Source organism: Schistocerca cancellata, chromosome 3 (genome assembly GCF_023864275.1).
Source record: "Schistocerca cancellata isolate TAMUIC-IGC-003103 chromosome 3, iqSchCanc2.1, whole genome shotgun sequence".
NCBI lineage: Eukaryota > Metazoa > Arthropoda > Insecta > Orthoptera > Acrididae > Schistocerca > Schistocerca cancellata.
The window spans coordinates 309,947,699-310,019,787 of record NC_064628.1 but is presented as its reverse complement, the minus strand read 5'-3'; positions in this window follow the sequence as shown (position 1 = coordinate 310,019,787).

Here is a 72,089-nt window from a genome sequence, read left to right as displayed (position 1 = left end):
CACGGCACCGTCAATAATTTTTAAATAGCTGAAAATGTCTTAAAAGGAAGGGATAAAAAACAGGCAAGCTTATTACAAATCATCAAATCATAATGCAAGTTTTCACTAAGTGACCCTATTCGAAACATTTAGACAGATTAAATTCTTACACTGAATGAGATTTTCACTCTGAAGCGGAGTGTGCGCTGATGTGAAACTTCCTGGCAGATTAAAACTGTGTGCCGGACCGAGACTCGAACTCGGGACCTTTGGCTTTCGGAGGCAAGTGCTCTACCAACTGAGCTCCCCAAGCACGACTCACGCCCCGCCTCACAGCTTTATTTCTGGCAGTACCTCGTCTCCTACTTTCCAAACTTTACAGAAGCACTCCTGCGAACCTTGCAGAACTAGCACTCCTGAAAGAAAGGATATTTCGGAGACATGGTTTAGCCACAGCCTGGGGGATGTTTCCAGAATGAGATTTTCACTCTGCAGCAGAGTGTGCGCTGATATGAAACTTCCTGGCAGATTAAAACTGTGACTGGACCGAGATTCGAACTCGGAACATTTGCTTTTTGCTGGCAAGTGCTCTACCAACTGAGCTACCCTAGCACAACTTCCGCCTCCCCTCACAGCTTTACTTCTGCCAGTGCGTCGTCTCCTACCTTCCAGGCTTTACAGAAGCTCTCCCGGTTCTCAGGTTCAGTCCGGCACACAGTTTTAATCTGCCAATAAGTTTCAGTTCTTACACACCTTTACAAATCAATGCCTAATGGCGTCCTTCTCTCAATCTTGACAAAAGAATGCTACACAAGCATACAGTATAGCGAAACAGGCTATTCCTAGTCACGTAATTCCAAAAACACTACAGAGAAATTAATGTTCGGTGACTACAATTTATACTCCGTTTAATACATTTACATCTTTGTTTGATATTTAATAAGTATCGTCTGTGGCGGTTCCAGTACTCGCCGACACAGATATTATCTTTAAAAAAATCGATACATAATTCTCTACAAGTATAAAACATGATACATATTGGCTCAGATGGCTCTGTGCACTATGTGACTTAACATCTGAAGTCATCAGTCCCCTAGAACTTAGAACAACTTAAACCTAACTAACCTAAGGACATCACACACATCCATGCCCGAGGCAGGATTCGAATCTGCGACCGTAGTGGTCGCGCGGTTCCAGACTGAAGCGCCTAGAGCCGCTCGGCCACATCGGCCGGCCATGATACATAATGGTTTCTCATTATTACACAGAGTCCAGCCAATCATTGTCCATGCAGAAATAAAATTAAAATCATTCAGTTCCATTATTTTTTTTTCTTTTTATACCACTTATAATATTTGTTTTACCAGCAGACGTTACATTCCCAATTTGTTTATCTCCGTGATATAAGCATGTGCAGAATACTTTGTTAAAAGTAGCTGTCTTGCATTTGGAATTGACACGTATTCCCTACGTTCCGGCGTAACATCAAGCGCCGGCACGTCAGCTTGGAACGTAACCGCAGAGAAGGCTGTGAGACGACGTCAGCCAATAGAACGCTGACTAGGACGACACCACGACAGGAGTGGCACCTATACAAAGAGAATGTAAGCGCTGCTCCAGCTAGCCTCGGCCGCACTAGAAGACGGACTAGAAGAGCTGCACTAGAAGACGGGCTGTCATTATGACTCTTTATCTCTGACTTGCGAGTTATATTATTGACTTCCTTGGAAATTGTATATATCGAAGGACATTGATTATTTGCATGTCGCCAATTGCTTGCGACACATCATTGTAAAAAGGCAAAGTTAAGTATTCTCAATTCAATTTACGGTAATACAATCTATTAATAAGATTCTCTTGAACATTATGTTTTTTTTGTTTTTGTTTTTGTTTTACAGTCACCCCGTTTTGTTTTGTTTTGTCTTCCATGCTGTTCCCTTTTTTTATATCTATGTTCACCTTATTCTCTCCTTTGCTGTTTTTCAATGTCTTCTATTGTTTTGTTCTGTCTTTCGGCTGAAGAGCAGTGCCTATGCTGCTGCCAGCCCGCCCCGATGGGGAATTGAAACACAATAAAGGAAAAAAAAAAAATACATTATGTACTTCTCCGGCGGTACACCGCAAGGTTACCGCCCATTGATTGTGCCATTCCAGCACTAATCGAAGTGCTAGGTGTTTCAGGTGCCAGCCAGCCCAGCAGAGCCGCAGCGGTCCAGCAGCAGCAGCAGCAGCAGTCCCGGTCCCGGTCCCGGCCTGCAGCAGCGATCCCGCCGGCAGCAGCCAGCCAGCCAGCAGCAGCAGCAGCAGCAGCAGCAGCCCCGGCCCCGTCTGCGGCAGCAGCCCCGGCCCCGTCCGCGGCAGCAGCAGCAGCGTTCCCGCCGTCGCCGTCCGACCCTGGCCTTCGTCCGTCTTCGTCTTCCTCCGTCTTCGTCTGTCCCCAGTTTGTGTCCTTTCCTTTTCGTTCTGTGCGTTATTGTTTCTCACTGTCGTCATGTCCGCCCCCACCACCACTGCCATAGTTTACACTTCCCCTTCTGCCGCCTCCACCACTATAACGTGGTGTGCCCAGACCCACCCCCCTCCTTCCATTCCACCTCTTCTCACTCTCCCTTCGCCCTCGCTCTTTGTCGCCCCCTCTCCAGCTTCTTCCTCCCGCTCCGCTCGATCTGATCCTTTCCCCCCCACTCCCCCAGCCTGTCACTGCAGCTCCGGCTAGGGTGGTGGACCGTCGGGCCACTGTCCATGCCCAGCTCTCCCCGTCGCCTTCGCCATCACCGCCGCCACCGTCATCGTCGCCGTCGCCTTCACTGTCACCATCTCTGGCGCCGACTGCTGCGTCCACGCCGGGACCTGTCCCTTCCCCCCACCTCCCTATAGCTCCCGTCCCTCATATCACCACCCGCCCTTCTGCCGCCATTAAACGCCCTAGTGGCCCCATCACCTCCTCTGCTCCCAAAAAGGTCCCGCCCCGTCCTCCTTCCCCCCCCCCCAGGGTGCCATGGATGTCTCCCCACCTGGTCCTGCTCCCTCTGCCTCTTCCTCCTCCTCCTCCTCCCCCCCCTCTTTCTACAAATACCTCCTCTCCCGTCCCGATCCCTCCCTTCTTGAGGCCCGGAATCTCTCCCTCCTCCTCCGCCAACACTTCCCTGGTGCACCCATCTCTCTCCTCACTCCCAGACAGGATTCCGTTCTCATCTCCTCCCCCAGCCCCACCCTCCATACTGACATCCTCTCCCGCCTCCCCATCACCCGTTTTGGCCCCAACGCCTCCCTCACCCCTGCTCCTTCCCCATCTCCTACCCGCCAATGCCAACCCCCACGTCGCCCACCGACGGTGCGGGCGGTCCGCCGCATTTTCAACTCGGCCGGCCCCACTCGCCTCATGTGGGTTTTCTCTGAGGACACCCCCTCCATTGACAGTCTCCTGAAGGAGGGTACCCTCCTCTTCCACCAGCGCTACAAGGTCGACCCCTCCCGTTCCCCTCCTCAATCCCTGCGCTGCCAGAGGTGTCTAAGCTATAATGCCCACCCAACAGCCGAGTGCCGCGAGGCCCCCACCTACACGCATTGTAGGCAAGCGCACTTCTTCCGGCAGTGCCCTAACCTACAATCCCCTCCCTCCTGCAATACCTGCAATCTCCCCCATCCCACCTACTCCCAAAAGTGTAAAGCCCGACCCCCTCCGACCACTCCTGAACTCACCGTCCCTGTCCGTCCCCTGGATGCCCCCACCCCTCCTGGCAATTCCCTTCGTCCCCCCCCCCCCACCGCTGAGGACATCATCCGGTTCCTCACCATCGTCCTTCAAAATGTTCATCCCTTTCAGCGCCCCCACACCCTCCAGCAGATCTCCCTCGCCGCCTGTTCCATATTCCAACTCTAGATGTACGCCACCTCCTCCAACAACCAAACCCATTTCACCTTCTCCCGTCTTGACACCCTCGTATAAATCCCTGTCATGGTGCGGCAGCAATGTATCCTTTTCAACAATATCCGCTCCCTTCCCGCCAACAAGAACCTCTTCCTGCACACCCTTGCCACCCACCGCGTGGATGCCTTCCTCCTCAAGGAAACCTTCCTCCAACCCCACCACTCCATCCACACCTCCTCCTATCTCCTCCACCGCTCTGATAATCCCCTCCCAATTGCGCGTGGCGGAGTTGCCATTGGTCACCACTGCCAGATCCCCGTTCGGCTCCAACCTCTCCTTCCCGACCCCACCAAACACCTGATCCTTAGTCTCTTCTTCCCCGGCCTTACAGTTACCTGCGCAACCATCTATGTCCGCCCTAACGCCCCTATTCCCTTCGACTTCCTCTCCCACATCGACTGTACCTTCTCCTCCTACGTGATCACCGCCGACCTCAACATCCATAGTCGTTCCGCTGCCCAGTTACGGTGGTGGCATCGGTTCCTCTCCTCCCTTCAAGGCGACCTCATACCCATCCCCCAGCACACCCGTCCTGAATCCAACTCCACTCCCGATGTTATTCTCTCCTCCCCCAACCTCCTTGGTCGCATTACGGTGGATATCCTGGAGCCTCTTGGTAGCGACCATCTCCCTGTCCTCCTCACCATTTCAGACGGTCGTCGCCCCCGCCCCAACCCTCGAAATGACCCTCCCCCTTAGTATGTCCATGATTATTCCCGTGCCAACTGGAATGCCTACCGGGATACCCTCTCCACCCGGGTCGATAGCCATCCTTTCACCCACCACCATCCCGATGATGTCACCCATGCTGCCTCCTTTCTCCAGCAGACCTTGTCTGAGGCCGTGGTGGCCCACGTCCCTACTGTCGCCATCCAACCCCACCGTCCTACCTTACCCCCACAGGCCGTCCTCCTCCTCCGTGAATCCCACCGCCTCTACCGTGCCTTCCTCCGCATGCGTTACCCGGACACCCTACGACGCCACCGGCAACTCCAGCGACACATTCGTAATTTGCTCGCGGCTAAGAAATGCCGGGACTGGCGACAGACATGCACCCGTTTAAATGCTACCCTCCCTATCAACTCGTCCAAGTTCTGGTCAGCCTTCCATCGCCTTACCGGAACTAAGCCCTCACCCTACTATCCCCTTCTCCATGATGATCACCCCTTCCCTGACGCCCTTAGTAAGGCCAATCACTTTGCCTCCTACCTGTCCGATGTGTTTTCCATCCCCGATGATCCCCAGTTTGATTACTCCCTCTTCCCGGATATCCGCAATCGAACTGTCCCTCCCCTTGCTCCTGGTTTCCAGTACTTGGACAACATTGCACACATGGATCTCAATACCCCTATCACTACACGGGATCTCCTTGCTACACTCCGCACAAAACGCACCACCGCTCCTGGTCACGATCGTGTCACCTACCGTCACCTTCGTGAAGCTCCTGTCTCTTTTCTCTCCACCCTGGCCAGGCTCTACAATGTAGTCCTGTCCACCGATTACTACCCCGACCTGTGGAAAACCTCCCGTATCCTCATGTTCCTTAAACCTGGCAAACCGCCGTCCGCTGTCTCTTCCTACCGCCCCATCAGCCTTACCTCGGTTTTCAGCAAGGTCCTGGAATCTATCCTCACCCGCCGCATCCACCAGCATCTCTGCCAGCACCATCTCCTTCCCGTTACCCAGTGTCGCTTTCGGCCGTCCTTCTCTTCCGACGATCTTCTCCTTCACCTCACTCATCTCCTTTCCGAACAGCTAAACTCCCGTCGCTCCGCAATCTTCCTCTCCCTTGACCTCGAACGCGCTTATGACCGCGTCTGGCATTCCGGTCTCCTCTTCAAGCTCCAAACCTTCGCCCTTCCCATTAACTACGTCCGTCTGATCGGTTCCTTTCTCTCCCGCCGTCCTTCCTATGTCACCATCCATAACACAGATTCCTACACCTTTTTCCCCTCCGCCGGTGTGCCCCAAGGCTCCGTCCTCTCCCCCCTTCTGTACCTTTTGTACACGGCGGACATGCCGCCGCAGTCGCCTCCCGTCCACCTTCTCCAGTTTGCCGATGACACCGCCTTCCTTGCCCTTGCCCCCACCCTGCAACGCTCCCAACACTTTCTCCAATCCCATCTTGACCGGTTCACTGCTTGGTGCAACCAGTGGTTGCTCAAGGTCAATCCCTCCAAAACCCAGGCGATCATTGTAGACAAAACCACCCCTTCCTTCCGCATCCTTGATTTCTATCTCACCGTCTATGGCCGTCCTATCGCCCTCACTCCCACCCTTAAGTACCTTGGCGTCACCCTCGATCGTCGCCTCTCCTGGACTTCCCATCTCCGGACAATCCAAGCCAAGGCACATTCCCACCTCCGTCTCCTCAAGCTCCTTTCCGGCCGTATGTGGGGTCTGGACCCCTCCACAATCCTCCACACCTATAAATCCCTCATCCGCCCTATCCTTTGTTACGCCCATCCAGCCTGGATCTCTGCCCACCTACCTTTTATAAATCCCTCCAAATCCTTGAACGCCATGCTCTCCGCCTTGCCTATCGCATCCCTCTCCCCTCCCCCACGCGGATCCTGTATGATCTCATCCCCTTCCCCCACCTCCTCCTTTTCCTTGAAAGGATACAGATCCTGTACACCTCCCGTAAACCTGATCCTCCTCACCCACTCGTCTCCCCGATCCTCTCTCAGCCCCACCCGCTGCCGCGCCTGTATTCCCATGTCCCACCCGGTCTCCATCTCTCCACCCTCCTTACCCTCTCCCAAGGTGGCTTCCGCCAGCTCCCCCTCCCTGATGATGTCCTCCTCCCCTCCATCTACCCCTCCTATCAACTTTGACCCTCCCCCCCACTTCCTGTGTCCTTTCCTCTAGGCACCCTCCCTCCCTCCCTTCCCTTCCCTTCTCTTTCCTCTCCCCCCTTCCTCCTCCCCTCTTCCCCTGGGCTTCCCCTCCCCCTTCCTCCCTCCCCCTCTCTCCTCTGCCCATGGCATCTATTCCTTCTTCTCTCCCCTCTCCCATTCCCCTCCTCCTCCTCCTCCTCCTCCTCCTCCACTCTTGGCAGGTCCCCGGACTCATACACGCTCAGTGGACTTTCGCGCGCCGGAGATCATCGCCATCTGTGTGTTGTGTGTGTGCCTCGATTTGTGTTTAGTATTTAGCATTCTGTCACCGTCACGCCTCAACTGTTCACGAGTGCCGTCGCCGTCATGCGTGTTCTGTGCGCCGTGTCCCCAAGTGTTACTGTTTTTTCGCGTCCAGCGTGAACGGCTTCTTGTTTATTGTTTTTTGTATCTCCTTTTTTTGCCCGCCGTTTTTACTGTCTTGTCTGTATCAACTATATGTCATGTTATTGTTCCACTTAAGGCTGAAGAGCAGCGTACTATTGCGCTGCCAGCCCGCCTGTATCAGGTGATTAAAATTACAATAAAGGAAAAAAAACATTATGTAGCTATCCGATAATACAGCTTCCTAGGCACCCTGTACTGAACGAGTTGGTAGGGCCTACACTGAAGGCTGACGAGAAAAACACGCCCTGTGCCACCACCCGATTTCTCATAAACTTCGCTCAGTGGAAGAAGGGTCAAAATAGGTGAACACGTGTCTCAACTTATCAGAAAATGGCTCTGAACACTATGCGACTGAACTTCTGAGATCATCAGGCGCCTAGAACTTAGAACTAATTAAACCTAACTACTCTAAGGACATCACACACACCCATGCCCCAGGCAGGATTCGAACCTGCGACCGTAGCGGTCGCTCGGTTCCAGACTGTAGCGCCGAGAACCGCACGGCCACTCCGGCCCTCGGCTTATGCGCAGATGCTCGACCGTTTCTGAGAATACGACGGTCAAAGTTTTCGAGGTATTTTCAAGTACTTTACGTGCGTTATACAGCGCGATATCCTTAAACAAAATGGTGGCACAGTGTTTATTGTCGGGGCTTTTTAACTTTAAAACCCCTATTAATACTTTTATTTCTGTTTGTCATTTATATATCCACTTCTGTGTAAGATTTCTACACTAAAATCTTTTCCCATACTTATTGATATAAAGTTGTCCTTATTCGTCTACTAATTGTATATCAGGTGAATGAATTAAAATAAAAAATGAGAAAATAATTTTAAATTGTTTTCGGTGGAGTTCGTGTAGTGTATCTTGATTCATAACCAACTGCAAGCGCCAGTTTTGGAGAAGTGATCCGTCATGCATGGTTGACGCAAAGTTATTGCTAACGCCCGAAATCTTCGCCAGTGTTAACAAAGTCTCTTCTCCTTGTGAGATTCATGCGAAAAAACCTCACTGTGGTGAATCTGCCTCTGATGGTGGTAGCGTTCGGAAAATCTGTGTTTTGAACATGTCTGCGATCGGTATCACCCAAGAGAATGCACCAAATCTTCCTGAAGAATGTACAAATGAATAAAATATAATAATTGATATGAGATAAAATATCAGTATACGAGAACTGAAAGTGATTGTAACCGCTCAACATAACATACACACATATATTATATATTAAATGTGTTATATTTATTACTAGATATAGTTGTAATTTTATAAGTAATATAAGTGGGTTTTATTCCATAATTTGATAAGAAACATTCGTGTAGTGACCCTCTACGGACATGGATGAATAAATGATAACAATGAAAATAAAATAACATAAAATAAATAAAAACAATAATCGGTTTCGAACATGGGGCGCAAAGGAAAGAAGCTGCGACGCTAGCCACTGAGCCACCAGTTTTTTTCCCCACATCAGGCTGATTCGGTAACCACATTTCCGTTTTTTGGGGGGAAGGGGGGGGGGGGTTCGTGAAGAAAAGAAGAAATTAAACGCTACCCAGGAGCAGTATCATTTGGGAGTGGGTCAGGGGCAGAGTGGGTAGGGTTCGTCTCTCGATACCTGGCCAAGGTGTTCCCATCAGACCGAAAGGAAAACGGTGAGTTTAGGAAGGAAAGAACGAACTATACGCTATCCAGTAGCAGGAATTTTAGAAATTTATTTTAATTGTTTTATTTTATTTTTTATTCATCGCTTTTATTTATTTCTCTTTAATTTTTTTTTTTAGTTTTTATGGAAACCTCAGTCTGAAAGGAAATAAACATTCACCACACAAGTAATTGCAACTAGGGTCCTCACATTGCCTCATCATCCTAGCGTGTTTTCTCGTATCTTTTGTTGGGCCACCACTGCTCGTTCTAAAGTCATGTGCATTACAACATATTCATAATCTCTCGCCGCAGATGATCCAGCTGCGTGGCGGTTTGTGTAGTGCACTCCAGAGGTAATTCGAAAAATATTGCCTGTATCTGCGGTTCCTGACTACCGTACAATGCCGTTCGTGCATATAGTTCCAGAAAACAAGTACATCCCATGGGCCGTCACTGAATAAGTGATGGACCGTACGGCCTCGGATTCACGTGCTGGTGTTGGTCCTCGTCCACGAATAGTACGTTTCGTCCGAATGAAGAACAGTTTGAGCTGTGACGTGTGTCGGTGTTAACAGCAGTAGCAAAGCCTACATTTGTTTGACGAAGTACCACACTGCCGCGGCCTCTGCGCAACTGAGGCGTACCATGGATACGGGACCCAGCCTTCGATTTATGAACAGGCAAGTTTACAGGAATTGGTACACCTTGAGACATCATTTCTTGGCATATCTCTGTCCAACATGGCACCAGTAACTGGGCCCGATAAAACTCCATAGGGAAGCCGTCTGGTCATTGGCTCTTGATGGCCGCGTCTATGTCGATGGCATCAGACGCCTCGTCTTCTGGCACGTCTCCTATCAAGTTCGCTTCCAATGCCTGAGGTATGGGAGCGTTGATCTACCCTGAGACGTCCGACTGCCACGCCGAATATAGTCGAGCTAATGGTCATAAAAAAACTTGACTATATTCCGTTATTCGTTGAGACATTTACCATCCTCTATGTCGATAACGTGGACCAGCACCCATCTCCGCCTTTTGTAATCCGTGAGTTGGTGAAACATTGAAGGTCGTTCTGTGGGCAAATGGCCTCGTGCACAAGTGCTTATTATGACTCCTTCCAAATGGAGGCGCGTGAGAGAAACGATCTTTGCTTTGCAAAGGTTGACTGATGCCTGTCTGTCCAGTGACGACGACTGTTCTTTGAGGATTTGAGAATGCTAAAGTAAAAGTCCAACACGTGTCAGCACCAAGCAGCTGCCTCTCTACTGTATGTCATGAAGATTCGCCTGAGGTCGGTTTTGCGCAGTCAATATATATGGTTACCCCATAGCCGGTGGTTCTAAAATTTTAATTTGCCAGACATGCAGCAGTAGCCTGTGCATTCATTGGATGGTTCTAATTCTGTTTAATTATGTTCTTGCGCTACCAAGTGGCTCTCGTACCATATACTGAGATGCGGGTGCAAGACAATTCATATAAGCCCAATGAATGTGATAACTTTTGAAGGTAACAATATGCGCTACGGATATCCTTGCACACTAAACCAACATGGCAACACGGAAGGGTGTGGGGGGGGGCGGTAACCGCTTGTTATAAGCATGCCTCAGCTAGGGATATAACAGTGTCTGAACCTGATAAGAATACTGCTTATGACAGATACTATCATTGAAAATGTATTATGGCAGTAACTATCTACCATTGCTTATTGTTGGTTATTGAGTGGATTTGGTTAGGAAGGGGTACCATTTTCGATTACAACTTCAAAATTTTGACTGAGATAGATTTGACATTTATTCTTTAAAGAAAACTCACGTTCTTTTGATTCTACACGTATTTGATTCTACCCACGAATCTAAATAAACTATGCAAATGGTCTCTTATTTCGTATTACTGTGGGCCACACTATGAGGAAGGTAGTGGGATAAACACTCTGCTCTTTCTCTCCAACCAACTCGATAAGTTCATTTCAAACATGCCACATCATCATCCGTTATCTGCTATATTAGCAGGTCCTTTGCCTCTCCATTTTCTGCGATCCATTGCTTCCTTCTTAAGGCTGCTGTATGTTGCACCGTCCATCATGTCATCCAGTATCTGGAATCTCTTCCTTCCTCGCTTCCTTTTCCCTTCTACATAACCTTCTAAGACTGTTTATATCAGACCGTCATTCTTTCTTAATATATGCCCAATCCAATTTCTTTTTCTTCTTTTTATTACATCTAGTAACTGTCTTTTCTCTCCCACTCTTCTCAGTACCTCTTCATTTTTTACTCTGTCAATCCAACTTATTCTTTCCATCTTCCGCCATGTCCAGATCTCAAAAGCCTCCAGCCTTTCTCTGTCTTTTTTCCTCATAGTCCATGTTTCAGCGCCATATAGAAGAACACTCCATACAAGACATTTTATGAGACTCTTTCTGAGTTCTCTGTCCAGACCGCTGCAGAAGGTTCTCCTTTTCTTATAAAACGCCTCTTTTGCCATTGTTATCCTTGTTTTAATTTCTGTGGTGCACTTCCAGTCGGTGTCTATCCTGCTTCCAAGATACTTAAAATTTTGCACCTGTTCTAGTGTTTCTCCATTCAGCACAATTTTTATTTCCTTATTTCCTCCTATTGCCAATACTTTTGTTTTATTTGTGTTAATTTTCATTCCATATTTTTTTCCGTTAGTTGCAATGGTGTCCACCAAATCCTGTAATTATTTTTCCCCTGTGGCTAGAAGGACCATGTCATCAGCAAATCTCAAGCACCCTACTCTTCTTCCTCCAATTTCTACTCCTTTGTCATCTAATGAGCATTGGTCAATCATATATTCCAAGTACAGGTTGAAAAGAGTAGGTGATAAACAGCATCCTTGTCTTACTCCTTTCCCTAGTCTGATCCAGTTTGTACTTTCTCCTCTCACTTTAACTGAAACTTTTTGATTAAGGTATAATGAGTTTATAAGTCTTCTGGTTTTCCAGTCCACTCTCTTTTCCCTCATAATAGTCGCCAGCTTGTCCCAAACCATATTGTCAAATGCCTTTTCTAAATCGATGAAGCACATACATAGGTCTCTTCCTTTTTCAATAAACCTTTCTCCCAAGATTCGTAGGAGCCCTATTGCATCTCTGGTGCCCGTATTCCGTCTAAAGCCAAACTGCTCCTCGCCGAGATTCTCCTCTATTACTTTTTCAAGTCTTTTATTAATTATTCTTAACATCACTTTGGCTGCATGTGAAATGAGGCTGATTGTCCTGTGCTCGCTGCATTTCTTGGTTCCTTGTTTTTTTGGTAATGGAATCATTACTGTTGTCAAAAAGTCCTCAGGCCATTCACCACTGTCATATATTTTATTACACAATCTCAATATTTCTCTTATTCCATTGTGGTTCAAGCATTTTAGTATTTCTCCCGGTATTGTATCTGTACCTACTGCTTTGCCATTTTTCATTGCAGCAATGGCAGTCTTTACTTCTTCCATTATGATGGTCGGTCCTTTCTCTTCCTCACTTACACTGTTGTGTGATTCAAGCTCCAGAGTTTCTGGTTTGCTATTTGTGTCATATAGCTCTTTTATATATTCCTCCCATCTCTGGAGGACATCGTCACAATCTTTGTACACTACCTCTTCGTCTTTACTCAAAATTTCCATAGTAGCACTTCCTGCTCTGTTTTATTCCCATGTCATAGTCTTTACTCTGTTGTATAGTAAGTCCTGTCTTCCCTTCCTGTCCAGTTCTTCAATTTCATCACATTTCTCTTTTAGCCATTTTTTCCTAGCCTGCTCTGTTTCTCTTCGCAGTTCGTTATTTAACCTTCGGTATATCTTTCTTGCATCTTCAGTCTTCTTGTTTTTCAATTTTCTTCTCTCCTCCATCTTGGAAATCATTTCTTGTGTGACCCATGGTTTTTTTTACCTTTTCCCTTTTACATATCCTACATTTTGCTGTCCTGCTTTAATGATTCTTTCTTTCAGTATATTCTAGTACTCGTTCGCATTGTCAGGTGCTTCTTTGTCTCGTAATGTGTTTAGAAAGTCCCGAGACAGCATTTGTGTAATTTGTTCTTTGTTGGACCTTATCTTCTCTAAATCCCACTTCTTCACCATTGTCGCCTTTTTCAGTTTTTTCATTCTTATTTCTATTTCTGCCATAAGTAAGTTGTGGTCACTGTTAATATCTGCACCTGGTAATGTGTGCACCTTCTTGATTCCATTCCTGTATCTTTCTTCTACCAGTATAAAATCGATTTGGTTTCTGTATTTATCCCCTGGTGATTTCCAAGTGTATAGCCTCCTCTTATGGTTCTTGAACCATGTGTTTGCTGCTATCAGCTGCCTTTCCCTGCAGAAGTCAATTAACCATTCACCTCTGTCATTTCTCTTTCCAAGACCATGACTGCCTACTATGTTTACCTCTTTCCCTTCTCCCACAATGGCGTTCCAGTCTCCCATTACTATTTTGCAGCATTTTTTATTTTCGTCCATTATTCTCTCTATTACATTGTACGTTTCCTCTACAATTTGGTCATCATGTTCTGAAGTTGGCATATACACCTGGACAATCAGTAAATCTTTTTGTGCTCCTTTCAGCCTTACACCAATTGCATAGTCTACATATTCCACACATTTAGCCAATTCCTTTGTCATAATCATTCCTACTCCATTAATTCCTTTTACTTCTCCTCCTGAGTAGTAGAATATATATTCATCTGACTGCAACTCTCCATGTCCATTCCATCTTACCTCAGCAACTCCTATGAGGTCCATATGATTCTTTTCCATCTCTCTTTTAAGGTTTTCTAGTTTCCCTGCTTGTAGCAGAGTTCTGACGTTCCAGGTACCAATTCTCGTTTTGATTTTTTGCCTCCTTTCAAGTTGTCCCCCCCGGAGATCCGAATGGGGGACTATTTTACCTCCGGACACTGATTTAACATGAGAGGAAGCCATTTTTTGTGCATAAAATGGAGACTGCATTATGCAGGGAAGATAATCTGCGGTGGTATTCCGTTGCCTTCCGCAGTTCTGGAGGCCGCCCCTAACATGGGATACAGACGCCTTTTGCATCCGCCCGCTCCGGGTCAGACGCTGCATGAGAAGTATAGATTGGAAAATGAAAGACCCCTAGCCCTCGGAACCTAATAGCGTCAGGGTCGGAAAAGAACAAGAGCTGGCCGAGGGTGGCCAGATAGGAAAGATAAAAGTGAGGAGCCGGGCATAAGTAAGTGGAAGCAATGCCAGGACTCAGCTCGGGGCCCCGTGGTCGCCAGCCACGTATCACTAGGTGTGACTCCCTGAGGATTCAAACATGCCACACACACTCATAAATTTACTCACAGCGCCGATATTCTATTGGCTACCCAAAGCGCAAATGCGAGGAATGAGATAGACTACGCAATGGGCTGCAAGTTGAGAGTTCCTTAAGCAAAATCAAACACCTGACCAAAAGAATTACACATTATCCAACGTATTAGTTAGTAAACGGAATTAAAGTCCGTTTTTACAGAAATTGCCATGATCTGTGCCGTCGCTGCTCAGCCGATTCCAGCGCAAGATAGCAGAAGCCAGCAAAGACGCTTCTCTCATCGGAAATATTACGGCAAAAGCTCTAGTTTTAACACGTTAGGGATAGCTGAAGGCCGTGGTCATTCGAAATACTTAAATAATGAGTATTTATCCAAACAACGGACGAACTGAATACGTGGTCAGGCGGTCCAGTATCGTAAATGTGGCGGGTTCGGACACAATCTGTCACAAGATTTCCAAAAATTACGAGAGACGATAAAATAGTTACACTAATTATTGCACTAATGAGTTCTCGGAATGCTTAAGTATAGTGTCCATGTCTCTACTAAGTCAGGAGCCACCCTCACATGCCAAGTTGTGTGAGCAAAAACCGTTAATGTTCGCATAAAGAAAAACATCTCGAAATGTACAAAACTTGCAGAAAATGCTCCCCTCTACTTTCATAAGATTTATTTTAATGTTTTAAAACGAAAGAACATTACAAAGGGAAATACTGTTACTACTGTTGCGCTAATTCCCTGTCTGAGTGACAAGTGGTGCGAACGAACACTTAAAGAAACAAATCAAAATTCACAAAAAAGTTACGCAAAAACTACGGGAACACAATTCCTATCCTTAATCTACACCATTTCCTATCCTTATTTGCTTATGGAACGCATTCCTCTGAACACTGAAGGTGCCACGCGGAAACGCTCGCCAACATTCGCCCCGATACATATCACAAAGAAAATACCATAAAATATTAATTTCTCCCCCAAAAATGTATATAACAAATTGAAATCATTTATACTAAAGAAACAATCGTACTGCTACCTGCTGTTCGTCTTAACGCCTCCCTCCTACCCCCCCTCACCAAGAGCGACTTGCTCATACTAGTACAAAGCCGTTGTCACTATGACCTAGAAAAGCACTTGGTCTGCCAAAATTAGAACAATTATTGCCTCGTTCAGTACTTGTACACCTAGACTGAAACTAACTGAAACGCCCAGAAACGTATCAAGTAGAATATCGCATATCTTCCCGTACCACAGCCGCAGCGCCTCCGCGGCTTGTCCTCTCTCCAGCGACCTCCGGCTGTCACCCCAGAGGGCTCCTAGCCGGTCCCAACGTCCCTTGTCCGAATCTATCGCTCTTATTGGCTGAGGGCCTACCGGTGCCTTCTGTATTCTAAACAAACTGATCTGTCGCAAGCATCGCTGGCCATTCCAGCTTTGAGTCTTGCTAGTCTCCGCAATGAGAACCATACTGCTCTACTACCTATCTTTGGAGCTCCATATACCCTTCTAATTCTTATTCCTTTCTCACATAGTGGGAGGGTCATGGAAAGGATCAGGAAGTGTGAATCAGCACTATGTTTACTGAAATAAAACGCTGATTTGTTGCATTCCTATCTCCAAGAGTTGAGGATATAAATAAATAAAAATAAAGACCGATGTTACGTTAATAGTAACTTGTAATTAACTAAATAAATCATTATCTATCAGCTACTGTCATTCACGTTGTCCACAAGTGAGTTTCGCCAGTGAAGCGTACTATAACTGCCGCTTTAAATAGACCTCCTAGGGCAGAGGGGTACAGACTGCATTGGCGAAGTGTATCTTCCACAGCTACTCGACTAACTGGAGAGGACAAGTGGGTGGTGTTAAACTTCCATGGGCTCCTGCTTCCCCATACCCTGACAGGATGGAGGGCTATGGCATATACGTAGGCCGAGTTATCCTAAATAACTGTTGGTCATAGTTCCGTATAAAATATCGCCGTCTGTGTTGAGCGAGTGACTAATCCGCTCCAGTCTGCTGGATGAGTAACTGGTGAAGTGAGTACAGCCGTGTCTGTCACCACGGATGTGGCGCCATGTGCCCACTAATTGATGATTGCGGATGAGTATGTCACACGGAGAATGGGACGGGGGGGGGGGGGGCACATGGCGCCACATCCGTGGTGGCAGACATGGTGGGAAGGAGGGGGGGAAGAGAGGGAAGGGAAGAGACTTAAACTAGGGTGTCAAGGCGGGTGAAGGTGAAGTGGGCTTGGTTGTGGGAGTAGGTGACAAAGGTGTTCAGGTGGAAAATGGAGTGAGCGGCAAGGGAGATTTGTTGGAAGGTGTGGGGGCGCTGAAAAGGGTGAATGTTTTGGAGTACAACGGTAAGGAACCGGATGATGTCCTCGGCCGTAGGGGGTGGACGGAGGGAATTGTTGGGATGGACATGGGGATCGACGGGACGAACTGGGACTGTAAGCTCAGGGGTGGCTGGAGGGGGTTTAGCTTTACACTTGTGGGAGTAGGTGGGATGGGGGCCATTGCAGGTATGACAGGAAGGAGGAGCAGCGAGGTTGGGGCAGTTCTTAAGAAAGTGGGAGGCCTTGCAATGGGAACAAGTGGCGGGGGGTTTTTGCAGTTTGGAGTCAGGTGGTCATTGTACATCAGGCACCGCTGGCAACGGTAGGATTGGGGAGGGGATTTGGAGGATTCGACAGGGTGGCGATGGTGGTATATCAGGGTACCCTGGGTGAGGAGATGGTCAATGGATGGGGCGGACTCAGAGAACACCCGCATGAGGTAGGTGGGACCAGAGGCATTGTGGACACGGCGGGCAGAGCGGATTTCCAAGTCCGGATGGGAGTTCAGTTCTGCCAACACTTCATCCTCTGTGATCACCGGGCTGAGCTTGGTGATCACAGCGGTTTAGGTGGGGGGGGGGGCGACGGGGAGGCTGGGGCTGACGAGGAGTGGAAGCAGAAAGGAAGGGTGTCAGAGAGGCGTGGGGCCAAATATAACTCGTGGGAGTTTTCGCGGGAAGTCTGTGTGAAAAGATGGGGACGGGGACTTGATAAGGACTGAGTCCCTGTGGGGAATGAGTTGGGAAATGGGAGCACCAGGTAAGTACTTTCGTATCTCCATGATGAGGGTACGAGCGTCGAGGAACTTAGGATCGGGAGTTGACAGGACAAAGGTGTGGAGGGTGCGGGCCGAGGTATGGGTGGCAGGAGGAGGGTGGTGTCCATGGAGACGGCAGGGGGAGGGGGAGGTGGTGTTGACTTTTTGTGGGAAGTGCCGGGAGCAGGGTCGGAAATGACGCGCTTTTGGGTTTTTTTGGAGACAGGAGGCTATGAGGATAGGAGAGGAACGGGGAGGAGAGGGAGGTGGCGGGTGGCAGATCCCTGTGGCGTAGTGGAGGCACCGGGAGAAGCAGCCAGTTCAGTGGTGGCGATGGTGGCTCGGCGCGATGTGATGCGTGCAGGAGATGCAGATGACAAAGTGACGGGGTGAGTGACAGAGGGGAAGCCGACCACCTGGGGGGGGCGGCAGCAGAGGCGGCAACAGAAGCGTACGTGAGGGCGGGGTAGTAGTGGGAGCTGTTGAGGGTGTGGAGGCTGGAGGAAGGGTGTAGAGGTGTGGGTATACAGCTGGGGATGAGATAGGGGGATCGGTAAGTGAGGGAAGGGGAGGGGAGGTGTGAAGAGGGAGGCCAGGGGCGGCACTCCAGGAAGTGACTGTGGGAGAGGGGGAGGGGGAGGTGTACATGACAGTGGAGGTGGGAGTACTCATTGCAGACGAACGGCGACTGACAGACGGACGGGCAGCAGGCGGCGTCGGCGGCGGCGGCGTCGGCGTCGGTACCGGCGGCGGCGGCGATGGTCGGCGACGAACAGACGGACGAACAGCAGACAGCAGCAGCTGCGGTGGCGGCGGCGGCGGCGGACAGCGAGCAAGCAGGCGGACGGACGGACGAACAGCTACAGCAGCAAGCGGCGGGACAGACAGACAGACAGACAGACAGACACAATCTTCGAAGACGGAGATTCCACCCTGAGAGTAGCCCAGGCTTTGCAATCTGACGCTTTCGAAGGAGGGCATCCAACCCTCTAGGTACATAATGTTCAAGAGAATCTTATTAATGGATTTTGTTACAGTAAATTGAATTGAGAATATTTAACTTTGCCTTTTTACAATGATGTGTCGCAAGCAATTAGCGACATGCAAATAATCAATGTCCTTCGATATATACAATTTCCAAGGAAGTCAAGAACATAGCTCGCAAGTCAGAGATAAAGAGTCAGGATGACAGCCCGTCTTCTAGTGCGGCCGAGGCTAGCTGGAGCAGAGCTTACATTCTCTTTGTATAGGTGCCACTCCTGTCGTGGTGTCGTCCTAGTCAGCGTTCTATTGGCTGACGTCGTCTCACAGACTTCTCTGCGGTTACGTTCCAAGCTGACGTGCCGGCGCTTGATGTTACGCCGGAACGTAGGGAATATGTGTCAATTCCAAATGCAAGACAGCTGCTTTTAACAAAGTATTCTGCACATACTTATATCACGGAGATAAACAATTTGGGACTGTAACGTCTGCTGGTAAAACAAATATTGTAAGTGGTAAAAAAAGAAAAAAAAGAAAGAAATTATACTAAAACCATCCACCCACACCGCCCCACTCTCCCTCCGCGAGCTGTCCTCCTTCTCCATGAATCCCGCCGCCTCTATCGCTCCTTCCTGCGCACTCGTGATAGGGATACACTTCAACGCCACCGGCAAGTACAGCGACACGTACGGAAACTTATTACAGCAACGAAACGCCGAGACTGGCGCCAGACCTGCACACGACTCAACACCACCCTCCCTATCAACTCCTCCAAGTACTGGTCCGCCTTCCATCGCCTTACTGGTTCCCTTTCCACTCCCCACTACCCCCTTCTCCATAACGATCGCCCCCTTCCTGACAACCTCAGTAAGGCCAACCACTTCACTTCCCACCTTTCCGAGGTCTTCTCCATCCCCAATGATCCCCACTTTGATTATTCTCTTTTCCCCACCGTCATGGAACGTGCCGATACCTTGGTCGCTCCACTTGCGCCTAGTCTCCAGTATTTGGGGCAGTTGCCCCCCTCCAACATAAACACTCCCATCACAGCACAAGACATTAAACTTATCCTCCGGTCCAAACGCAACACGGCCCCTGGTCATGACTGTGTCACCTACCGTCACTTTCGGGAAAGCCCCTATTCCTTCCTGACTGTCCTCGTCCATCTCTATAATGTCATCCTCTCTACAGGCTTCTACCCTGACCTGTGGAAGACCTCCCACATCCTCTTCTTCCTCAAACCCAACAAACCCCCTTCTGCCACCTCTTCCTATCGTCTCATCTGCCTCACCTCCATCTTCAGTAAGGTCCTTGAATCCATCCTCTTCCGCCGTATCCATCAGCACCTTGCCCAACACCACCTCCTCCCCCTTACCCAGTGTGGCTTCCGACCCTCCTTCTCTGCTGAAGACCAACTCCTCAACCTTGTTCACCTTCTGTCCCTCCAGCTCAACTCCCGTCGCTCCGCCATTTTCGTTTCCCTTGACCTCCAAAATGCCTATGACCGTGTATGGCATCCCGGTCTCCTCTTTAAACTCCAAACCTACGTCTTGCCTATCAATTTTGTCTGTCTGGTCGCTTCCTTCCTCTCGCACCGTCCTTCCTATGTCACCCTCCACAACACCAACTCCCGTATCTTTTATCCCACAGCTGGCGTCCCCCAGGGTTCTGTCCTCTCCCCTCTCCTCTATCTCTTGAACACAGCTGATATGCCCAAGCCACCCCCACCAGTCCACCTTCTCCAGTATGCTGATGACACTGCCTTCCTGGCTCTCTATCCTACCCTTCAACGGTCTCAACGTATCCTCCAAACCCACCTTAACCAGTTCACCACTTGGTGTAACCAGTGGTTCCTCCATCTCAACCCCTCCAAAACCCAGGCAATCATCATAGGCCGCACCACTCGCTCCTTTCGCCTCCATGATTTCTACCTCACCCTTTATGGTCGTCCTATCCAGCTCACCCCCACCCTCAAATACCTTGGCCTCACCCTCGACCGACACCTCACCTGGACCCCTCATCTCCAGACCACCTAGCAGAAAGCCCATTCCCGCCTCTGCCTTCTGAAACTCCTGTCTGGCCAGACATGGGGATTGCATCCTTCTATCATCCTCCACACCTACAAATCCCTCATCCATCCTATCCTCTGTTATGCCAGCATTGCCTGGATCTCTGCCCCCACCCACTTTTACAAGGCCCTCCAAATCCTTGAACGCCATGCACTCCACTTTGCCTTCCGTATCTGCCTTCCTTCCCCCACACGGCTCCTGTATGAACTGATCCCCTTCCCCCACCTCCTCCTGTTCCTCCCACATCTCCGCATCCTTTACATTGTCCGCAGGCTTGATCCCCCCCACCCTCTGGTTTCCTCCTTCCTCTCCACCCCACGCCCATTGCCACGCCTCTATCGCTGTATCCCTCCCTCTCTCCTCCTCCACACCCTCCATCTCCTTCATCAGGGCAATTTCCAACGCCTTCCCGTTTTGGTTGACGAACTTTGCCGTGACATCTACCCTTCCTTCCAACTATAACCTGGCCTTGTCCCCCCCCCCTACCCAGGGCTCCCTTTTTTCCTCTTCCCTCCTTCTCCCAAGGCGGATTTTCCTCCTTCCCCCCACCTCCCCCTGACACCCTGCACCCCATACTTGCCTCTTTCCTTCCCACGTTCCTCCCTACCTGGCCCTCTACAGCGCGCCCCCCGCTCATCTCCCCCATCTCTTCCCCTCCCTCCCTTCTACAAGTTTCCCTCAACTCCTTGCGCCTGGCAGATCCTCTGTCTTGATCATCGTCAGTGTGCCACATCAGTGTTGTGTTTAGTGCTGTTTCTCCTGTGCGTCAAGAGGTGTGATTTTAATTGTGTACTGCCTTGAGGTTCGCCATCAGTGTTTGTTATGTGCTACACCATCCGTCGATACCTTTCATGCTCCAGTCATACTGTGCCTTGTGTTCCTTTAATTGTCGCAGTGTGTGGCTTTTTGTGTGTGCTACTTTTAAACAGTTTTAACAGTTTTTTTATCTCCATTTTACGGTCACCCCGTTTTTTGTCTGTTGCCTTCCATAATGATCCCCCATTTTTATATCTATGTTCACCATATTCTCTCCTTTGTTCTTTTTAAATGTCTTCTATTGTTTGTTCTATGTCTTTCGGCTGAAGAGCAGCGCCTATGCTGCTGCCAGCCCGCCCCGATGGGGAATTGAAATACAATAAAGAAAGAAAAAAATATAATGGAACTTCATGATTGTAATTTTATTTCTGCATGGACAATGATTGGCCGAACTCTGTGTAATAAAGAGAAACCATTATGTATCATGGCCGGCCGATGTGGCCGAGCGGCTCTAGGCGCTTCAGTCTGGAACCGCGCGACCACTACGGTCGCAGATTCGAATCCTGCCTCGGGCATGGATGTGTGTGATGTCCTTAGGTTAGTTAGGTTTAAGTAGTTCTAAGATATAGGGGACTGATGACTTCAGATGTCCCATAGTGCTCAGAGCCATTTGAACCATTATGTATCATGTTTTATACTTGTATAGAATTATGTATCGATTTTTTTAAAGATAATATCTGTGTCGGCGAGTGCTGGAACCGCCACAAACGATACGTATTAAATATCAAACAAAGATGTAAATGTATTAAATGGAGTATAAATTGTAGTCACCGAACTTTAATTTCTCTGTAGTGTTTTTGGAGTTACGTGACTAGGAATAGCCTATTTCGCTATATTGTATGCTTGTGTAGCATTCTTTTGTCAAGATTGAGAGAAGGACGCCATTAGGCATTGATTTGTAAAGGTGTGTAAGAACTGAAACTTATTGGCAGATTAAAACTGTGTGCCGGACTGAACCTGAGAACCGGGAGAGCTTCTGTAAAGCCTGGAAGGTAGGAGACGACGCACTGGCAGAAGTAAAGCTGTGAGGCGGGGCGAAAGTTGTGCTAGGGTAGTGCAGTTGGTAGAGCACTTGCCTGCAAAAAGCAAAGGTCCCGCGTTCGAAACTCGGTCCAGCACACAGTTTTAATCTGCCAGGAAGTTTCATATCAGCGCACACTCCGCTTCAGAGTGAAAATCTCAGTCTGTGTAAGAATTTAATCTGTCTAAATGTTTCGAATAGGGTTACTTAGTGAAAACTTGCATTATGATTTGTAATAAGCTTGCCTGCTATTTTATCCCTTCCTTTTAAGACATTTTCAGCTATTTAAATATTATTGACGGTGCCGAGCTGCGCTACGAACGAGCGAGACGCTGCCGCGGCGCATTCAAATTCCATTAAATGAAACGAATCATACCGCAAAGAAACGTACACGTAATAGTGAACTAAAATTACTTCTTTCAGCTTTCGGGGTTGCAGGGCCGTGCAGCAGATTTTATGATGTGTTTTACAGGTGTAAGCGGGCTGCGGATGATGTTATATTATCAACAGTGCAAAAAGTTAATTTACCTCAATGTCATAAAAGTAATCTTGCTGTGAATAGTTCCGGTTTGGCAAACGTTATAGTAAAAACATTTTTTCTCTGATAACAGTCTCATGTTCTCGTGTTAGTCGTGGTTCTTATTGGTGTTTTAATGTTAACAAAAATCCACTGCAATATTTTGATGTTGAACAAACATTGCCTACTGTAAGATCAGTATCGATAACGAAATAATTTTCAGTAACCTTTTCAATAACTGTAAGGTAAGAAAGATATGTTGAACTTTATAGCGAGTTACAGTAACGAAACAATGTTCCTTTTATAGAAAGCCAGATCCAGAATAGTAAGAACATAATATATTTTGTTTTGTTGAAAATTAATGATCCAAAGAAAGTCACAGCACAGCCTCCCTGAAAAGTATTTCAGGGCTCTTTTCGTAGCAACATATTTTATCTCATCCATTTATCAAAATATTAGCTGTTACGCGAGCAATAACAAAGAGAGCGAAAGAACGAACGGTTCATAATGCTGCTCTCATTACGTTTTATTTAACAGTGATTTCCTTGCAGTGACTTCTTTATACATTAATGATTACTGTACGTGAGCTGAATAGTTCGTGACAGGTACCAGTCTGTACTGCACAGTTGATCCGTGTACCAGCGCCTCACATAATCCGATACTGTTCTTACACACCCAAACCAGTTACCAAAAATAAATAAATGAAAAAAATTGTCGTCTAGATAGTTTCTTGCTAAAACTAACGATATTGTACGGTTCCTCATAGGAATCTACCGACTGTATATCTTACATGGATTAAATTCCTTTCACTTCCTTAAACGGATCTAACATAGTTAAATAATCTTTCCTCTGTTCCTCTGCTGGGCCCATAGCTTGCATAACGTCATAATATGATATCTTCTTGATACTTTTGAGAAAATTAGTTGCAGACCCTTTATAGTTGATTATGTAAGTTGACGACATTTTTGCCATTATCAAGTGTTCCTGAAAATATTAATTTATATATCACTTTATTCTACATCTATGTAGCAGCACTACAGTTACATAATACAAACAATATTAGAAACACAATCGAAAACGCTTTGAAAATTATATATAGGAGACCAAAAGGTCAAACCATGAATAGTATGAAAAATTTAGAAATTTATGCATACACAAATAGGTCTCCGAATGGCATTCTAAGCGAACAGAAGGATAAAAACATGAAAGTTATGGTTCAAATGGCCCTGAGTACTATGGGACTTAGTAGCCATGGTCGTCAGTCCCATAGAACCTTGAACTATTTCAACCTAACTAACCTAAGGACAGCACCCAACACCCAGTCGTCACGAGGCAGAGAAAATCCCTGACCCCGCCGGGAATAGAACCCGGGAACCCGGGCGTGGGAAGCGAGAACGCTACCGCACGAGCACGAGCTGCGGACCATGAAAATCATCTAGAAACCTTTATTGACGTAATGGAAAAGGAAAAGGGATAAAAACAACACGATTAACAAAAACCAATAGACAACATTAAGATTGCTCATCTATGTAACGCACAATGTCTCTGACAACCTAGATATAAAGATATAAAGTATCATTGGGAAGACATGTCATCTTACAGTTGTCAAAATATTGCATGAAATTTCTATAGAAAATAAATACCTAACGCTTGTTAACAACATAGTACATAAAAGAACATGAGTTCTAAGATGATTTGGTTCAAATGGCTCTGAGCACTATGGGACTTAACATCTGAGGTCATCAGTCCCCTGGAACTTAGAACAACTTAAACCTAACTAACCTAAGGACATCACACACATCCGTGCCCGAGGCAGGATTCGAACCTGCGACCGTAGCTGTCGCGCAGTTCCAGACTAAAGCGCCTAGAACCGCTCGGCCACTGCGGCTGGCTCTATAAGTAATCTCATTCTGGAAGATAACAAGTGTAAATTATACGTTAGGAAAGACTCACGTAGCAAACCTTCTCTGTTTCTACAGGTTATACGTGAACCAGTATATAGGTAATATTTAGGAAACAACGAATGGAAATACACAGGAATGAGCCTACTTGGGTCGTAGGGTGGGACGACGTCAAACGAATCCCCCCTCCGTCCCAATCAAACACACACTTAAGATAAATATGCTGTGAATACCGTAACGGCAACCATCTCTCAAATACTAATGTCTTTCTAGTACAACATGACCACTCTTGTTTTAAGTGATACCACTGGAGGCGCTGCAGTGGTAGTACACTGGATTCGTATTCTAAAGGACAGAGCTTTAAATCCCGATCCGAGCATCAATATGTAGGCTCTCCACGATTTTCCTCAAAGAAAATAGTGGCACTGGCTCTTGGAAATAGCACAGTCAGTATCCTTATCCGTCCATAATATACATGTACATACATACTCGCCAGCTAGTGTACTGTGCGTGGCGGGGATTACCACGAACTACTACTTGTCATTTCCTTTCCTGTTCTACTCGCAAATATAGTGATGGAAGAACAACTGTGTATGTGCCTCCGTACGAGCTCTAATTTCTCTTATCTTATATTTGTGGTCCTTACACGATATGTATGGTGGCTGCAGTAGAATCGATCTGCAGTCAGCTTCAAATGACCTTTCTCTTTTTTCAATAGCGTTCCTGCAAAAGACCGTTATCTTCCCTGCAGTGATTACCATTTGTGTTCCCGAAGTATCTCCGTAATGACTGTGTTTTGTTGGAAATTAATGGTAACAAATCTAGCAACCCACTGCTGCAGTGTTTCGATGTCTTCGTTCAATCCGATCTGGCGGAGATCGCAAATACTCGAGTCGTACTCAACAATGGGTCACACTAGTGTCCTACATGCGGTCTCCTGTACAGATGAAACACACTTTCCTAAAATTCTGCACTAAACTGAAGTTGACAATTCGGCTTCACTGCTACAATCCATACATACTCGTTTTATTTCACATCACTTTGCAAGGTTACGCCTAGATATTTAACCGACGTGACTCCGTGAAGCAGCACGCCGCTAATGCTATATTCGAACAATACGGGTTTGCTTTTCCTACTCATCTGCATTAAATTTTTATTTCTCTACATTGAGAGATAGCTGATATTCACCACACCATCTAGAAATTTCGTCTGAGTCATCGTGTAACCTCCTGCAGTCACTCAACAACGACACCTTCCCGTAAACCAAGAAAACATCAGCAAACAACCGTAGGTTGCTACCCACTATCTCCTACACATTATTTATGTATACACAAAATAACAGATGTCCTAGCGAACCTTGGGGTATTCCTGACGACAGCCGTGTCTCTGACGAACACTCGCAGTCGAGAACAACGTGCTGGCTTTTGTTACTAAGGAAGACCAAAGACATTCACATACACTACTGGCCATTAAAATTGCTACACCAAGAAGAAATGCAGATGATAAACGTATATTCATTGGGCAAATGTATTATACTAGAACTGACATGTGATTACATTTTCACGCAATTTTGGTGCATAGATCCTGAGATGTCAGTACCCAGAACAACCACCTCTGGCCGTAATAACAGCCTTGATACGCCTGGGGAATGAGTCAAACAGAGCTTGGATGGCGCGTACAGCTACAGATGCCCATGCAGCTTCAACACGATACCACAGTTCATCAACAGTAGTGACGGGCGTATTGTGACGAGCCAGTTGCTCGGCCAGCATTGACCAGACGTTTTGAAGTGGTGAGAGATCCGGAGCATGTGCTGGCCAGGGCAGCATTCGCGCACAGGACCTTCAAATGCGGTCGTGCATTATCCTGCTGAAATGTAGGGTTTCGCAGGGATCGAATGAAGGGTAGAGTCACGGGTCTTAACACATCTGAAATATAACGTTCACTGTTCAACGTGCCGTCAATGCGAACAAGAGGTGACCGAGACGAGTAACCAATGGCACCCCATACCATCACGCCAGGTGATACGCCAGTATGGCGTTGACGAATACACGCTTCCAATGTCGCCAAACACGGATGCGACCATCATGATGCTGTGAACAGAACCTGGATTCATCCGAAAAAATGACGTTTTGCCATTCGTGCACCCAGGTTCATCGTTGAGTACACCATCGCAAGTGCTCCTGTATGTAATGCAGCGTCAAGGTTAACCGCAGCCATGGTCTCCGAGGTGATAGTCCATGCTCTTGTAAACGTCGTCGAACTGTTCGTGCCGATGGTTGTTGTCCTGCAAACGTCCCCATCTGTTGACTCAGGGATCGAGACGTGGCTGCACGATCCGTTACGGCCATGCGGATATGATGCCTGTCATCTCGACTGCTAGTGATACGAGGCCGTTGGGATCCAGCACGGCTTTACGTATTACCCTCCTGAACCCACCGATTCCATATTCTGATAACAGTCATTGGATCTCGACCAACGCGAGCAGCAATGTTGCGATACTCTAAACCGCAATCGCGATAGGCTACAATCTGACCTTTATCAAAGTCGGAAACGTGATGGTTCGCATTTCTCCTTCTTACAAGGGGCATCACAAGAACGTTTCCCCAGGCAACGCCGGTCAACTGCTGTTTGTGTATGAGAAATCGGTTGGAAACTTTCCTCATGTCAGCACGTTGTAGGTGTCGCTACCGGTGCCAACCTTGTGTGAATACTCTGAAAAGCTAAACCTTTGCATATCACAGCATATTCTTCCTGTCAGTTAAATTTCGCCTCTGTAGCACGTAATCTTCGTGGTGTAGCAATTTTAATGGCCAGTAGTGTGCCTGGGAACCTATTCCGTGTGCTCATACATTCGTTAACAGTCTGCAGTAGGGTACCGTGTCAAATGTTTTTCGGAAATATAGGAATATGGAGTCTGCCTGTTGTCATTCATCCGTAGTTTGCAGGATATCATGTGAGGAAAGGTCAATCTGAGTTTCGCACTAGCCATGATTGATGGACAGAAGCTTTTCCGTCTCAAGGAAATTTATTAAAGTCTGACTGAGAATATGTTCAAGAATTCTACAGCAAGCTGGTGTTAGGGATGTTGGTAAGTAATTTTTCGGGACCGTTCTTATGTACAGCAGTCACTTGCCATTTCTTTTCTTCCAGTCGCTTGGGATTCCATCCGGACTTGGTGATCTCTCTCCCGCTTCTGAGTCATCAGTCTTCTGACGGGTTTGATGCGGCCCGCCTCGACCCACGAATGCCTCTCGTGTGCCAATGTGCCAACCTCTTTATCTCAGAGTAACACTTGCAACCTACATCCTCAACAATTATTTGCTGCAAGTATTCAAAACTCTGCCAACCTCTACAGTTATTACACTCTACAGCTTCCTCTAACGCCATGGAAGTTATTCCCTGATGTCTTAACAGATATCCTATCATCCTGTCCATTTTTCTTCTCGGGGTTTCCCCATATTCCCGTCCTCTCCGATTCTGCTCAGAACTCCTCATCCTTACCTTAATCATTCCACCTAATTTTCAGAATCGTCTGTAGCGCCACATCTCAGATGCTTCGATTATTTTGTGTGCCAGTTTTCCCACAGTTCACGTCTCACTATCATACTATGCTATGCTCCAAACGTGCATTGTAAGAAATTTCTTCCTCACATTAAGGCCTATCCTTGATACTAGTAGATTTCTCGTGGCCAGGAATGCCCTCCTCGCCTGTGCTAGTCTGCTTTTCACGTCCTCCTCGCTCCGACCGTCATGGGTGATTTTGCTATCTAGGTAGCAGAATTCCTCAATGTCGTCTACCACGTGACCATCAATTCTGATGTTCAGTTTCTCACTGTCCTCATTTATGTCACTTCTCGTTACTTTCTTTTTTTTTAGATTTACGCTCAGTCCGTTTTCTGTACTCATTAAACAGTTCATTCCATTCAGGAGATCCTGTAATTCTTCACTTTCATTGAGTATAGCGATGTCATCAGCGAATATTATCAATGATATCCCTTTAACCTTGAAATTCAATTCGGATGGTCAATCTTTAATTTCCTTCATTGCTTCTTCGGTGTACAGAATGAACAGTAGGAGCGGAATACTACATCTCTGTATTACAAGCTTTTTAATCCGAGCACTTCATTCTTGGTCTTCTATTCTTATTACTCACTATTGGCTCTTGTACATGTTGTATATCACCCGCCATTCCCTGTAGATTATTCCTGTTTTCCTCAGAATTTCGAACATCTACATTACTTTACATTGCTGAACACTTTTCTCAGGTCGACAGATACTATGAACAAGTTTTGATTTTTCTTTTGTGTTGCCTCCATTATCAACCGCAAAGTCAGAACTAGCTCTCTTTTGCCTTTACATTTCCTAAAGTCAAACTGATCGTCATCTAACATAGGCTCAATTTTCTAATTTGTTTTCCATTCTTGTGTGTATTATTCCTGTCAGCAACTAGAGTACATGAGCTGTTAAGCTGATTGTGCGATAATTCTTGTTGTTATGTCCCCTTGCTGTTTTCGAAATTGTGTTGATAACGTTTTTCCGGTAGTCTGGTGATATATCGACAGTGCCATACCATCTACACACTAACGTGTTTAGTAACTGTATTGACAGTTTCCCCAATGATTTTAGAAGTTCTGATGGGATGTTATCTACTCCTTCTGCTTTATTTGATCTTAAGTCTTCCAGAGCTCTTTTAAATTCTGATTCTAATACTGGGTCCCATAACTCTTTTGTATTGACTCATATTTGTTGTTCTATCACAACAGACAAGTACTCCTCCATATAGAAGCCAACCGCTCTCTACTTGAAACTTATCAGTGGAATTCCCGTTGCCCTATTAATGTTACCACCACAGCTGTTAATTTCACCGAAGATTGTTTTGACTTTTCTATAAGCTGAATCAGTCCTTCCGACAGCCATTTCTTTTTCGATTTCTTCACATTTTTCATGCAGCCATTTTGCCTTCGCCTCATTCCTAAGCTATTTATATTTCTGTATTCCTGAATTTTCGTGGACATTTTTGTACTTCCTTATTTCATCGACTAACAGAAGTATTGATTCTGTTACCCAAGTCTTCTTCGCAATTACCTTCTTTCTACCTACATTTTTGTTTCCAACTTCTGCTATTGCTCTCTTTAGAGATGTCCATTCCTCTTCAACTGAACTGCCTGATGAGCTATTCATTATTGTAGTGTCTACTGTCTCATAAAATTCAAGCGTAACTCTTCATTTCTTAGTACTTCTGTACCCGACTTCTTTGCATATTGATTCTTCTGAACTAGTCTCTTAAACTTCAGCCTTCTCGTCATCACTACTGAGTTGTTATCTCAGTCTACATTTGGTCCTGCGTATGCCTTACAAACCAGTATCTGACTTCGGAATCTCTGCCTGACCATGGTTTAATCTAACTGAAATTTTTCCTAATCTACCGGCCTTTTCCAAGTATACCTCTCTCTCTTCTGATTCTTAAACAGAGTATTCGCTATTACTCTCTGAATTTATTGCATAACTCAATTAGTCTTTCTGTTCTCTCGTTCCTAGTACCGACTCCATATTCTCCCTTAACCCTTTCTTCTGCTCCTTCACCTACAACATCTACAACTGCATTTCAGGTCCCAATAACTATTAGATATTTATCTCCCTTTACTTACTGAATTACCTGTTCAATATCCTCGTATACTTTCTCTACCTTTTCATCTTCAGCTTGCGACGTTGGCATGTATACTTGAACTATAGTTGTTGGTGTTGGCTAGCTATCGATTCTGGTGAGAACAACCTTGTCACTGAACTGTCCACAGTAACTCACTCTCTGCTCTATCTTCTTATTCGTAACGAATACAACTCCCGTTATATCAGTTTCTGATAATGTTGACGTTACCCTCTACTTATCTGTCCAGAAATCTTTGTCTTCTTTCCATTTCACTTCACGACGCCTCGTGACTTATTTGTTTCCAACTCCTTCAGTTATTTCTGTACGCCAGGGGTGCTTTTCACTATGTCGTCCTTACGAGAGTGTGTGCGATTGTGAAACACGGTTGTTTGTACGATTCTCCCGCGTGAAAGATTTCTTAAGTGCGAAATTTAATACTTGGGCTTTCCTTTTGTTAAGTTCTGCGGCCACACCAGACTCGACTACGAGAGACGAGAGAGAAACCTTTGACGCGCTTAGCGATATTACATAGGTCTAGAATTTTCTCAGTTCTCGGCAAGATCTTTTTCTGAGTTGTGAGGGTCGTAGTACTTATGTGCTTCACACACCAATCTTTTTACAGCCGTACGAATTTATACTAATTTTTGTGTGTCGACATTTGCGCGATCCCTTTTCAACCGAAACTGCAACAGCCTTTCTTCTCCAGCGTTTTTCGTTTTTAGTTGTTAAGCCAAGGTGGGTCTTTTGCGTCCTTAATTCATTAACTTCGTAAATACTTCTCCAGAGCACAATTTATAATCGGTTTAAACTTTGCCCATAATTCCTCTACATCCATCATACTGGAACTAAATGATGTGATTGGTTGTTGATTGTTGTAGACACAACAAAGCTGTTATGGTAGTCTATGGAAAGCAGTTCATAGAGGTTGGCCACTGATGGGATCGTGTATACTAAGGTAGTTCACAACGTAGCGTCAGTTAAGGCATGAAGACATTGTATTGGATCACCGGTACTAGAAGCTATGTAATAAGTAACATTGAAAGGATGAGTGCAGGTGTTACATTTTATTACATAGGTCAACGGCCGAAGACCATAAACCCTTCAGTCAAAAGAGTGGACATACAAAAACAGAATTATGTGAGTTCATTGTATAAGTGTGGCTAACAACTGCTTATCTACTCCTTTTTGCAAAAATACTCTTCTAGCCTTCTTGATTGTTTTATGGAATTTAGTAGCCATCGTCGCTATGGTAACATCATGACACAAATCCCTGCCTCTATAGTGATGGCGTCGATAAGGTCAGGCATGTTTGTAGCTATAAGGACTAAAATATTTCCACTGCTTGCGGGCACTAACAGAACAAGAGAGCTTTCGGAAAACAGTTCAAAAGTACTTCGCAAGACTATCTGTCTGTACCCCCTGCAATGAATGTATAGAGGTCCCGGTCTATACTCGATAGATTTAATTAGCCTCCAACTAATATTGCATGATCTGATTATTTCCGCGCTGCTGACTGTGGAAAGTCAAAGAGTGACTCTTTGTTATACCTGACCATACAACTTCTGAGTCATATTCAAATTAGACCTCAGTAGAGACAAACACTGAACACTCCTCCTCCTGTGGCGTCTAATCTGTCGTTTCGATATACCTTGCAATAATGGCTAAATATCTGTTTTATACTTCGGATTCCAGCCAGAGAAGAGAAAAACTTAAGCACGAGAAGTTATCTGCAGGGCAGTAAATTCGAAAACTTTGTTACGAATACTTCGACAATTACTGGTAAAATTTTGAAAGTCGAAGCGCTCCGTTTAGGTCTCGTAATTGATAAAACTTAAACACCTTTTCAAGACTATGTTTACCATGTATATCGAAGGCTCAATAATGAATACAGCAGAAGTAGAGAAGGGAAGAGTAAACCTAGGGCGCCGAAAGATAACTGCATCTGATTTGCTCATGGCATCGTATTGTTTTGAGATGAAATAAAATTTCTTCAATGTACGCTATAAAGACTTGAAGAAGATTACAAGCGTATCGAACGAAAATCAACAGAAAGGTGAGTACATGAGAGTACATGAGAAAGAAGATACGAAAGTGAAAAGGACACAAGGTCAAATTAAATAGGTTACACAGGACAGGAATTTGAGGAGAATGTTAACAACTGGACGAGTGAATTATAAATAAGATCAAGAAATACAATGTAAAAGCAAGCTTCCTAGGAAATTCAACGCCTGTTATGCAAAACATGATGTTGGAGTTAAGAAAAAAATGATTGAATGCTTCGTGTGTAGTACAGTTGTTAAACATACCGGAGAAGAGAGAAAGAGGCAAAATTGAAGCATTAGCAATATGGATTTGGAAGAAAATGGAGAAAATAAAAGTTTTCCATAAATGGAAGTATGATGACTGTATGGAAAGGGTAATGTAAGAAAGAACTCTCCTAAATGTGGTTAAACAAAGGAAAGCCAACTACGTCTGGCGTATCTTGCCAGAAAAATGAATTTTAACAGTAGGTCAAGGTACAGTGGAAGAACGAAAGGAAATAGGACTTAGAAGAGCAAAAATACTGGGTAAAATGAGAAGAGGAAGATACTAAACCAAGAAGCAGTTGACCTGGAACAGGATCATATGGAGACAGGAATAATATTGTTGATGAATTACACTTTCTTAATGAATCAACAAAACGATAAACGTACCTATTTTATTATAGATGCTGTAGTACGAAGAGTAGTTCCCGTTGGGTAACTGGTTAAAGGGTCAATAGTAATTTTATAGTTGTAAAATGTAGTTTTTTCGTTTTTGGGTTTCTTTTTTTCAGCACTACATTTTTTGTAGCTTTAGTATAGTCTTTTTTTTCTTTGTAGTATTTGTATCAATTAGTAATCATTATTATATAATTTTTATTCCATAGAAAAATATGAACTGTGTGTGTTTTTGTGAAGATTAAATTTCTTTTTCTTTTTTTGTTTTAAGCGATAAATGTTCATTAATTTTGCTACTTATTAAACAAAAACAGCAAAGAAAGGAGTAAATAACAGCAACCAAATATAATGCATAGGTTGTTTTCGGTCTAGAGATGCACTACGAATTAGTCTTAGAGTTTTGGTTACTAAATGTTAAGAAATTTCTTACATTTTTTTGCACTTGTGAGCTGTAGAGAGGAAAATGAATTGTTTTGCGCGTAATCTGTGACGTGGAGCACTTCAGCGTGTTGGAAGTAATTATGTCGGGTCGCTGAGGTGGTAGCTGGATTCCACAGCGAAGAGCGTCAAGAAATTCAGCGAGCCATCCGTAAATTTCCGTGAACTGACTGCTTGATGGGGAAAAATGCGTGCTGTTCATCCACGCTCGCTGTAACACTGAGGAGTTTATTGCATGTCCTTCAGTAATCTGGAGAACGCGCGTCAGAGCTTTATTAAATTCCGTCCGTGTCGCTGCTGCGATGACAGCATCTGAATACATTGCTGAACATGAGCTCATGTGTGCAAATTTCTGAGCGAGCGGGCGAAGCGTAAACAGGAAACAGCAATGCGCTGCTGAACGTTTTGAGGTACGGAACCTGGTACCTAGAATCAGACGAGCAAGAGTCTGGAAATATTTTTGCAAAGTTACGCCAATGCGATAGCATTTCACACATCACGGAATTTTCCTAGGAAATGATCCAACAACGTTAGTTAAAATGCATTGTAGGAATTCGAGCTTCTTGTATCACAGGAAGCAGTAAAGTGATTGTGTTGCGACCAATTTGGATTTCTCCCAAGTAAACAAACTATATACCGTGTTTTCACGCTAAGATAAGTTTTAGAAAAGTCGATGGAATTCGGGATTGACACCCATCACGTCTTCACTGACTATAAAGCAGCATATGATAGCATAGATAGCGTAATTGCAACGTGCTTTGATTGAATTGATAACTCCGGGAAAGTTGTTAAGGCTTGTGAAGATGGCAGTGTGTGACGTACTTAGTATTATAAAAAGGGGGTGAATTGTGTCTGATCTACTAGATACACAAGATGGTGTAAGGAAAACAGGTGTTGACTTGTAGAGGATTTTGAGGGATGCAAATCCGCTGAGCAGAGGAACAACGTTGTATAAATTAGTACAGACGCCGATGCCATGTAATTGCAAGAACTTGGAACGCACAGGAGAAGACATTCATAGCACTTGAGCAGACCAGTGGGAATGTATGGTTGAATACCAACTGACAGATAGGTATATGGCTGCTGGGAAAGCACGTAGGGAGAACGTGCCACACTCAACAATTTTGGGCAATTATAGTCCTGAGAGGGCGGAACTGATTCAGTTTCTGGGTTCGACACTCATCCACTCTAGGAACATGGGTTGTGAAATTAGCAGGTATTATTATCAGCCAACAGAGTTTTTTTGGAATTCAAAACTATTTTCCTTAAGATTCTTAACTCTTGCAGCTAAATTAAAGATTTATTTAACCTGAATCTCGGAAAATTACTTATTAACGTAGTAATGTGTTTGAACTACAGATGTCTTTGAGAGAAAAATACTTCAGAGAATCGGCGGCCGAACCATTAAAAGAGAAAGATGCAGCAGGAGGTACAGTCATGAGCGGTACGTTGTTTATAAAGCTACAACCATCAGCCGGATTTAAATAGGCGAGTCCCGTGGCACGGATGAGTCATACGGAAGTATCTAATCTGATATTAAATTGAAATCCTGTGGGGGGGGGGGGGGTGCAGGGGAGTCAAAGAGGACGGGTTCTGACGAGAACCAGATGGGTGGAATCGTGAAGAATTTGTAGAAAATAGGCTGTAGAGGATGGATCGTGATAACTGACGGAGATTTGTTGAAGAAGCCAGGGTTCACAAGAAACCGTTCTGTGTTGTTCGCTGAAAGCTGGAGAGTAATCGCAGTTTGGAAAGTGTTTTAATTTTAACAGATCGTTTTATTGGTAGCCATGCTGCCTTCTTGTAGTGCTATCATCCTCATGTAGTGCAGACCGCCGATTCAGGCTTTGGCGTATTGTTCCATCGTTGCATTTGCTTTATCGGACGTCAGGTAGCTTCAGCTTATCATTAGTCATTCGTTAGACATCCACTACTTTGAGTTACCATCTTGTGAAGTGAATGCAGCACTTGGCTGCCTATCTCATCGCTCGAGAAGTGGAGCACCGTCTGTATCAGTTGCTTGTTTTTTTAAATTAACTGTTGCTATTGTATTTGCTGTTTTACAGCAGGTTTCAAATTTTTTATATATCATTGCCGCTCCTGGCGTGTAAGGCCTTCAGCCATGATTGTGATTGTGGTCACTTGCCTTAAAATTCTAATTTGGTACTTGTATTTACGCAGTAAGCCTTTAAAACCTTATTTACTGTCATTCCTATTGTCTGACGCCGTCTGCTGTGTTTGTGATGACTTGTCTTTAATATTTCAATACCTGTAATTTGTAAGTTGCAGCGAGTTTTAAACAAGTTTTAATTTATTGCAATTCATGGCGTGTAAGGCCTTCTGCCCAGATCACAGTGGCTTGCTTTTAAAACATTATCTGTTGTATCTGTATTTAATGGTGATTTACTAAATTGTGACTCACTGAAAACACTATTATTTGAACTGTTGTTTATTCCTTCATTAATAACATGTGGTATTTTTATTAATTGTTGAGTCTGGAATTACTGGTTTAAAATAAATTGTTTGTAGCTGTAAGAGGCAACCAATAGTAACTGATTACGTCCCCGACGACAATCGTAACCGAATCCTGCCGTCCCTTGACTATCACCACGTTTCAGCGTTCATTAACCTTTTCTTGGGATCTACATCTATACCTACATCTACATGGATACTCTGCAAATCACATTTAAGTGCATGGCAGAGCGCTCACCGAACCACCTTTACAATTCTCTGTTATTACAATCTCGCATAGAAGGAACACCTCCATCTTTCCGTACGAGTTTTGATTTCCCTTATTTTATCACGGTGATGGTTTCTCCCTATGTAGGTTGGTGTCAACAAAATAATTTCGCATTCGGAGGAGAAAGGTGGTGATGGGAATTTTGTGAGAAGATTCCGCCGCACCGAAAAAAATCTTTGTTTTAATGATGTTCTCCCATATCCTGTATCATTTCAGTGACACTCTCTCCCCTAATTCGTGATAGTAAAAAACGTGCTGCCTTTCTTTGAACTTTTTCGATGTACTCCGTCAATCCTATCTGGTAAGGATACCACACCGTGCAGCAATATTCCAAAAGAGGACTGACAAGCGTATTATAGGCAGCCTCCTTATACTAAGGATCTGTTACATTTTCTAGGTGTCCTGGCAATAAAACGCAGTTTTTGGTTAGCCTTCCCCACAAAACTTTCAATGTGTTCCTTCCATCTTAAGTTGTTCGTAATTGTAATTCTTAGGTACTTAGTTGAATTTATGGCCTTTAAATTTGACTGACTTATCGTGTAACCAAAGTTTAACGAATTCCTTTTAGCATTCATGTGGATGGCGTTACATTTTTCATTATTTAGGGTCAACTGCCAATTTTCGCGCCGTGTAGATATCTTTTCTAAATCATTTTGCAAGTTTTTTTGACCTTCTAATGACTTCATTAGTCCATAAATGACAGCATCACCTGAAAACAACCTAAGAGTGCTGCTCAGATTGTCCCACAAATCGTTCATATAGATAAGAAACAGCAAAGGGACTATAACATTACGTTGGGGAACGCCAGAAATCACTTCGGTTTTACTCGATGACTTTCCGTCAATTACTACGAACTGTGACCTCTCAGACAGGAAATCACGAGACCAGTCAATCTGAAATCCATTTTCAATAGCACTCAACGCTTCATGTTAGTAAAGAGCTAGTTGTGTTTCACAAGAACAATGTTTTCTAAATCCATGTTGACAGTGTGTCAATACATCGTTTTCTACGAGGTAATTCATACTGCTCGAACACAATATATGTTCCAAAATCCTGTTGCATATCGACGTTAGTGATATGGGCCTGTAATTTAGTGGATTACTCCTACTTACCTTTATTTAATAATGGTGTGACCTTAGCAACCTTCCAGTCTTTGGGCACGTATCTTTCGTCGAGCGAACGGTTGCATATGATTGTTAAGTACGGAGGTATTGCATCAGCATACTCTGAAAGGAACCTAACTGGTGTACAGTCTGGAACGGAAGACTTGCTTTTATTAAGTGATTTAAGTTGCTTCACTACTCCGATGATATTTACTTGTACGTTACTCATATTGGCAGCTGCTCGTTTGATTCGAATTCTGAAATATATACTTTATCTTAACATTTTAAAAATGTAAACTCCAGACACTAATTAAAGCTGATATTTACTTGCGATTATTCGTTACCTGCAACACACAGAGGGAAGGTGCACTTCAGTATATTTCAGTGAAATAATTGAATAATGAACTTAATAACTGAATAATGAATTGATGCTAGGGCAGACGACAGTCCTCTAAATCTATAACAAAAGGTTTAATGATCGTCCAATGCAAAATGCGTGAGCCCATATCGCGATTACTACCGTTCACGCCACTTTTCTCTCGCAGACTCAATGTGGCTGCCGGTTACATTATTACAACTGTGCTCACGATAATGCCTAACTTTTAACATCATTGATTCAAAAGTGTTCGAATATATGAATTCATAAAAATACAATCACGGCAATACAGAAATCACTGGAACCTCGTAAGTCTTCCCATGTCCATAGGTGGCATGTCGTGGCCAAAACCAGTGTTGGGTGCACATGCACCGCACTTCTTCTGAAAAAGAAGATAGCTCGGATAAACGTTCTTCAGGTACCAAAACATCTCAGAAGCAAATATTATCGTTATTGTGCTATCCAGCGGACCCCTGCGAGTTGCTTACTTTCCCCGCATGCTGCGGCCAGGTAGTCAGTTCTCAGATGGCTCAAAATCAACAACCTAGAGCCCTGTAGATTTTATCTCTGAACTGGATTTGTTTTTAGACATTTCTAAAGCTTCTCGGACGTCCTGACTTTGTACACGTGTGCTGTAAAAAATCTGTCTTCTTGCTATAGCCTTCAATGCAGTTTGTTGCCTCACATATCATAATACTTCATTTTAATCTTCGTTTTGCCTGTGTATAACTTTCCAGAACCACATGTGACTTGATAATCTAACGTAATGTTGAGATGAAAAGCGGGTCCTTGACAAGTCGTGGAAAGTCTTTTAGTCCATATTGACTAAACAATTAAGGTTAGTTAACGCTTCTCCAAAGTATATTATCTAAAGATGGGGAGAAACACTGCAGCTTTACAGTGTGGGAAGAAACCTACTCCACTTTGTCTTAGCAGCAGATTGGTGGAAAACTTACAAAGGAAGTGGATTATTTCAGAACTACACAGTTTAAGTGCATATACTAACCTTATTTTGTTAAGAAGTACATCATCAACCATTTAACACATTCATATCAAGATAAAGGCATGCAATAGACTAATCCGCGCATTGTCTATAGAGTCCTCCAGACATGACATGTTTCAGCTGCTCGTGTATGATATCTAATTTTGCCTACCCTGCTTCCATTACGTGGAGTCTAGCGCGCTTTTGTCTCTCGTAATTCAACAGAGACCAAAAAAGACTTCGTACATATACTATCCACTTTCATTGTTATGCGGGGAAAGTAAACAACTCGCAGGGGTTCATTTCATTTTCATTACGGCAATAACTGTGTGTGTTATACCAGTCTGTTGTCTGATTTATTTTGTCTCTCCAAGCAGTTCCCAACGCGTATTTATAGCTGAGCAGCCATTGGTTGTTGAATCCTTTACAGGGTATACCATAATTAATAGTGAAACGCCGCACGTATACGATAGTAAAAGCAAAGACCTTCCAGTAAACATTGGTCCACAAAGTATCTGTTTACAAGATAATTGAGAATGTGTATTTATGGGCCACCGTGGGATTCAGTATTAAATACTGTTCTCGTTCTATCCCAGATCATATCGCAAACTGTGAGAATCCTAATCTAGTTCTTCAGACCTATCGGCTGGAGAGACTGAAGGTCCGGTGATAATGAGACAACGTACAGGCGACCATTCTGGCACTTTATATTTCGTCTCATATCAGCAACAAAATAAAGCTCTGACATATCATGCACGTATCATATTCCCCAACCATGAGACATGTGTGAAATTTGAGACCATTAAGTTGGAAATTTAACTGGGAAGTTTTTTCCAATACATTCATAATAATTAAACAACTAAAGATACGAAGCAATGTCCGTAAGCGACAAACAGTATGTCTTAGAGCTTAATGCGTGCTGCCAGGTTGAAATGAGTCTTATTGGGACAGGTGTGCATGTGTTCGACGTCATCAAAACGAGCTATAAGGGACAATTTATAGGTTTCCGTTTCATAGCGTTGCTGCAGCGTATATGACACGTAGTACGGCTTCAACGCAGGTATACGAGCATCGACATGTAGGCTGTCATGTCTTTCCGAAGTGCGTGCGGTAAACGCGAAGATGTGAAATATGGAGTCGTTATGACCAAAACCGTCTAAACTGGACCGAAGTATTGTACGTATATTCTTGGCTTCCAAAGTACTAACACCGGTAGACATCCAACTGAAAATGAATAATTTGTAAGCAAGAGCATGTCTGTCGAAACTCACCGTTGTAGAATGGTAAGCCAAGTTTTTTGATGGCCGCGGTTCGACACAAGATACCGTTCTATCTGGGTTGGTTCAAATGGCTCTGAGCACTATGGGACTCAACTGCTGTGGTCATAAGTCCCCTAGAACTTAGAACTACTTAAACCTAACTAACCTAAGGACAGCACACAACACCCAGCCATCACGAGGCAGAGAAAATCCCTGACCCCGCCGAGAATCGAACCCGGGAGTTCTATCTGGGAGGCCAACCTCGTCCATTACGGACAAGTGGGAGGTACTCGAGCATCCGCCATATGGTCTTGAACTCTCGCTGTGTGATTATCAAGCTTTCGGTCCCTTAAAAAAACGATACAATGGCTCGACAAATCCTGTCAGACGAGGGTGTGCGGCAAACCGTTGTGGACTTCCTCATGCGGTCGCACACTGTGTTTTACTAAACCGGTATCTTCAAACTGACACGTTGGTGGGATGATTGCCTTAATGCTCACTGCAATTTTACCTGATTGCATGCCGATTCTGTACTGTACGGCCTTCGAACGGAAACTTTTTGATGGCAGTTATACACTGACGCTAAACATTACGATCATCTGGTTAATACCGTGTTGGTTCACATCTGGACTGCAGCGCAGCAGCGATTCTGCAAGAAGTGGGTTTCAGGAGGTATATGGCACCAGATATCTACGTGCTAGTCACGCAACTCCCTTAAATTATAGACTGGTGGTTTGTGGTCTTGGATCTGGCGCCAAATAGCGTCCCAAGTGTGTTCTACCGGCTCCAGATCAGGCGAATTTGGTGGCCTACATATCAGTCTGATCTCTTAAACAGTTGTAGCACGATATTAGCCTCGTAATACGAACAGTTAATTTGCTGGAAGACGACATCTCCTTTGGGGAAACCATCAATCCCGAAGGGATGATGGTCCACAACAAAAGTCAACTAGTCCACAGCTGCCCTCGACTGCTACCACAGATGCCACGGAAGCGCATGTGAATGTCCTACATAAATAACACTGCGCACACCAGCCTGTGGTTCACCTGGCCAGGCGAAGCGTTTACATTAATCCATGGTCCAATTTCGACGATTTTACACCCACTGAAATAGTGACTAAGAATGTCGCTAAGTCAACTCCGAAACGCCTGAGAGTGCACCAGCATTGTACTCTCTCGCCATATCTGTCACAGATCGCCGCCTATGATGGTTTAGAGCAGGGGTCTCCAAACTACGGCCCGCGGGCCGGTTTCGGCAAACCGGCCCGCGTTAGCTGTCCGGTCATCCCCCGTATCCGGCCCGCCAAATATTTGAGGTGGTACCTAGACTGGCAACAATTGAGTTTCGAGCCCTATCGCGACCAATACACCGCGACATTGTCGGAGCTCTAGCTTTACAAAGCGGAAGGTCATGGTTAAACTTGTGGCTATCCACAATAAACAGACAGACCATGCTCCGTGCGATAGTGAAAAAAAAAAAAACGGTTAACAGACTAGCACAATAGCAGTTTGTGTAATTTTGATCACAATAAGTATGGTATGCAGCCATATCAGACATATAGTTGCCCAAATCCTGCCATTACTTACCTTCAACCTGCAGGTTTACATTACTCATGCCGGTAAAATTGAAGAAGTAAATCCTGCCATTACTTACCTTCAACCTGCAGGTTTACATTACTCATGCCGGTAAAATTGAAGAAGTAACTCAACCATTGAGGTCAATAATAAGCTGTGAAAAGAAACGGCAGAACCAAAGAGAGGTGCAAAAACTCATGTTCTGTATGTAGTTAAAATAAAAATGAGAAGAAGTTCACGCCAAAAGCTTATTCGAGCATTTTATTCTACTCACGAGTCTGGTGCAAGTCTTTTAAATGGACGCCACTTCGGCAATTAGCCTTAGTAATCAATCATTATGTAAGATGCTTCTTAAGCGAGGATTCACTTTCTTTTGATTCCGTCGTAAAATACATACAGAATGTGCAGTGACATACTTTTTTGTCGGTGAAATTCTCCAGAATAAAATACGCCAGAATTTCGGTCAGTTACGTGCACCAATCAAAATTACGTAATTAAATAAAAATCGCAGTTCGTTTCAGTGCTAGCTATTCCCACAATCTTAGATATTTGCGATTTCATCTTTCCTTTAGCCTTACATTACGGTTATCATGTAGTGCTAGGGTGCTTTAATCCCACTAGGTAGATCTTGGCCCTTATGACTTCGTGGAGGAGTCAATGTGGCCCGCGGACTAAAAAGTTTGGAGACCCCTGGTTTAGAGAGTAAGCAGGCCTCAGACGTCCACGTTTTGAGCTGAGCTGTGGACGTGCCAAGAACTTATCGCCTACTCGTGGTTTCACAGTCCTTCAACCACCTTACATAGATGCCAATGACCATAGCACCCAAACAGCGGACCAGCTTCATCGTTTCTGAGATGGTCGTTTTCAGTCGCAACGCCAAAATAATCTGCCCTTTTGTTAAGGCCGTTTATGTCAGTTTGCAGCTCCCATCGGCGCCTAAATGATTTCTCATTGCTCCACTTATATGCTGTCCTTACGGTGGCAACTTCCAACAGCGCTACCAGACGACATTCAGTATTACGATGGACAATTGTTATAATGTTTTGGCACAGCACAGTAATTGCTATCAGACCTGCTGTGAGAAGTTGTTCTCTTGGTCTGTCAGCATAAAAACACATATGTTTCTGAAGGGGTGGCCAAGCAGCAGGCATAATCTCTGTAATTTACGTTAGATGCGGTAATTACCTTCTACTAGTGGAGTATTCCTTCTATTACTCCATCTCCCCGTTCCCACTCTCCCTCTCTCTGTCAATCTTCTCCTCGCCCTCTGTCCATCCCCTCCTTCCCCCTCTATCTATCTCCTCTTGCCTCCTCACTCTGTCTCCCTTCTCTAACGCATCCCCTCTCCATCTTTCCTCCCTTCTCTCTCTGTCCCTCCCCCTGTCTCTGTCCATCTCCACAACCCCCCGTCTCTGTGCATCTCCTCAATCCATGTCTTCCTGGCCCTCTCTGTCCATCTCTGACTCCGACCTCTCTCTGTAAATTGCTCTCCCCTTTGTCCATCTTCTCCTTCCTTATGTGTTCATATCCTCTTCCCCCTTCTAATTCCAACTCCTCCCTACTAGTCTTTTCCTCCCCCTCTCTCTGTAAATCTCCTCCTCATTATTTGTCCATATCATCCTTCCCCTCTCCTCGCTCACCATCTCCTCTTTCCTTCTGTGTCCATCTCCTCCCCTTTTCCCTGTTCATCTCCTCCTCTTCCCTTTCACCGTCCATTTCCTTCTTTCCATCTGCCTGTTCATCTGTGCCTGTTTCCGTTCCAGCGTAACGACAAGTTCCGCCACGACGAGCAAGAACGGAAGAGCAGATAGGGCTGTGAGACGACGTTAGCCAATAGTACGCTGACGAACCCCTCCCTATGACGACACCAAGACAAGAGTGGTCTCTACACGAAGAGAATATAAGCGCCAAGTTGCCTAGCCACGGTGGAGTGGAACACGAGCTGTCATACAAACGCTACAGCAGTGACTTGTGAAACGTATTGTTTTACTTGTAATGAAATTGTACATACCGAAGGACAATGATTCTTTGCATGTCGCCATTTGCTTGCGACGCACCCTTGAGAATACGCAAAGTATTAAGACCAACAAATGAATGTGGTAGCAACTCGGTATCGGTTCTTTAATTGTAGAAAACAGGCAGAACAAACTTATTGCGAGTGGGTAACATATTTGCAGGGTAAGACGAGGAAATTCAAATTCAAATGTGCTTGTGGTGCCTTATATTCAGATGTTATGTTGCGTGATATGATTGTGGACAATGTAACTGATATCAAACTCAGAGATCAGATTATAAAACAGTCAGATCCGTCATTTCAGCAGGTGGTGTAAATAGCAGATCAGTACGATTCAGATGCCCTGTTAGCCAATAAATTTGAGCAGCCATCTATTTGTCGAGTTGAGTGCCTTGTTTGCGATCAGCCCATTACGCAGCAGCCAAGCCGCGTAGACAGTGCTCCACGCTGCGTAAGCAGCTCACTAAACAGGTGGCTACACAAGCGAACAGAATTAAGTCTTGCGACTGCCCCTCCCGACAAGAACAGTGTTACGTTTGTGGCAAGAAAGAAAATGTACAATCCGTGTGTTTGTAATGGAACAAAAATAAGAATTTGGCCAATTCACAAAAATCTAGCCACAAGGCCCATGTCATTAATGCAGTATATTCAAAGTCTGCAACAGGCATTAGCAAAACCAGCTAGCGAGCACTTTCTTCAGTGCTACGCCAGTCCAACAAAGTTTTTGTTCAGTTGCTTTTTTTGTGGGCAGCATGTGAAATTTCAGTTGGACACGGGTGCTGAATAGTCACACATATGAGATGTTAGGCTCCCCACGCCTGTCTAAAACTAGCACACACCTGACGGCTTATAATGGACATGCCATTCCCGTTCTCAGATAATGTACTTTGCCTGCCATCTGTCGCTCGCAGATGCAAACAGTGACTTTTACAGTGGTACAATCGCGCGATTGTGAGAACATATTTGGTCTTGATTCTTTTGATTTGTTTGGCTTTCACATTCAGGACAATGTGTTGTCACTGTCTGAATTCAATGCCACAGCCAGTGTAGCTAGCTTGCTAAAAGAATTCCCGGAACTCTTTTCTGAAGGGTTAGGCAAAGCTAACAATTTTGTTGCACATATTACTCTGAAAGACAATGCTCAACCAAAATTCTGCGGGGCCAGAACTGTTCCCATTGTATTATGGGACAAAGTCGCAGATGAACTTAAAGAATTGCAAGCTAACGGGGTTATTGCACCTATATCAGCTAGTCAATGGGCTAGTCCCCTAGTTTTGTTCCCCAAACCTTCAGGTCGCGTTCGCCTCTGTGTTGACTTTAAGTCTACAGTCAACCAACAGACTTTGACTGATACTTATCCATTGTCACACCCAGAGGATCTCATGGACAAATTAGACGCTGGATGCTAGTTTTAAAAAATTGATTTGCGCGATGCATATCTTCAAATACCCCTCGATGAAGAGTCTCAAAGAGTTTGTGAAGTAAATAAGCATTTGGGCTTGTTCAAATATTTGCGTTTGCCTTTTGGCAGTGCTTCCGCACCCGCCATTTTCCAACGGTATTTAGAATAGCTGACTGCACAAGTGCCAAACTGTTCTAACTATTTGGATGATATTGTCGTAGCAGATCGTACACCTGAAGATCATGTTGCAAATTTGCTCGCTTTGTTTTGTTGAATGCTGCACAAATCGCAGCTCCAGTGCATCGCTTGCGACGCAAGAGTGTCCGCTTCGTTTGGACAGATGAGTGCTAAGTAGCTTTTCAAAAACTTAAAGATGCCTTGCTCAATGATCGATGCTTAGTACACATTGATGCTGACAAACCAGCTGTATTGCAAGTTGACGCTTCCTCTTATGGAATCGGTGCAGTGCTTTCGCAGAGAATTGATGATAAAGACAGGCCTATCGCTTTCGCATCAAAAGTGTTGTCCAAAGCTCAGTGTAACTATTCACAAATTGAGAAAGAGGCTTTGGATGCTGTGTATGGTGTCACCAAAGTTCACCACTATTTGTATGGCAGAAAATTTTACTTAGTAACGGATCATAAGCCATTGCAGTCATTGTTTCATCCGACGAAACCGGTTCCTGTACGAACTGCCCAAAAATTGCAGATATGGGCTTTGTTGTTGTGTCGATACCCGTACAAAGATTGTATATCATCCGATAGCTCAACACGGTAATGAATACACACTATCACGTCTTTCGATTGGCCCTGATACGGCCCTTGACGCTTCTGCTGCATCTTGTTGCTCAGGATTCTGAATTACTTCAATCTTTTCCGCTGAACAATAGGAACTTTGCAGAGGCCAGGGTAGCTGATACATATTTGAAGGTTTTGCTAACATACTTTCGCACATCTTGGCCTCGTTCCTTGCATAACATAAGGAACTCTGTAGTGCACCGACACTTTGCACGTCGGCATAGCCTCGCTATACAGAAAGGTGTGATTCTTGTACAAAATGACAGTGGACAGTCACGTGTGTTGATCCCTAAAGCTTTGCAAAAAGAAGTGTTGGACACCAAACAGAACAGATGACGTCACAGTGTCACGCTTGAGTGGAAAATCAGTCCGCTCCGCCACAAAAATTCTCTGCTTGGCCTAAGTCTCAATCACCATGGCAACGTGTGCACATAGACTTTGCGGGACCTTTTTGGAACACTCGTTGGTTGATCGTGGTAGACTCTTATTGGAAGCTTCCCATTTCTGTGCCAATCAACTCGACAACGTCACGTAGCACAATTCTGGTATTGTTCCCTATTTTTTTACCTCGAAGGTTTGTCTGAAGTCATAGTGTCGGACAACGGCCCTCAGTTCACGTCAAAAATCTGAAACATTCTGTGATAGCAATGGAATCAGCATCTAACCAGTGAACTGTTCCGTCTACAGTCAAACGTCGAAGCGGAAGTTTTTGTCAGAACCTTCAGGCAGCAGATGGCCAAACTTCGCTCCACTCACACCAGGGATCAATGATTGTTTCTCGCTTCCTATCATTCGCAGCCATGAGATGAACCATCGCCGGCGGAACTGCTTCAGGGCCGCTGCCATCGCACACTGCTCCACCTGCTCCACCCTCCTCAGCATCCGGCGCCGATAGAAGGCCGCAAGTATCGCTTCTGGCCACATGATATTGTGTTCCACAGGGTTTTCAGCGGCAGCAGGCGGGGGCCACGGGACGACATCATCCGTCGACTTGGCGCTTGTATGTATCTCATTTCAGGTCCAGACGGACTGCAGCGCCGACATTACAATCAACTTCGCGACTGTCATGTGCACGGTGATCCTTCTGTGTCTCTTCCCCCAAATTCACGGGTCCCGAGGATAACGAGGCCACAGCAGCCGCCAGAGGGTGTCACCACGACACCGCGGGACGACCCCATGGAGACGGAGCCTTCGCCTCCTCCGCCTCCTCTCGTAGTACCGAAAGAGCTGGACCCGCCCACAAAGCAGCAGCCGACGCCTTCTGCATCTGGTTATTGGCCTAAGGAGGTGGACACGTATCGTTCTGGTCGTTTTCCGTAGGACCTGCCAGAGCGACGGCCGGATGGCGTGGTACGACCGGAAGCTTGACGTCCCCTGCAGCCACAGCTTCCGGTCCAGCGAAGCGTCCACATTCCATCGTCCTCCGCCGTTGTCGTGCACCCCACACGACGACGGTCCATCGCTTTGGGTGGGGAATGTTCCGGCGTAACGTCAAGCACCGACACGACGACTAAGAACGGAGGAGCAGAGAGGGCTGTGAGATGACGTTAGCCAATAGTACGCTGACGAACCCCTCTCTAGGACGACACCAAGACAGGAGCGGCCTCTACACGTAGAGAATATAAGCACCGCGCCGCCTAGCCAAGGCGGAGTGGAAGACAAGCCATCATACAAACGCTACAGCAGTGACTCATGAAATGTTTTGCTTGCAATGAAATTGTATATATCGGAGGACATTGATTATTTGCATGTCGCCATTTGCTTGCGACACACACTTGTGAATATGCAAAGTATTGTCAATTTACCTTACTTTAATAAACACCATTAATAGGATTTGCTTGAATTGTTGTCTAGCGATCCGAGAAAACAGCTAAACAGCTTCCTGGGCACCCTATATTAGACAAGTGGGCAGAACACAAAGAGTTTCTTCCTCCCCATTTCTCTGTCCATCTCCTCCTCTTTCCTTTGTAATCTCCCCCTCTCCACCTCTCTTTGTCCATTTCCCCCTTGTAACACCTCCGATTTATTATTCGACCCAACCTGATCTGATCGAATAGCAGCCCACTAATTATTAATTAATGTGACCGTGTACCTAATGGGGCTGGCAATCGGAATTGACTGCTACGGAGTTGTTACCTTCCAGTTTGTCTTTCTCAAATGCTGTAATAATGAAATGTCTGGTAACAAGAAGAACACCAACACAGTTTCACTAATCAAGAACCTATATTCGTCTCAAAAACACAAGAAGGAGACAGCCACTGCCTTCGTCATACATATCTAATTGCGGCTAATCTCAGCACAGGCTTCTTCGTTATTCATTATCGTCACACGCTGATCCAATCACTGCAATCCAACACTGCAATCCAAAATGATGCCGGCGCGGTAGACGCGAAACCAAAATATTGGCACAGAAATATCACTCTCGTAATTATACTTCTTCACTTTCCCAGTCTTATTCTAGTACAAAGGGGTTAAACCGCGGCGATGGCCACTCCCTTGTCGGTAAAGCCTTGCATTACAACAACCGGCCTCCCCACAGCTCGGCCCGCAACATGGGACTGACTCAACTCACACTCGCTCTCGCAACACGACACAATCGATTGTTTACCCTATCGACCTGCGCCGAGTGCAAACTTACAGTACGGGCCTACGGACCCCTTACACCCTCCCCATCCTCAGTCCATCTCCTCATTCTCCTATCTGCACCTTTGTCCTCCCTGGCCCCCATCGCTCTTTCTCCATTTCCTCGTTTTCCTTCTCTCTCCCCAATATCACAGTTACCGCAGTAGAAGTCTAGTGGTTCTTACCCCTCCAGCATTTCTTTCCAGATTGTAACTAATATGTGTACCAAATTTGACTGAAATCGTTTCAGGGATTTAGGATGAGGATTTTACCCGTGGCTTTGCCTGCATACGCACATGTCAGATGTATTTCACACTTACTGTACACATATTTATATCTAACGAAATTGGACCTGCTGTTTCATTTTTACGCAGTTCAGTGTTTATGACGACGTGTCTTCTGCATTATGAGCGGCATAGTGATATAATTTTGCAGATACATCCAGTGGTATATGTGCCTAATGTCTCCGAAATGTGTTGTGAATGGAATTAGCAGTAAAGAAGTAATAAATGAAAACTTCATGCATGATGCGTTAGTTTTTCTTCGCATCTCAGCATTTGAGACATCATAAACCCTGAACTATATGTCGTACAATGAAGTAATTTTTCTGGTACATTCGTTGATACTGCCTGCAAAATATGTCACAAATACAGTGTGTAGAAAAGAAGTAATACATTAAAACGTCATGTTTCATGTGGCAGTTTTACTACATAAACAGCGAAAATGTAGTAAGCGACAAATGTTTTTCATTATTTTTGTGGGGTTGTCAACGAGAAAAGGATTCATGAAGGTTTGAAATTATGTGTAAAGTTTGTTACAAGTCTCCAAGTGCTCCCATTCTCAAATACTGAATGACTAACATATAGGTATTCTTTCCCCGGGGCTACACTGCTTTTTGAACTTCACCTCCACCTCTTTGCTCGGTGGGTGATTCTTACTCTCGCACTGATTCTTTCCAGACAGTAAATGATATGTGTATCACGTTTGGTTGAAATCGATCCAATGTGTGTAGTAGGAGATGTGGAACATACATACGTACATATACACATTCATACAAGTACATACATACATACACCCATTTCTGTAATTTGCATGAATTTGTTCCTTTAGATGTCATCTAGAATTCCTTGATGTTATGACTTTGATATATCCTATATAGGGCGTTTAAAAGGCTCCCCTTTTGTTGAACCAAATTCTATCTATACAACGTTTTTTTATAATGGATTTTAATTTTTTATGTAGCATAATGTTACTTTTAATTATGTGCACCAGCTGACTGCGTTGATTTCTACTAATCTCTCCTGTTATATCTGAAGACGGTCTAATTCGCCCGAAACCAACAATTGCATTTATGCCAAGTGTGGCACTATCTTGCCTGGGGTCCTTGGTTGGCACTACTTCTCGGAGTCTAGCGTGGCATGGCCGTGCGGAGTAGCCGCGCGGTTTGAGGCGTCATGTAAAGGACTGCTCGGTCCCTCCCGCAGGAGCTTCTAGTCCTCCCTCGAGCATGGGTGTGTGTGTTGTTCTTAGCGTAAGTTAGTTTAAGTAGTTAAAGTAGTGTGTAAGTCTAGGGACCGATGACCTAAGCAGTTTGGTCCTTAGGAATTCACACCCGTTTGAACATTTTTAGCGTGGCATGACTCTCTGGTTGAGAAAATGTTTCAATCACTGATTGGAAAAAGGAAGAAAGTCCATTTTTTTCGAAAATAAGCTGAGATATACATTTAATTTTGGATTTGTCCACTCATCGATGAGTGGAAACGGGAAGACAAAACCAGTAATAATACGGAAATTACAGCCTTTTAAAGTTTGTAACTTGTGGAATAGAGAAGAATGTCCGGACTTTCTCCTGTTTTCCACTCACTGGTATAAGCAGCATCACCAGATGTCAGGCTAAGAATGTTACAATAACGCTACTAAGTGGCATTTAAACACATTGTTTCAGTTTTACTGTCCCTCTTTATTGCCAGTGTGTTTACGTAAGCTGCTGTTTGTAGACTCGTAGCATAATGAGTGACAATGACTCTGAAATTGAAAAGATGTAAGAAATGCAGATGACTATGTCAAATAAAGATGCAAGAGAGCTAGATCACTAGGCTTGGTTCAAATGGCTCTGACCACTATGGGACTTAACATCTGAGGTCATCAGTCCCCTAGAACTTAGAACTACTTAAACCTAACTACCCTAAGGACATCACACACATCCTTCCCCAGGCAGAATTCGAACCTGCGACCGTAGCGGTCGTGCGGTTCCAGACTTAAGCGCCTAGAACCGCATGGCCACAATGGTCGGCTAGATCACTAGGACAGGAATACATAACCTCTAAAGGATTAGTTGTGCCAGCAAAACGGTCTAGTCCGCCATGCAAGTAAATTTTATAAAAATCTTTTCATGTAATATTTGTCTTCATTTTAAAGCTGAATATTTAAGTGAAGTATATTTTATCTTGCTCCAACATTCTGTTTTATTGCAGTTGTTCCAAAATGTGTTTTGAACATTTCAAAGATTAGGATCAAATGGAAACAATTAGGAGATTGTACTATGGTAAAACTAAGAGGGATAAAGAGCTGTTTATAATCGGACTGACAGAGCATTCACCTGCTCAAAGGAGAAGGAGCAGAAAATAAAAACCGATATTTGTGAAGAAAGGTACATTCAGATTCTTTATCATGAAACAGACCGAAAGGATACAGATATGTCCCAAAGCATTTTGCAGTTTGCATGTTGTGAGTGGTAAGGCTGTTGTACGCTTAACATCGCTCCTTGTTAATGGCTAGTCTCCAGATGACCGTAGAAGAAAGCATATTAACAGGGGAAATACAATTGGATCTGATGTCATGGCTAAGACTGATGCTCATATTCTAGATTTCCCAACCCACCAGACAAACTACAGTGGCAAGTTGGATTCCAACTTAAATGTGAAAAAGGTGCATGACTTGTTTTGTGATGGAAACCCAGAATTGACAGTGAAGTATGAATATTATCTCAAATACTTTAGTTAAAATTTTCATTATAGATTCGTTCGCCCACAAGTAGATGTATTTTCTGCCTGTGAGGAGCTTTTAGCCAAAATTAAATCTCCGTTCCTGAACGAATTTGCAACACGAGTGGCTGTCACAGAACTGATGGTTCACAAGCGACGAGCATCTAACGTTTATAAAAAAACAACAAAAGGTGATAAAACTGTGTGCTGAAAGGAATGATGTAGTCGTCCTGGTGTTTGTTTAAATGCAAAATTTTCCCATTCTTTATCTTCCTTTACAGGAAATGTTCTACTTACGAAAACTGTGGCTTTTTGTGTTTGGAATCCATAACCTGAAAGACAATACAGCACAGTTTTACTGCTACCATGAACGGCAAGGCAATCGAGGTCCCAATGAAGTGCGCCCTTTTCTCAGTGACTACGTAAGTAGACTACCTGATTCAGTGAAGGAACTACATGTATTCAGTGATTCTTGTGGCGGGCAAGTTAAAAACAGCGCTGTTGTACGGTACCTGATGATCTCGCAATGACTCGGAAATTTCAAATAATCCAGCATTATTTTCACGTTTAAGGTCACTCCTTCCTCCAATGTGATAGGGATTTTGCCGTAATCAAGAGTGTCATACGACGGCAAAATAGAATCTACTCTGTCAAACAGTACTTTGAAATGATAGTTAATTCGAGAAAAACACTGAATTCGTTTCAAGTCAAGATTACTGAACAGAAAGATATTACTGACTTTAAGGAATGGTGGCCACACCACTTTAACAAATCTTCATTTGCGGCAAATTGTCAAGCAAAGGAAAAGATTTTCGTTTGCTCACTTTCGGCATTTGACCTATAAGCTTCAGAATCAAGGGTACGTCGTTTGTTCGGACTGCTTCGCAATAAATACAGGCTTTTCAAAGGAAAACAAACACTTGATTATCCCAGAACTATGGCATACAACAATAAGATTCTTATAAATTCGAAGAAGCTGCAAGATCTTAATAAAATAATGAAGTACATTCCATTAGAGTATCAAGAGTTTTTTAACAACATTCTTCAGTGGCCCACAGGAAACAATGATTTCCAGTCTGATGGAGACGATTAGGACTTCCAAAAAGTCAGCATAGTACAATCTGATGAAGATTAAAAAGTGTTAAAGAATATTGTCAATAATTGTTTTATATTGTATCACAGTACATTGTTCTTCTTAAGACGTTTTACTAAATAAATATCAATGTTTTCAAACGATTAGTAATATAAGTAAAAATAAATAGCTGTGTACACCTAAGTTACTGTGACATTCTTTGCAAACTCCCCACGAGTGGATCTTTTATTGGAAAAGGGATGAATGTCCATCAACTTCCAAAGACGATAGCTTCAAAAATATTTATCGAATGCGCTGGAACGACTCATCACCATGTGTAGATAACCTATTTCTATAAGTTTGTAATGGATCACAAAACTGTAGGAACAATATTGTGTTAACAATTTTCTTTTAGTTTTCTCTGAACAGAGGTTATAGGACTTTCTTCCTTTTTCCAATGATTCATATATTTCCTACCGCAGGTGACAGGAAGTAGAAACTGTGAACTGAGCAAGCAGGCTTCGCGGTGCTGGTCTGTCAAAAGTGAAAGCGAGGCCGCAAGCCAGAGTAGGGCCTCTTTGTATCAAGTCACCGCACGTACAGCAGTGACTGTGGATCGGCTGGGGTTCAGCTGTTCGACCCTGTTAGTGCGTACCAGTGTTCCTTCTGCGTCAGAGACACTGAGGCTATTATGTACATGGTGTGTACGTGGCTAGCTGTGATAATGAACATTGTCCTCGGGACAGGTGTGGTAATCTCGTCTTTGTTAAATCCGCGTCATCCGGCAGCTATACGCGAACGATGCGTCGCTAGACGATGTTTACACTGATGACATTATGATGGTTGCCAATAGTCTATTAAGCTGATTACCTGTGATCGCCAAATATCTGACTAGGCACATATCCGCAACTGAAGAACATTTTAATAGAGTAAAAATCCGTTTCAGTTATAATTTTTTATTCATTACACAACCGATTTCGAAGCCTAGAGCTTCATCTTCAGGTGCTACCAATGGTGGAGCACCGACTAACTTAAAAGAACTATGAGGCTGAAATACAACGCAAAAGGTAAAGCCGTGAAAAGTAATGTTATCCATATAAATAAGGAAACATAAATGTGTGTCAGGTGGGCCAGAGAGTCATGTGGGGTCACCTGCCAAACAAACACATGGGACTGGAACAAAGAAGCTAGCATAGACGGAGAGATCTGGATCAAAATGAACATAATAATTCAAGGCAAAGCTGAAAAGTTATGCCTCCAAATTTTTAAATCAAAACTTTCAAATCTTAAAGCAGATGCTAGTGACCATTTACATATTTTATTCTTCTTGTCTACATATTTATTTTTCAGGATAGTCATCCTGGCAATGAACAAGTTCCTCCCAATGAGAGAACAATTGCTTGATACCGTCACTGTAGAATGTTTGACTTCGTTGACGGAGCCTGTAACGCTGGAAATGCATATCCTACTATTTCCATCTATTTTACTATAATTTTTTTCCTTAATTTGTTACCTGAAGATATGACATTTCTGTGTCTTTATATAGTGTCATTGTTCTATTATTTGCATTTATGTAGATGTATAATTGGTTTGTTTTGTAAATATTATTTGTATTTTTACGCTGAGTCTGGCCTAGGGAAAACTATGCTATCGAACGATTACATTGACAGGTCGTGTGGAGAACCAAAGTGTTTAGGATCTTTGGTAGTATTAACTCTGCCGCATGGAGCGCGGGCAGAGGGAGTCTGGCTGGAGTAGGGCGTTGTAGCAGGTGTGTTGTGTGACGCTCCCGCGAGTTGCCGCGCTTTCGGAGTTTGGCAGCATGTAATTGCGCTCGACTTGCTATGATAGTTTCTGAAATGGTGTCGCGGACGGAAAGCATTAGCTGGCGCACATCAAGAGCCCGTTTCGTCTGGTGACCGTGTCGTGAAGAATGCGCGCCGACATCCAACTTCTGCAACATCGACGGCCGACAATGAGTGACTGTCGCCACCTCCCCGATCGACGACTGCAAACCTTCAATCAACCAACAAGGAAGACTAAAAACACGTAAAGTATTAGAACTGTATGGCACACCTCAGCTTTTCAAACAGTTGCATCACAAAAATACAGCAACTTAGCAAGAACCTTTGTTGCTCTTTGTCCCAATTGCATTACCAAGCAGGGTCCCTTCCTTTTCTGGAATGAACCCGAGTGTCGTTGAAATTCATACACCAGTATTAAAGTAATATCATTCCATTTCACTGCTTTAATTTCAACGTTCAGTTAAAGTATTCATAGCTGGCTACAATATTTAGATTACACAAGCACAAATTAAGAGTGCAAGTTTTGTTACCATATTTTAGCTTACCTGTGACTGCAACTCAGCTTGGTACGTACTAAATTTTACTATTGTTGATTGTTCAGAATCATTTAATTCAGATTCAAAGTTAAATCTGTTATTTCCAAATTGCGTAGATTCAAGTAGCTTTTGAAATGATTATTGAGGTAGCGCAAGACTAACCTTATTTTATTGAATTTCGTAGTGCTTTAGAAACAAAGTTCACTATTAATTTCAGTCACTAAATTAACTTTCAATTTTCCGGTTTTATTAATTTTTTTGCTAAATTAAGTCAGACTGTAGCGAAATTTATTACTTCTGACAAACATTCAGTTTTCACACAACACGTGTCAACCTTCAGTTGCCACGCTTTTAGTGCTAATTATACGTGCATTAATCTTTCATTTCCAGTTATTATAGTAGTAGTCCATAGGACTGGCGACCGTAATTTTCCCCAAATCTCAGATATCTAATTAACGCCAATTAATTGTTAACGTAACGACCGCACATTTACTTTCTTGATTAATTTTACCCTTTTCTCAAAATTATTTTTTCCACCAATTTCATTTGCATTTTTCCTTTCATTTAGATGTAACCCTTTCCTCCCTCTTTACCGACAAATTAACTTCGGTGACGATTGCTTTTCCCAAATTTCCATTAGGTTCACGTGGTTTAATTTTTCACTGTCATTAAGGTCGGTAAGTGATGGGGAGGTTACAAGCCACAACCTCACCTCTGCTTGCACCACTATCAAAATCGGATGGGGCCAAGTTGGGACTGCATCGATGATGATCGATGACAGTGAACCCAAGGCGTCGAATTGTTGGAGACATCGCAGCGTTCATTTATGATCTAGTATTGTCATGATGCTCCACGTGTGGAAGAACTCCTTGAATTCGAAGCTCGATCTCAGAGTGCTGTTTCCCACACACCGCCTTAGTTATGTTACACACAACCACGTTACACTCTACAATTCGGAGCCCTCTTGCGGCAGAGGACGGCAACTATGTAAACATGAAGATTAATGACATATAACTCTAAGAAAGTTTCAATAGTCATTCGGAGGCATTCCCTTTCAGCACACCCTCGTAAACAAGTAGCCTCACTCATGCGTCACACCAGCAATTGTATCTCCAGTCTCCATAGCACTAAACGGAAGTGACTAGTGCAGCCTCCTAGGAAACCAGCTGACCGTGACGACGGAAGCATCTGACGTAGGAGACAATGAGGCGGATAACCGAAATGGATAGCAGATAATGTGCGGCAAACAAGTGCTGACTGGTCTCTTCACTTACATAACTGTGGTTCACAAGATCGATAAAAAATTAAACTACAAATGTGAGAATAAAAATAATAGCATATAAACATAAGTGATCGGCATAAATGCCTAAAGGTCAACGTGGCTGAATGTATGGTAATAAGAAGATAAAAATACAGCTGAAACAGGGGGTACGGATAGTACACAAAAATTAAGCAGTACGACAACGACAGGTGATATGAAGCAGGAGAATGCTGGATACCATTAACATTGGTAATCATGTATACATTCGTCTTTAAGAATCAAAAAATTAAGTACAAAAAGTTTGGTCGAGATTAAAATGACATACAGAGCAGAAATAACAATGTAAACTTATAAAATAGAATGGGGCATTCACGCAGCACCAGACGTAATAAAAATAAGAGAGAAGTAAAGGGGACTGTAAAGTAGAACTAGCGAGTGAAGATGCTAATGCTACGTGTAATGGATGACACGTAGGATTAATGCGACAACTCAGTCGTCAAAATGAAATAACATTAACAATATAAAATAGAAGTCAGTATCAACTTGAAAACGATTTATGTTGCTAAAAATGGAGATTCGGAAGACTTAGAAAGGTATGCATAATTTACTGCTTAAAAATTCATAATTATTTAGAATAAAGTAGTGTTTCAGCATAGTTTGTTCTTTTAACATAAACTCACATTTCTGGTTCACACTGTGCAAAATTTCAGTTTCTTCAGTAATGTCAAGAACACATCCTTTAGGATGGTGGTGGCGGATGCTAAGATTTTTGTAAATGTCAGAGTCTGAATGTGTACGCTGACTTGCGAAAGCAAATTTTGAATTACTTATATCCTGATGTTCTTAAACCTGACAGGAAAATTCCATACTTTTTGGTCTATGCATTGGCAGTCACAGTCTTCATATTTAATTTTGTAGACACCTGGTAGTGTGTACGGTTTTTCTTGTTTCTTGTTTCATGCCATCTGAATTAAACGCCTACCTGGTTTGGTATATAGAAAGCTGTTGCGGTGCCACCCTTAGCTATTTATCCGCTTTCACAGATACAACCCTTAGGTGTTGAACTTTATAGTTCTTTTTACTGTTTGTGTCCTGATTAGTGGGACTAAGGCTTATCTCGTGGTTAATATCAGTGCGCTTATTCTGTCGGATCTGCCAATCGAGAAGTCAACGACTTGTGTTGAATAGCCGTTAGTGTAGGCAATAAATTTAATGGCTGGCAGTTCTTTGTTATGATTCTGCATGCTGAGTGATACATGTTCTAACATCTACACCATGGCACGCAATGCCGCTATTTTGTACTTGTACAGAAGATAATATTACTCAGTCCTACAGATGTACAAAATACGGCCGCCCCGTACGGAGAGACAAATATCTAAGTAACGTAGTGATAAGTCGTCGTGATACTCTTATGTAAATTGTGTATGGTGGTGCATACCATTCAGATTTTATTGGAACTGGATAACTTGTTCTTGCGTACCATTATAAAGTAAGAAAACATCGTCTACGTAACGACGGTAACTACAATATTGCGTTTCGTGGTGGCGTTGGTTAAAAAAAACTTAGGATTCAGTGTGGGTGATAAAAACGTTAGCAAGCATGCACGCAAGTGCCGAAACCATGGCAAGACCGTCATGGTGTCTATAGCCAGCATCGCCAAAACGAAAGTCGTTACGATAAAGGACCAGGCGGAAGATCATAATAAACTCACTAATGACCTGTGTGTCGAGATTACTGTATTAATTTAAGTTATTCTCGATGATGGGAGTCACCTCTTTTGTAGGGATAAGGGTGTACAGTATTATAGATAAAACTTGGCCGCCGCCGTCCGAGTCGTACACTTAAATTGGCCAATAAAACTGGCTGCCCCTTGCGGTTCTAAGTGCGGCCATACGCATTATTTGGTAACACTGTAAGGCGTTGAAGTGTCTGGAGGAAGAGTACAGTGCTGTCTGAGCTCGTGGCTTAGTACTAAACGTCGCAAAATGTACAGACGAAATCGCGAGTTTGAGCCCCACATCTCCTCATTTCTGTACTGCTTTTAGGCTTCACGCCAGAGTTATCAGTCTGTTGGAAACTCGGAGATAATTTGGCTCACTTTTTAATCCACAAGTAATGGCAAAAACTTCCGGAAACAATTTTGCAAAACAGCTTGGCTACATCCATAGCAGAACGCTTATTTGCTTAAAAATCATCAGCTCCTTGAGCATTCCTATAGAATATTGTTAATAGTGACGAGTTATGATTCGTTTATGTTAACTTTTTACGAAGAAATTAACGGCTGAGTCTACCAAAAATACTCGAGAAAAGAGCAGTGTCACCATAATACTTTCCTTTATTACAGTTCCATCCTTGGCTCACAATGTTTTATTTCTAATAAGGTAATTAATTTTGGTCGGTAATGTTCATTTCAAACCTGAGTAGAAACGTGTTGCATTATCCATATCAAGCCGTCACATACGTGATATGTACAATGCAACATGTTTCCATTCATGTCTGAATTCAGTCATCACCGCTAGAAATTAATTACCTGGTTAGAAATAAACATTGTGGTCCAAAACTAAAACAATAATAAAGCAAATATTTTCCTACACCGATGAAACCATATTCTTTACTGTGTCACAAATTGTATAGTTTTTCCATCCGGTGGCTCGAAAAGTGTTTTTTGCTCTACTAACTCCTCTTCAGGGGAGTGTCCATAGCAGCTGCTACTAGTTGTCACCAACTGCGGTAAGAAAAGTATCGACAAAATTGCATTACGTGTTACTACTATGCGATAACTCACTCTGCTGATGTCACAAACAGAACTATCCAGGAGTTTGAGTAGTTATCCCTCACCATTTATACATCTGATCTTACGCCTTTCGCGCTTCTTATCGATCAACGGTCAAGAAAATTCCCTTCCGGACGAAAAGGCAGTTCAAACCCGGTTTGACGACATTTTTAACTCGGAACCAGTAGTTTGCTACAGGACTTTAATCTGTAAGCTACCTGAACATCGTCAGAGTATCTTAGACAATGTGAAAGAATTTTTGATTCTTGAGTTTCTCCCGGCGTATTTGATATACAAAATATCCACGGGTGTGCTGCCGGTCTATAGTGTCCAAGGGGCACAATATTTCGGCGATCATACATGTCGCCATCATCAGGTGAACTGACGGACTGAGCTCCTGTGAACGCGCCGGCACGGAGATCCGTATGCTATGGCTGCTCAGAGGGAACTCGGTTCGGTCGCGGCGGCGGCCGATTTAAATACCCTCCGCCCGCGGCGCGCTCCCTCCGCCGTCCGCGCCCCGCGCCACGGTCGCGCGGTGGAACAGATTGCGACGGCGTCTGAGATAACGTCGGTGTGATGGCTCTGTCCGCCGTGGTCGTCACAACTATACGTTTGCTCGATTTACTCTTGATTAACCCAATCGCTGGTTCCCAAGCCTTGCTAAGATTATAGCCACAGTCACGGTTTATGAGGTCGTCATTGGTGCAAATTTCGATGGCCTCTCTAACAACGCTGTCCCGGTATCTCGACGTCTGTACCAGAATCCTCGTGCGGTCATACTCCATGGCGTGATTTTCCGACAAACAATGTTCAGCGACCGCCGACTTGCTCGGATACATCAGTCGAGCGTGCCTCTGGTGTTCACGGCATCGATCCTCGACGGTACGCATCGTCTGACCAATATATGACTTGCCACATTGACACGGAATCTGGTACACGCCGGCCTTCCTCAAACCGAGGTCATCTTTGGCGCTCCCCACCAGTGCACGAGTTTTATTTGGAGGACAAAACACAGTTCCGACCTGGTGTTTCTTCAGAATGCGGGCGATTTTCCCCGAGAGTGCGCCTGTGTATGGAATAAATGCAGTGCCTACCTCCTCCCTCGTGACTTCATCCATCTCAACATGTTGTGCTGCAGTGGTTGGGCGGAGAGCACGTTGAATCTGCCACTCTGAGTACCCATTTTTCGAAATTCAGTTCTCAGGTGTTCCAATTCCTGGGGTAGACTGTCTGCGTCAGAGATAGTGCGCGCCCTATGTACTAGAGTTTTAAGTACCCCGTTCCTCTGTGAAGGGTGGTGGCAGCTGTCTGCGTGCAAATATAGATCAGTGTGCGTTGTCTTCCGATACACCCCATGACCTAGGTTGCCGTCAGCCCTTCTCTTGACCAAGACGTCAAGTAATTTACGCTCCTTTTCAGTCTCCATAGTGAATTTGATGTTGGGGTGTATGGAGTTTAGTTGTGTAAGGAAGTCAAGGAGTTTATCCATACCATGTGGCCAGATGACGAACGTGTCGTCCACATAACGGAAAAAGAAAGTAGGTTTCCATACGGATGACGACAGGGTTTCCTCCTCGAAGTTCTCCATGTACAAATTCGCTACCACTGGTGAGAGTGGGCTACCCACACGCAAACAGCTGCCACCACCCTTGTCCCACAAAATAAAAGGGACATTAAGATGATCCTGGCGGTCCCTGTGACCACTGAACCACTGCGCCGCAAAAACAAGACGATGCAGTGCTTCAGATGCCAGGGCGTCAACCACATTGCGGCACACTGCTCCATGGCAGTGAGGTGCAGGAAATGCGCCGACTCCCATGACACGAGAACTTGCAACATCAAACACACGGACCCGCAAATAAGGTGCGCGCTGTGTGGGAAAAACCACACAGTGGGTTACCAAGGTTGTGAGGTCCATAAAAGACACACACAGCAGGCAAAGGGCGCAAAGGCCGCCCCCCACACACGAAAAGTAAACACCACGAACCCATCCAGACACACAAGAAATCAAAACATGACAACACACACAGACAAGGCCTGGGTAAAACCAAGGCCAGATACACCAAGGGCAACATATGCGGAAGTGGTTTCTCCCCAGAGGAATCATGAAAGCAGTGCCCAACCACCACAACGCCAGACACTATCACAAGAACAACACTGGGAAATACACAGCAGCAACGACCAGGTCCACCATGGCAGAGAAAGCCCTAGGGAACCCCACACACACAGTTGTTAGGCGTAATGGTGCAGACCATGAACCTCGTCATGGAAATGATGAAGGAATTCAGGGAAGCCCAGAAGCAGAACTAACAGATCCTCGCTGCCCTTCAGGCAACAGTCCAGCAGTCGCTCCCCTCTGCGACTTCCTCAGTAGTATCAAACCCCCTTCATGAATAGAAGACCAAACATCCAAGGCCTGACAATGTGCGTCTTTAACGCAGATGGCATTGTTAATCAAGAGGTCGAGTTCAGAGAACTCATGAAGGAGTTCTCCATCGACATATGCATGATGGGGGAAACCCACCTAAAACCGGGAATAAAAGCGACAGTCCCCAACTATGTTAGCTACCGCAAAGACAGGCCAACCCACGGCGGAGGAGTGGCCATATACATAAAAAGAGGGATCCCCCACCACCAGGTATTCCTACCAGCTACCAATAAAATCGAAGCAGTGGCGGACTCATGAAGAAGTTCTCCATCGACATATGCATGATGGGGGAAACCCACCTAAAACCGGGAATAAAAGCGACAGTCCCCAACTATGTTAGCTACCGCAAAGACAGGCCAACCCACGGCGGAGGAGTGGCCATATACATAAAAAGAGGGATCCCCTACCACCAGGTATTCCTACCAGCTACCAATAAAATCGAAGCAGTGGCGGTGGAAGTAACCACTGCCACTGGACCCCTGACAATTGTTGCAGTCTACCGACCCCCATATGACCAGATAGATGAGGGAGACATAGCTGCTCTAGGGCAAATTGAAGGCAAATTCGTAATAGGGGGAGACTTCAATGCCAAACACCCTGACTGGAATTCTAGAGTAACCTCCAGAGCAGGCGCCAAACTGCAACAACTAGCGCGCACTCACCACTTCGAAACATGGGGTCCAGTCGAGCCCACACATTTTCCGAAAAACGGAAGCAGGCCCGATGTGTTAGATATAGCTCTCACTAGGAGGATCGCAGGATTTGTGACCGCAAGGACAATCAACAGAATGTCCTCCGACCACAACCCAGTGATTCTAGAAGTCGATGTGGGAGAATGGGTAGCACTCCCACGGTACCAGTCGTCTTACAAACGCACAGACTGGGAGCGATACCAAGATTTATCGCCTCTGATATCGCTCGCGCTCCGCCACCTACTGCCGAAACCGTAGAACAAGCGCTACAAGACTTGACAGGCACCATCTTGCAGGCAGCGGAAGAGGCCACCCCACCACAAAGGGATGGCCCTCCACCGCAAATACAGCTCCCGGAATACTTGCTAGCTCAAATCCGACACAAGAACAGAGTGGCAAAAGAGTGGAAGATCACCAGAAATCAGGCCACCAGGAGGCTGCTCAATCGTCTACAGAGAGAACTGAAGGTAGCGCTCAATGAGCACAGAAACCAGCAATGGCAAAACCGCCTCACAGCTCTCAAAGTAGATGATCACACACTATGGCAAACAACCAAACAGTTTACAAAAAGACGCGCTAGGATGCCACCACTGCACGGCGAGCAGCGATTGGTCTACAGCCATGCTGGAAAGGCCAACGCCCTCGCCGACTCCTTCGAGAAGCAGTTCCAAGCGGCAGAACCCCAGGATGACGAGCATGAAAGAGTGGTCCGTCGTCAGCTGGCTGTCTTCCTCAATGCCGAGGAAGACCCAGAGGACGAACCCATACATTTTGCCCCCGAGGACGTGGTAAGAGTAATCAGGTCCCTCCCTACAAAAAAGGCACCAGGGCACGATAGTGTCACCAATCAGTTAGTCAAAAAACTCCCACCCACAGCAATCACACACCTCGCGAACGTCCTCAACGAGATTAGGCGATCCCGTGTTTTCCCAGCTTGCTGGAAACATGCGGAAGTGGTCGCGATACACAAACCAGGGAAAGACCCTCTATTCCCACAGCACTACAGGCCGATTAGCCTCTTGCCAACTCTCAGCAAGATCTATGAGCGCCTCCTGCTAAGACTCATACAAGAACATATTACCAGAGAGCAAATTCTGCCGGATTTCCAATTTGGATTCCGGCAGAACCACTCTGCCCCACAGCAGGTCATGAGAATGGTTGAAGCAGCCACAGAGGGCTTCAACCACAGAGGCTACTGCGGGATAGTGCTACTAGACGTAGCCAAAGCCTTTGATTCAGTATGGCATAGAGGGCTACTCTACAAGTTGTACACACAAGGGTTTCCCGGGAGAATAGTTCAGCTAATCAAGAGCTACCTCTCGAATAGGACTTTCTCCATCAAAGTAGAAACTGCCACCTCCACCAGAAGGCGTATTCGTGCCGGGGTGCCGCAGGGATCGGTCCTGGGGCCCGTATTGTACAGTTTGTACACTGCGGACACTCCAACGGCCCCCCTGGTGCACACCGCGCAGTACGCGGACGACACAGCCTTCTACACAAGAAATGCGAACAAGGACCTGGTCATTCGTAGGCTACAAAGGGTTTTAGACGACACAGAAACCTGGGCCCGTCGCTGGCGCATCACCATCAATTCTGAAAAGACGCAGGCAATGCTGATTACCCGAAGGCTTGGAAGGCGCGAACCTCCTCAACGTCCCCCCCTCCACCTCCACCTAAATGGAACCCAACTCCCCTGGCGCAGAACCGCCAAGTACCTTGGCGTAACCTTGGACTCTCGTCTTACGTGGAAACCCCACATAGACGAGGTCCACAGGAAGGTCTGCGCCAGAATGTCCATCCTATACCCTATCATGAACACAACCAGCTCCCTTCCCTGCCCAGTAGCAGTAAATGTATACCAGGCCCTGATCCGGCCGGTAATGGAGTAAGCGTGCCCTGTCTGGGGATACGCGGCAAAGCAGCACCTGGACAAACTCCAGAGGCTGCAGAACCGCGCCCTCAGAAGGACACTACATCTACCACTTGGATTCCCCACAGTCGACCCACACGCCGCAGCCGAAATCCCACTCCTGAGAGAGCGTTTCCAGGATCTGGCAAGGGCCTTCTATGAAGGTTCCTCCAGATCCGGAAATGCACTCATCCACTCCCTAGGTCGGTATGACATGTCCCGCGATAAGCACAAGCGCCCTATGACGATCTTCGACGATTAAGTCGAAGAGAAAATCCCAACACCCAATCCCTAATCCAGTTCCTTCCCATTTAACACCAACCATCTCGCCTACCCCAGGCAAGCACCAGACACATTCACAACAATTCATCACATATCACAGACACCAAAAATATATAGAAAAAACACACACACACGTACACAGGGGAGTAAAAGCCAAAAGGCTACAAACTCCCCCTCACACTTCCCCAAAGAGGGGAATGTATTAGATGAGAGCAGCAGCGACCGAACCCAGTTCCCTCTGAGCAGCCATAGCATACGGATCTCCGTGCCGGCGCGTTCACAGGAGCTCAGTCCGTCAGTTCACCTGATGATGGCGACATGTATGATCGCCGAAATATTGTGCCCGTTGGACACTATATACCGGCAGCACACTCGTGGATATTTTGATTAATGTGAAAGAATTTACAGGCTGTCCCAGAAGGAATGATAAATGTTCAAGAATATGACAGAAACGATCATTCGAAGCAAAAAAGTCTCGTAAAGATGGACTCTAAAATACATATCTTAAAATCTGCGAGCACTTGGCCCGTAGAAGAAATGTGTTCCACAGTAGAGAAGATTGACAAGTGACCACAGCCCTTAAGGCATGCACTTAAATGTCCATCTTTAAGGGAACTTTTTCTTTTTTTATCGTCCTTCCTACCACCTCTCAAAATATGGAAAGCAAAGAGCTTACAGTAGAAGAGTTATGTTTCACTGTATCGAATCTGAAGAAATGCTCACAAGTCTTAAGTGTTGCATCTTGCAGCCCAAGTTTACTAGACTTTTTGCTTTGAATGATTGTTCCTGACACATCCCTGAATACTGACCGTTCCATTTAAACACGCTGTATTGCTAATAATTAACAGCTCTCTGCTGTTTACTGTCGTGTTCAATAAACTAATGGAAAAGGCCATTTAAATATGCACTGTGCTAATATACGTAACTTAGGACGATAACCTTAGGACGAAAGTAGATTAATAAAACATAAAGTATCTGTGGCACTGTGACTACTGTCCTCAAGTCTGAGTATCCCCTATTACAAAATCACTCGGGCGTAAATTTGCATATTATGTATTTCGCAGAGCATGTAACAGTCTTAATACTGCCCTTCACAGAAAGTAGGGTTATAATATACCCATTTTCATTATTATAGTTTCTTGTTAATATTATATGCTTACAATTATTTGAAATTATACATTACCATTAATTACGCCTCGTTTTACTTTCTGTAGTTTACCAGCGATTCAGTATCGCAAGTTCTCGAAAGCAATTATGTGTGATCCTACTCCGGTTTTTGCTTAATGCCTCCATTTAAATGAGGACATCTGAAACTCATTCCATTTGTATTCATTCTGTATTTGCTTTTCCTTTATGATGTTTTTGCATTTCTTTCATTATTCTCATAATTTGTACACTCTGTCCCTTCAAAATTAGCACTATCACACGTGTATTATTGCATGATTTACGTTTGGTTATCGTACTGCTGTCCAATTTGCTACAACACTGGGATGCAGGCGATAAATGAGAACTAATTAAAGACTCGTCAGCTATTAATTACAAAAGAGCGAACCTTCATTTTATACAGACACAAAGACGCATCTAATTTATCCCCCACAAGTACCACAATTACTTACATGATTTCGCTTGCAGAAAATATCAGTTTTTTCGTATAATGCCGTTGTACGTTACTATTACTTAACTGAAAATATGAGTCTGATAGTCGTGGTAACAAAAGAAGACGTAAATGTAGAAGCAGAAGTGTAACTTCAAACAGCCAAGACAGCTACTGTACCGCACCTATTGTGATGACCGGTTTCAGCAAACTACATTGCCATCATCAGATCTGTAAATCATAGATAACATAATCAAGCACACTGGGATCAGATGTAAAGGGGCACAATACAGTTTTACATATAACATTGACTATGCCTTGGAATATAACATACCTTCTGCAGTACATTTCACTGAGCCTTGACCAAATATATATTATACCGTGTCATAACATAGAACGGTACTTCATGAACGTGAGAGTAATAGTATACCAGCAAGTAAGCATAAAATATCTATTACATAAAACAACTTCCATATTGCACTGATTATACAGGCTCATGATCGTACATTATCAGAATGAAGACTGAGATTCTCATGTAAACATCATAGACGTTACAACCAGGCACAAGGTGGCACTGTGGAAGTAGTTACAAACAAAATCACGTCGTGTTCTATGAAGTATAAAGGCAAACCAACGATCCAAGAATGTTACATTGAATACATACAATAAATAATCCAAATCTGAGTATGTTATACTTATTTTGTTATAATAATTTGAAATGAATTTACATAAAACTTAAAACCGCATTAAAAACATAAAGGAAGCATTGTACGTTCAATATATCGTTTAAGACAAAAGTAGTCAAGCCAGTCGAAAGGCATGTTAGTATTATGAAAATAGATACAATAAATATATACATGTCATAACATGCATACATTGTTGGTTGTTACCTCGCTGTAGTTAAGCAAGCATGAAGGATCTCTGAAGGGAACATCAAGTGTTCCACTCATAACTACCACAAAGACTTCATTACAAGTACAGCAACCATACAGTGGAGTCACTTAGCTGGCTCTACACAAATCACAACATTTACGTTATCAACACGTGCCTCGACGTTTAGGTACTAGCAAGGTGCTCGAGGTCTCGGCATGAAAGACACAGATAACAACACCGCAGGAATAAATGACGTAATCCTGAAACTTGCTATGTAACACAATAAAACAAGATTGCTATACAACACAATCAATTATCATACTCATAGAAACCATGAACAAGTCGTTACAGTGTCCAGTGGCATACTATACACTGTTCACACTATATTAAGCTATCAACGTGTAGCTTGAGGTTTACGGAATAGCATATTACTAAAGGTCTAAGTGTGAAATAGGAACTGGTAGGGACAAACGAAACGAATAGCAAAGACCTAACATTGTCCTGTCGTAATGTTTAATGTTTCTATACATTTTGTAAGTAAGTAACTACCATGAACAAGTCGTACGGTGCTTCCTGTTATGTTTTTAAGGTGGCTTTAAATCTTATATAAATTCATTTAAAATTATTATAACAAAATAAGTGTATCATAGTCAGATTTGGATTATATATTGTATGTCCGCAGCGTAATACTCTTGGATCGTTGTTTTGCCTTTATATTTTACATGACACCACTTGTTTTTGTTTGTAACTACTCCCACAGGACCACCTGGTAGCTGGTTGTAACGTCTGTGATGTTTACATGAGAATCTCAGTCTTCATTCTGCTAATACACGAACATGAGCTTGGATAATCAGTGCTTCACTTGCTGATACATTATTATTCTCATGTTTATAATGTACCGTTCTTCGATATGAAGCGGTATAATATAAATTTGATCAATATTCAATGATATATAATTCAGAAGGTACGTTATATTCCGTGGTATAGTCCATTTTTATGTAAAAATTTGTAACGCCCTTTTACATTTCATCCAAGTGTGCTTCAGTACTTTCATCTACGCTTTACAGATCTGATTATGGCAACGTACTTTCCTGAAACTGGTCATCACAGTAAGTGTGTACAATAGTGATCTTATTTGTTTGAAGTTGTTCTTCTGTTTCTACCTTAATCTATATCGCCCCCTAACTTGATAGTATCAAGCATATATAAAACAAGTAAATGTGAGTGTAGGTTGGTGCTGAACCTACAGCCTGCAAGGTAGGAAGACACCGTCTCACACATGCAGAGTTCAGAAGAGTTCAGCAGTACAGACAGTGATGTAATCAGACAATGATCTAAATGTCGGTTCCACTATACTCCCTGTAAAGGAAACGTTATCACTAAGAGAAATTAGTGTACTAACTATGTTAGCATAAAATGAATATCTTAAATTTTTGTATTAATGTTTATTTTTACTTTAAGTATGACTTTATGACACAGCAATATTAGCAAATTTGCGCACAAGATGGTAAAATATTGATACTGGGTACTCACAACTGTGAAGCGAAATTCCTAAATATGTTAAGGTTCTTTAATGGTAAAATGGTTGATGACCATGTCTGCAGGTCGATAAAAATACAAAGAAATTAAATACAATTCTGTCCAGAGATGTTAATTACGCAAAAATGCACAATGAAAATATCCAAAATTGAATGGGGTCGGTAAAGAGCAATCAAAAATAAGTACACAATTAAAACAATTCATAGCTCTACAGTGGCTGATCAGTCCTTTTCGGACATCTCGCCTTTCTGCTGCAATTAGGCCCGGCAACGGTGAATATGTTTAACTACAGGTCATAGGTGAATGTACAAAAAAATTAGGAGAGACAGAGATGACCACAGTTCTGAGCATCCACTGCGTATCACTTGCTGCCGTGGCGCAGGCACACATATATTTACCTTGTGTTGGCGGCGGCAGTGGCGGCTGTTGGCGCGAGCTGTCAACGTGAGAATCTATTCTAAATCTCTCTCTCGACTGTTAAATACCAGTCAGATCCATTTCCTGCGTCTTCGGCGCAGCTAAGTTAATAGGCATGATACACGCTATATTCTCTGTACTGGGAGACTTTGCAGTTTAACTCCTTACGATTTAAGACGAGCCTGTGAACAAGTGTTCACATAATGACTCTCGCAATCGTCTCAGCATAGCGCGAGTCGCCTTGCTCAAACACTCGACGATTTCTTCAAGAGAAGAGCCAAATACTCCGTCCATAATTTGCCTATATCAAAGCAGGTGGCCGCGTGTTTTCTTTCTGGCCAATCAGAGCGTTCGTACTTCGTTATAATGCCACCCACTAGAGTTTTTGTAGACTATCACATGCATCGTTTCTTTCATAGTACAAAGTTTAATATTTGCTACATAATACTGAGATAAACGAATGAAGGCTTTCACGACCGGTTGACATGGCTGTTGATATACTTTCCGGGATGTGAGGTCGTGGGCCAAGAACTTTACTGCTCCTTACGTTTCGTCCAGGACTGCGCTGGACAGTCGGCAAGACTCAGCGGAGCAGCGCCTCTGAGGAAGTCCAGCGCAGTCCTGGACGAAACGTAAGGAGCAGAAAAGTTCTTGGACCACGACCTCACATCCCGGAAAGTATATCAACAGCCTCTGAGATAAACGGCTTTTCCTTTCATGTGAGTTTTTAATGCAGGTGGCTACAATGAGTCACCTATGTTTTGAGTTGGGTTTCTCTGGACGTTTTATCTCTGGACCTTTTATCTGTTGCCGGCCGGAGTGGCCGTGCGGTTCTAGGCGCTACAGTCTGGAACCGCGAGACCGCTACAGTCGCAGGTTCGAATCCTGCCATAGGTATGGATGTGTGTGATGTCCTTAGGTTAGTTAGGTTTAAGTAGTTCTAAGTTCTAGGGGTCTGATGACCTCAGAAGTTGAGTCCCATAGTGCTCACAGCCATTTGAACCATTTTTATCTGTCATCTCCCGCTGTGTTCCTGTAGAAAGGCTTTCCGAAGGGTCGTCGTTAAAAGCAGGGAAAAGGGGCGGCTTTTGCTGACGACCTACGCAGTGGCGGCGGGCGTCTCATTGTGTCCGCTAGATGCCACGTGGCGAAAGGTTTTGGCCTACATGGGATGGCCATTCCCTCAGAACTGCGTCTCATAGCTCGGATAGGGGAAATTACTTGTGTGCAATTACTAGTGTGAGTGTTAGTGGTTTATATTCACGAAATTCTGGCTTAGTTTTTACAAGAGCATTTTAATAACATTCGTTCAGTTTCACATAACTATGTTCAAATGTGTGTGGATTCCTAAGGGACGAACCTGCAGAGGTCATCAGTTCCTAGACTTACGCACTACTTAGACTACTTATGCTAAGAACAACACACACACCCATGCCCGAGGAGGAACTTGAACCTCTGTCGGGATGGGCCACGTAATCCGTGACATAGAGCCTCAAACCACGCGGCCACTCCGCATGGCTCATGTAACTATGTCGTGTGATATATCGAGTTAACCGGAATTGTTTCAGGATTTCAATGTAAGGTGTATTATTTGTTTGACACCTTACAAACATATTACAAAAATGTTTGACCTTGGAACTTAAAAGAATGTTTAGAAGAAAAGGGAATTAGCTGCATCTAGTAGTAGTCACTAGAATCACTTTTGGAAACAGACACACAAAAAATTAGCAATACTGGAAACATATGTTCCACAGACACCATGATATTTGGGAAAACAGCTACCAATTCATGTCTCACCATCACCATCAACACTGACTCACGCCAGAAGACTTCGAACGAAATTGTATGAAGATACAGAAGGATTCACGCCATTGGCGCCAATCTAACAAAATAAAAATGTATACCTGCCCGTCAGGTATGTATTTCCTTTTAAGTGTTAAGCTGGCAATAAAAACAAATGCCAACAATTTAAAATAAGTGAAGCAGCAGCAGTTCATTGAGGGTTGCTGCTTGTTTTCCTGTTTTCGGTTATTATATTTGGCCGTAAGAATCCACATTTTCAGCTATATGCCACAAGGGTGGGGGCAAATTTTGTTCCCTTCCTTTAGTAGAGTAAGTTGTACATAGCAATATGTCGTCTATGCGACGTAGCCTACAGACAGGAACTGTCCGCACAGCTGTTCCGTTACACATTAGGAATAGGTATGAGACGTGATTTCTAGGTTTTCACGGCACACGAAGCTTTTGAATATTTCATGGCTGTTCAGCCTGGTGATGTCGTTCAGACGGTGCGATATTTCAGCAAGCCGACTTCTTACCATCTTCAGGCTTTCCTGTAGTGCTGCCGTCTCAGTACTATAGTCAGTTCACTACTGTCACCTAAGCATTGGTCCCATAGGTACCAAGAAGATAATATTAGACAAATTACAGCGCGAATAGAGACATTTAAGCAGTCATTCCTCTAGCGCTCTGTACATGATTGGAGCGGTAAGAAGCCCTAGCATCTGGTTCGTTCTAACTATTCCACTATCGCACTTCACAGCGGTTTTCAGAGTAAGTACATTTTTGTAGATTTAGATGTACCGTCAGTCATGTTTGGTTTGTGTCAGATGTCATTAGTACGACATTCACCAGTAAACATTTCGTCCAGTGCTACCAAGTTTGGCTGATTTTGGAGACACGTAGCACAGCATACCGACACATTTCCGTATCAAATAATAGTTGTGCAATAATATAAGTAGTCAACAAGCAGTCTGTGGAGTGCTGGTTCACTGTATATACTCCTACATACACCATCACGTACAAAGCAATTACTATTCATGCCATCCACTCTGAGGAAGGCCATGGAACATTTGATCTCTCCTTTCACCTTCCCTCAGACGAGTCTACTTGTAATGCCTACTGCTGTTGAAGGCAGTCTGTGATTTATGCCGTTACCGTCTTCGAATTCATCTACGCTTACCCTCCTTGTCGCGATACAACAACTGTCCCGAATACCATGGCGTTTTATCAGATTGCTACATTCCACGAGAGGTGTTAACAGTTACGGTAAGAAATACATGTGAACTGAGTGAGTACTGGTATTAGAAACAGCGCCTGGAAACTAATCAACGTAATCGAGTTCTGGCTGGGTTCCTAAATTGTACATATATAGAAAGGGTTTCTAATTACAGCTTAAACTTAATAGGGTAAGAGTATGATTACCGTGCATGTTCCCTTATAAACTTAGAAACTACAGGAAACGTAAGGATTCACAAACAACATGGATATTGATTACAAACAAAAAGAATTGTGTAACGTTACAGGGCTGTTATGACGTTGCATATTTAAATACAAAGTGGAACGCACGTACAAAAAAATTATTTTACTACAGTTTGAGAAATAAATTTTAAATAATAAATAATGACTAACGTATTACTGTCAGTTTCACATATTAGATTATTATACTCCGAAAGAATTAGTTTTGATGAGAGACACATAAAATCATATACCAACTGACAATCAATACGACACAGACGATAGATGTATAGTGTACTGTCATTAGGTTTAGTCGGTGGGACACGGGTCCTATTCCCGGCCAGGTCGGTGATTTTCTCATTCCAGAAATCATTTCATCATCACTCGGAAAAATGGCGAGATTAGTCAGTGAAAATAATGGGAAATTACGGGCAGTGATAACCGCGTCGTTGAGCGCCCCAGAAACCAAAGTCGTCATCATCATCATTAGGTTTAGTCG